At 34.8% G+C, this 72,089-nt stretch overlaps 5 protein-coding genes across 10 annotated transcripts in view; 4 read left to right on the top strand and 1 right to left on the bottom strand.

Annotated features, from left to right (window-relative positions):
* The window catches only part of LOC120257037 (receptor-like protein 13), a 7,363-nt gene extending 4,219 nt beyond the window's left edge, over window positions 1–3,144 (top strand). Inside the window, exons 4-5 of the mRNA XM_039264681.1 lie at window positions 397–540; window positions 795–3,144. Of these exons, the coding sequence (XP_039120615.1) occupies window positions 397–540; window positions 795–1,612 (962 nt within the window). The 3' untranslated portion in view covers window positions 1,613–3,144. The remainder of the gene's footprint in view (window positions 1–396; window positions 541–794) is intronic.
* LOC120257039 (receptor-like protein EIX2) lies at window positions 1,692–3,020 on the top strand. Its single transcript, XM_039264682.1, has one exon. The coding sequence runs from the start codon at window positions 1,692–1,694 to the stop codon at window positions 3,018–3,020; it is 1,329 nt and encodes a 442-aa protein (XP_039120616.1).
* A 39,303-nt stretch (window positions 3,145–42,447) lies between the features above and the next one.
* LOC120257036 (receptor-like protein 8) lies at window positions 42,448–46,580 on the top strand. 2 transcript variants are annotated; one of them, XM_039264680.1, is made up of 5 exons: window positions 42,448–42,631; window positions 42,699–43,024; window positions 43,135–43,194; window positions 43,278–43,436; window positions 44,223–46,580. In XM_039264680.1, the coding sequence occupies exons 2-5, from the start codon at window positions 42,775–42,777 to the stop codon at window positions 46,427–46,429; spliced, it is 2,676 nt and encodes an 891-aa protein (XP_039120614.1). In that variant the 5' UTR covers window positions 42,448–42,631; window positions 42,699–42,774; the 3' UTR covers window positions 46,430–46,580. The 2 variants fall into 2 exon arrangements, with proteins under 2 accessions (XP_039120614.1, XP_039120613.1); XM_039264679.1 differs by having other exon boundaries at window positions 42,448–43,024.
* A 687-nt stretch (window positions 46,581–47,267) lies between these two features.
* On the bottom strand, window positions 47,268–49,111 carry LOC120257035 (F-box/LRR-repeat protein 14-like). 2 transcript variants are annotated; one of them, XM_039264677.1, is made up of 2 exons: window positions 49,011–49,111; window positions 47,268–48,768 (listed from the first exon to the last, which is right to left on the bottom strand). In XM_039264677.1, exons 1-2 carry the CDS (start codon window positions 49,091–49,093, stop codon window positions 47,406–47,408), a joined length of 1,446 nt encoding a protein of 481 aa, XP_039120611.1. In that variant the 5' UTR covers window positions 49,094–49,111; the 3' UTR covers window positions 47,268–47,405. The 2 variants fall into 2 exon arrangements, with proteins under 2 accessions (XP_039120611.1, XP_039120612.1); XM_039264678.1 differs by having other exon boundaries at window positions 47,268–48,824; window positions 49,011–49,093.
* A 112-nt stretch (window positions 49,112–49,223) lies between these two features.
* On the top strand, window positions 49,224–57,888 carry LOC120257040 (protein COFACTOR ASSEMBLY OF COMPLEX C SUBUNIT B CCB4, chloroplastic). Of its 4 annotated transcripts, none has more exons than XR_005535490.1 (8): window positions 49,224–49,548; window positions 50,455–50,554; window positions 50,685–50,758; window positions 51,927–52,111; window positions 52,216–52,286; window positions 52,903–52,986; window positions 55,623–55,753; window positions 56,361–57,888. XR_005535490.1 is itself a non-coding variant. In XM_039264683.1 (7 exons), exons 1-7 carry the CDS (start codon window positions 49,247–49,249, stop codon window positions 55,674–55,676), a joined length of 870 nt encoding a protein of 289 aa, XP_039120617.1. In that variant the 5' UTR covers window positions 49,224–49,246; the 3' UTR covers window positions 55,677–56,354. The 4 variants fall into 4 exon arrangements, 2 of the variants coding, with proteins under 2 accessions (XP_039120617.1, XP_039120618.1); XR_005535489.1 differs by lacking the exon at window positions 56,361–57,888 and adding an exon at window positions 55,848–56,354; XM_039264683.1 differs by lacking the exon at window positions 56,361–57,888 and having other exon boundaries at window positions 55,623–56,354.
* The last annotated feature ends 14,201 nt before the right edge of the window (window positions 57,889–72,089 follow it).

Raw genomic sequence — 72,089 nt, 5'->3', positions numbered from 1 at the left:
AGGTAAGACTAACAATAGAATATGTAGCCATAAAAAAACTTAGATAAGCCAAAATTCACCAAAGAAGTAATCAATTATTTTTTATTTTTTATTTTTTGAAATAAATTAATCAATTATTTATTTTTATTTTTATTTTTACAAATATAATCAATTATTTAATCAAATAAATAAGAATAAATAATATCTCAACTTACAAGTATGGTTCCAAATTTGGCCTTATTATCTTCGCTTAAAACACTTACCCTTAGTGAAAGCAAAATGAAGGGAATTGAAGGTATTATGATGCTACTTTACAATGTTTATAATCTTTTAAAATTACCTGTCAAGCTTTTATAAAAAAAATCATATCTTGTCAACCCTAACAATAATTAATTTCTATGTGTTCTTAATTTGTAGAGTTCAGTAAGTTAGACAAGCTTGAGCTATTGGATCTACGCAGGAATAAATTATATGGAGATATCCCTTTGATGTCAAATGAGTGGACATCACTCAAAGGCTTGTCCATAAAATATAATCAACTCAATGGCACCTCTTTGGAAGGTAAAGAGCTACTATATATGTCCAATTATTTGACCTCATGATGTCAATTTTTAAATAGTTCATATCTAATCATACACACCTATGTATTAATTTTGCATGAGGTTGCATACTGTTACAGTATATAAATATTTTCACTGCAAATCCTCTATGCATTAATTAGCTGTTCTTTTACTAATAATATTGTTAGTTTTTATTCTTGTTATCAACAATTTAGAAGGAAGAATCTATTGATTTATTCATTTATTATCTTTCAGGATTGTGCATGATAAAGAACCTTGAAGAGCTAGACATCAGCTTCAATAATTTGAATTCAGATATTCCAGATTGCTTTAGATATCTGTCATCTCTAAACTATTTGGATATCTCCCACAATCAATTGGAAACGAGGTTTTCTTCATCTATTTTTGAAAACCTTACAAGACTTGAGTTTGCTGCTTTCTCGGACAATAATTTAAAGGGAACTCTCTCGGTGAGCTCATTTGCTAACAATACTAAGCTTAAATTCTTAGATCTTTCAAATAATTATCAATTGGAGCTCGAAACGGAAGATCTAGGAAGTCCTCCATCATTTCAACTTAAAGGTATTGCCCTGACAAATTGCATTGTGAACAAGGTCTCTCAATCCATCCCCACTTTTTTGTCCACTCAATATATGATAGAATACATCGATCTTTCTGGTAATAACTTAAAGGGAAATATTCCATTATGGTTATTAGAGAATAAGACCAATCTAACTAATCTCAGTTTGAGAGATAATTCATTAACTGGATCATTTATATTACCATCCCAAAGGACAAAACTGGAATATTTTGATGTCTCAAATAATAAACTCACTGGAGAAATACCTTTGAGCATTGGCACTATTTTTCCCAATTTATGGTATTTGAACATGTCAAATAATTTGTTGCAAGGTGTCATCCCTTCTTCAGTTAAAAATTTAAGTTACTTGGAATATTTATACCTATCAGATAACAATTTATCAGGACAATTTTCTAATTTTGTCAAAGAGTTGCCTCATCTAGATATATTGGACCTATCTATCAACCAATTTCAGGGAACTCTCTCCAAATAACTTGACCCTGACCTCCTTGTCATGTTTTCTTGTTAATAACAACCAATTGAGTGGGGAAATACCAACCAGTCTTTGTGATATGTTATGGCTTTCTTTCTTGGATATTAGTGAGAACCACTTCTTTGGAAATCTACCAAGTTGTATTGCCGACATTTTGTACCTTTCGGTCCTTAATGCTGCAAGAAACAATTTGAAAGGAAATCTGATGACTGGACTTTGTTATATGAATGAACTTGAATCGTTGGATCTCTCTAAAAATCATTTCTTTGGCCAAGTTCCATCTTGCTTCAACATGACTCGCTTAGAATATTTGAATTTAAGAGACAACGAACTCACAGGACACTTTCCAAATGCTTTATCAAATCTGTCTTTATTGACATTAGATTTGGGCAATAACCATTTTGTCGGTCATATTCCTAGTTGGATAGGGATTACCCTTAAACTTTTGAAGATATTCTCTTTGAAAGGAAACCATTTTGATGGATCGATTTCAATGCAAATTTGTAATTTAAGATTTCTACATATTCTTGACCTTTCTCACAATAATTTGTCAGGGCATATACCTTCTTGTTTGCATAATATAGGGCACAACTCCAATTTGAATTACCAATTTACCATAGGAACTGATACCGAAGACATTCAAGCTAATGTGGGTGGCTATGATGTTTTCCCAAGAGATTACATTACTAATATTTTTTTAAACTCACTGGAGAAGTCACAAGCAATTATATATGAGTATATCGAGTTTGCAACAAAGCAAAGATCAGACCGTTACCGAGGGAACATTTTACAATATTTATCAGGAATAGACTTGTCTTGCAACCAATTAGTTGGCATGATCCCAGAGAACATGGGTGAAATGACTTGGCTCCAAGCTTTGAATTTGTCCAATAATCGATTGACTGGTCCAATACCTACTACACTATCAAGCTTGAGAGAAATTGAAAGCTTAGACCTCTCCCACAACATGTTGGTTGGACGAATACCTCCGCAACTTGCAGAACTCAATTATTTAGAAGTCTTCTCTGTGGCATATAACAACCTTTCTGGTCCAACAATAGGTTTGGTCGCTCAGTTCAGTACATTTAATGAGAGTAGCTATAAAGGGAACCCTTATCTTTGTGGTCCTCCATTAAAGAAGAATTGTACCTCCATGATACCATCATCTCCAAAACAACATGGGCAAGTCACAAATGTTTTTCATGATGATAACGAAGAAGGAAAGGACCGTCTCATATTATTTGCATCAATTGCACTTGGTTTCATAAGTGGTTTTTGGGGATGGATGGCTCTACTATTCTTCAAGAGAAATTTGCGATATTCCTTCTTTCTGGCGATGGATGGATACACAGAAGAAGCTATTGACATGGTGAAAAGTCTTTTGTCAAAGATGAAGTCATGTTGGTAGCCATTGCATGGTTCTTCCTTCTTTTATTTAATTACTTCAGATCCTCTTAGATCATGCATGTGTTGTTATACTCTCATGTCAAATGTGGAAGCAAGCTTAAGAGATTGTGTTAAATTGTACATCCCGGACTTTCAAGTCTTGTTCGATGTATTATTTATATTCATATCGACTTGTCGCTTTTATTATTAAAGAGATTGTGTTAAAAAGTTATTGTTGGCTTGAGAAATAAATTAAAGATTGCTTTCATCTTGATTTTATAATCATCTTCTTCTTAACATTTCAGTATGTTTAGATTTGATTAGTAAAGGTGAAGAATTGTGAATAATATTAATATTACTGGTTAGATTTAATTTTGATTGGATATATATATATATATATTTGTCAAAAACATCCAAAATTATTTCCTTTGAAGTATTAATAGTAAATAATTTTCTTTACACTCACTACACCAGTGTGGGCCTTTACCAGTGTTTTTTTAAATTTTTGCCGGCGTTTGTAAACGCCGCTATGAAACATGGTGGCGTTTTACAAAAACATCAACCAAATGCCGGGGACTCCAGAGTCGTTGAAGTGCGGGTGTTTTAATATTAAACGCCTTCATATTAGCGGCGTTGTTATTAGAAACGCCGCCTATATTGCCGGCGGTGTTACACAAAAACGCCGAAAAAGACAGCGGCGTTCACGTCTACAAACGCCAAGGATCTCTATATCCTTTTCTTTATTAAAATCGGGATTGAGCCGGCGTTTTCTGCTTTTAATGATGGCAACATGACGGTGTTTGTCTGTGAAACGCCGGTATTGGACTGGCATTTTGATTTTAAAACACCGTGTATCAAAAAGAATGAATTATGTTAAACTAGTTTTTTTAACGGTGTTTGGTTGGGAAACGCCGCGAATTTTCCATTTTGTTAATTAATAATTTTTTTTTTTGTTTTGATTGGTATTTTCACCTAATTAAAAAAACCAACATCATTCACAATCAATATATGAGAACATATGAGAAATCTATTACAAACATCTTTGTTATGACATTTTTCACATGAAGCAAATTCATTTCTCACCATTACAATATTTGAGAAATGTATGAAATACAAAGTTTGGGTACATAATGCACTTTAGAAATCAACATCATCAATCATAATTAATTCACAAGTGTTTAGCAACCATGACAAACAAAGTTTTGACAAAACCTTACACCATCACCATTCAAAGTTTATACATAACCAAAATGTAAAAAACCTTACTTAAGCAAAACATGTTTTCAACCTTCAATTAGCCATTGCATCAATGAGATCCAGGAGATTGATTCTGCAATTAGATTTTAAAGCATTAGATGATAGCCATAGCTTCCAAGATCATATTTTTGATTTGTAATTACCTGATCTCGTGAACTAGAACCGCCTATATTAGCGTCAGGAATCTCAGGTCCAATAGATTGATTTTGCAAGTCCAATTATATGTTAAGAATGTAGAAATTAATGAGGACAATAATAATTTACAAGTTTGAAATACCTGAGATTGTGAAGTTGAGACACCTATGTCAGGGAAAAGGTTACTAGCTTCAGGGAACTAATCTAGCAAGAAAGCAATAACAACTTTGTATTGATCATGTTCTCGTTGATGATTTTCTTCCATCTTTTGAAATTTATCTTGGATGGTCTTTGTATCGCTCGATGCACTCTGAATGGTCAATTGATGCTGTGGTGCTGCAGCTACTTGAACCATAGTAACTTGTAGGTGTTGGACCCAATCCAAGTCCTCTTACTCAGCCATGTCGTTCTTTTCCAATTATTTGATTCAAAATTTGAGTTTCAACCATGGCCTCATCCTCACCCATTACATCATGTTCAGCTAGTTTTGCAATTGCTTTTTCCTACATTTAAGTAAATAGTTTTAATAAGTATGTGATTTAAGAAGGAAACAACTAAATTGAAGAATATGAGAGAAGTAATTTCTACCATAATGTCTTGAGTTTCGGCATTCACATATGATCCATCCTTCTTTGTATGAGTTTCTTTAAAAAACTCAAAAAGTCCTATTTTTCTTCCACTATTAACCTCCTAAATCATCAAAATAACAAGCAAGGTTTAACAATATAGTGATAGTCATTAAAGAAAACAAAAATAAAAAATAAAACAATAAATGTTGATAAACATCACAAGTTCTTACCATTTCTTTTTCTTTCCTTGCAAAACTTTTTGAACCAGTGGTGTGTGTGTATTTTTGTTGCTTTCTAGATGTAATCCCCATCTTTTTTGCTTCCTGCATATTGACATGTATATTAAATGATGCACAAGGCATCACAATTTTAATATGTCGAAGATAAAAAATTATTCTAACCTCTCCTTTATTCAAATACCAATAGTCAATTAACTCTTCCCACTACCATCTAATGACACCTTCTACAAGTTTGTCCTTGTTTGCCCGCACTCCATCTTCTCTTTTGAAATATCGTTTCTTCAAATCATATTTGTAATCTCTCCATTTCTTTCGCGGTGACTTAAGCACATAGTCTTTTGGAATTTCGAGAACAAAATGTGACTATATTGTAAAACCATAAATAATGTGAGCTTAATATTATAAGCCTAATAAAACTTATTAGATTATAATCATAACAAAAATTTAAGTATGTGGCCATACCTCGATGAAGTTTAATAATTCCTCCTTCATTAATGTTTTTGGCACTTTATGCCAACTTTCATATTGCAAGCCAATCCTCTGACTACTTCGAGCAACCATACCTAAAAATGATGATAGCAATTGTGCCTCGGCCCCAAAAGGTTGTCCCAAATGATTAGCACTAACCAAAACTTTTTCTTCCGGAGGTAATGCCCATAGCTCCTTCAAAGTTGTGCGACCTCTTTTTTGTATTGCCCCATGTTATCAACTATAATAATTAATATGCCCATTAGTCAATTAGAACATATTCACGAACTTAGTATCTAATAAAATTGAAACTGAAGATCGCAAAGTACCTGCATTCACATTAACCGCTTCATTAACTGCCTGTACATTTTCTAACATGTTCTCATTGTTTTGGTTTGCATCTTCCTTGCTGCGATTTGAATCAGTTGATGAAGAATGAGTTGGGCTACAAGGCTGAGCATCAGGTGCCGGTCTAGTTTTTTTACAACCTTCATTTGAAGTAGCATCATTCGTAGTGGATTCAGACCGGATCAATTTTATGCCCTTCAGTTTTAATTTTGGCATGTTGATGTTATCTACATCATGCAAAATAAAATCAAGATGGATAAAAATTAGTTATTGACATGCATAGATAACACTTAAATGACTGGTGTCAAAGGAGGCACTTAAAGTCATGCATACCTTGAGTATTTTTTTATTTTTTTATTTTTTTATTTTTATTTTTTTATTTTTTTATTTTTGAAGAACCTCTCAACTTGAGAAGCTATTTATTGAAAGTAAAAGAACAAGAAGAAACTAAGTTACAAGAGTCTAAAATGAGGAAACAAGTATCCAATTCAGAAACTAAAACCAAACTTTCGAATCGAATTCATCAGCCAAGAAGGGAGGTCTTTTCCAAACAAGAAAAGGTTGAGATGCTGGTGTTGGTATCCAAGAATAGCTAGATTGACTGCCGGAGAACCCCAACTGGAAGGAGTCATGCATACTTTGAGTATTAAGAGGATTGTCTGGTCAGTTAAAAATACTTGGCTTGGCTTTGATGTAATATGACAATCAAACCAGCTCAATGGAGTATTGCAAAAGATTGATTGGAGTCTTTTATAATGTTTAAGATGCCTGAAAAAGATAAACTTTATCTATTTCTTTACTAACAAGGCAAAGAAAGAAAAAAAAAAGAACCTAATAAGCAATTGATGATCAAAACTTTAGCTAAACAGATAGAAACATAAGTGATGAGTAATCTTTTCAGTTTGGCAATAATCAATTGATGGGAATTTTCTTTTGTGTTGATCATGTTTTGAGCTTAGTTTTTGGAATCTGTGAAATTTACAGGCTTGTTTGGTAAATGGCATGGAAATGGAAAATAAGCAATCAGTCTGTTAACTAGACTCTAGTGGAAGTGTGAAAGCTATTTCTCTTTATATTGAAGCATTTGCTAGCTAGATTGTTTTGGAACAAAATCAAGTAAGCACACATAGCTAATATTTAACGGTACGTGCAGAGTTCAATATATATATAGACTTGAATATAAGCTTTGTTTTAATTGGTTTGTGAATAGCTTGCTACAGAACAGTCACCAAAGTTGGCCAGCTCTGATCTCCACTATAACCAAGTCATTGTAATATCAATTGATCTGACTTATAAATGGCAGGCAGAGAGTGTGAGGAGAAATAGGCAGAGTGAGTTTCCCGATTTTGATTTTGTAGTGGATGTTAGGCAACAGGCATCATGTAAAAGCTTTCTTTCTTTATTTTTTTTCCACTCTGTTTTGATTGTATAGGTAAGGACAATATCATGATTGTGTTCTACTAGTAAAAACAAATGGGAAATCACAATGCACTTAAATTTATAATTATGATTTGCTGCTATGTTTTGTTTTTCAACTGGCGTAAAGTTGCAACTTTCAACCAATCACAATCACAATGTTAGGATAAAAAAGGGTATGGATTTCATCCCAAAAGAAAAGGAAAGGTTCTCTAAATGTCACAACTGAATTTGTTCTGCTGCAAATGAAGCATATGCAGAAAAGAAACATTTCCTTGCCAATGGAGTGTGGGATTGTAGACCATGTATAGTGTGGGATCGTAGCTATTTGGTTTTAGTAATTTTTTTTTTCGGTATTATTACATTTGCATTGGTTATGAAATACAAGCCCATATTTGGCTTAATTTGTTCGGTGTCTTCTTATCAATATAATTCCAATTGGAGGTATTCTGATTTAACTAGCCATTTGGTATTTTGCTACCATGAAATCACATACCTACCAGAATATTGTGCAGAGTTTTGCTATCATGAATCATATTGTAATCAGAATATTGTGCAGAGTTTTACTGTCATGAATCATATTGCAATCAGAATATTGTGTAGAAAAACAAAAGCTCTATTGAATTGAAAGATTAAAAGAAAAAGGGTACATTTGATCTTAAAATTTTCTTGCAAAAGAATTTGAGACCTGAAAGAATGAACCATCATCATCTAACAGGTTTGACAATAAAACTTATCTACACCATTTGATACATCCCTCCCTTCGATATCACTATAGTTAATTCTTTAGACATTTTTCTAAGATAAAAAAGGGTCATCATATGATGAATCAACCATTGAAGTAGTTTCTAAGTTGATGTCACAATTGTTTCTAATGCACATTTCCCAATTTCACATGATCCATCTAAATGATCAGAAGAATTTATGCAAAGACATTAATTCAATTCAATTAGTAACAGATGTATGATAAAATTCAGATACCTGTTTTTCTGATGTGATGATTTCCAACAAGCAACTTGAAGGCATTCTCCCAGTAATTTCAGCACTGAATGAACAAATATATATAACTTAGTTTACAACTTCATTAGAAATATATAGAGTGAAAAAACATGATAGCATTCACTAGCTGCTTGAGGCCGCCATCTTGAAAATCTAGAAAAGCATTGTCAGTGGGTGATTCAACAGCTTCTACAATTTTTTATCTTCCTATGCCATGAAATAATGGTAAAAAAAGTACCAAAGATAATGGCCTGATATATACATAGAATGAGCTCTCCAGCTAACATGTTCTATAACAAAGATGCCAAGGTGATTCACATGAAATGGTACAAAATAAAAATCAGGCAAATAAACCAGAGACAATAAAGTAATAAAGAGTGAATTGTGCACAAAACCCACTTTGTTATGAACTCTGAAAGAGAAATGTCAATATAGTAAGCTCTCAATGCGCAGCTGAAATACAAGAAGGGGCACCCATATGAGCTGAATGATGTAGGACTTGTCATTTTTGCAAGTGGAGCTAAACTAACTAGTGTGTGGCTAGTAAAATTCTTTAGTGTGGAGCAGATCAAATGTAACTATACTCTGTCTTTAGGTTAATTATGCTTGTTGTCAATATCGAGATTGACTTTATTCTTATTAAGCTCAAACTAAGCAAAGCTTATAACAGCAATATAGGAAAAAATTCTTACAACTTCCATGGAGACAGTGATCAGATCATCTTGCTCAGCACCAAATGCTTGAACAGAATCTGCAAAAGCAAGGTCTCCATCATATCCATCAATTAGAGCATTTAAGAACCAACAATACAGGAAAATTCATAAAGTTACTGTAATATGCAGGGTATAATGATTGAACCAATATTATGTAATTGGGTATATATATATCTCTCATATCATAGCGTAATATCCAATAAAGCTAATGTGAATTAATTACATGAATGGAAAATAAATAGACCTCAGCCTAGCATCAACCAAACAAAGCAACTACAAAAAAAGTGTAATGAACTTGCTAATAAAGTTGAAGAAATTTAGGGAAGAACAATTACTTAAATAGATGTATAGCTGGTCAAGAAAGATAAATAATAACTCATCCAAAATAAAAAATGAGGTCACACATAAATCAGTTAGGGTGAATACCACAATTCGAGAAGTTTAGTTCATATCAAACTGAGTAAATTAACCATCAAAACTCATAAACATCCTCATCGACATCTTGACGAACCCATTGGCCATCGTCGTTGGTAGTAGAAATCCTCTCATTAGTGGTAGGAAAGCATTCAGTGTGAGAACTATTTTCTATGACTTCATCACCCATGTCGAACACCTCCCTAGGTTGATATTTTATGACAACATACCAGCCAGCTTCAGAGGGATCTTTACAATAAAAAACTTGCTTCACTTGTGATGAAAACACAAAAGGCTCATCAAGTATATTTTCACCCGTATGGATTAATCTAGAAAAATTCACCATTGTAAATCCAAATTTGTCTTTCTTGATCCCTCTAGTACTATTGATGTCAGCCTAGTCACATCAGAATAACACAATCTTGTACTTGTTAAAATATTCTAACTCAATAATATCATTCAAGACCCCATAATAATCAAGATCCCCTTCCAGAGGATTACCATCACTAGCACTAGCATAACTCATTATTGAAGAAGTAACAATACATCCAGAATTTTGAGTTCTCCTCAATCTCTCACGAGATTTAGCATGAAATCAAAATCCATTGATGATGAAACCTTTGTATCACTTAATAATTTTGTTTGGGCCTTGTGCTAGAATCCTAACTTCCTCATTCACAATTCTTCCACAAGAAACCTAAGAAGGTTACATGAATGTATTTAGGAACTAGCAATTAAATATTAACATCAAATTAAACTTGGAGTTTTCCATCACTTACAGTTTCCCCCAACCATTCATGAAAAGTCTTAGTAAATTTCAAATCAATATCACGAGCATTTGAACAACAGTAGCGCATTTGATGTCTCAGAATATTCTTATACTCACTACAGTTAAATATAATAAATGTTAAAAAATGTTAAAGATTAAAAATGATTGACTTACATTTGATATGTTTCAATAGCATCATGGTGCAATAAAACATATCGATGCGCTTGTGCCCATGACATATCATCCAATTCTGCTATTTCAAATTTGCCTATTAGCTCTCCACCACTATGAAATAAGTAAGATCCTGCACGAATATTCATCATGTGCTTCTCGTAAATTCCGTGCGGGTTTATCAAATATTGTTTGAACATTATCCAAGTATGTGATGTCAATTTAATATAGTTAATTTTATTTTTTAGAAATACAATATCTTATTTTATTAAGACAAAATAATACCTTTCTATGGGGTATATCCATCAGTAATGAACAGGTCCACCAAGTTTGGCTTGCAATGGAAGATGAATAACCAAATGCACCATTATAGTGAAGAATGAAGGTGGAAAAATCTTCTCCAAGTCACATAAAGCTATAATTGCTTCATGGTGGACTTTGTCAAGTTCTTCAATAGTAAGAACCTTACCACAAAGGATTTTGAATATATTACAAAATTCCAAAATGACACAAGTCACTCGCTTTGTTAATGATGACCGTAGAGCTATTGGAAGCAAGTCATGGAGCAATATATGATTATCATGAGATTTTAGATATTGAAGTTTCCGCTCTTTCTGATTCACACATCTTGATATATTTGAAGAATAAGCATCTGGAACTTTAATGTTTTTCAAGACTTGGCAAAACACATCCTTCTCTTTTGTTGTCATTGAAAATGAAGCAGGTGGCAATCTTGTCTTTCCATTGGGAAGATACTCAGGATGAAGCGCACGACGAATTCCCATATCTACCAAATCAAGTCTGGACTTTAAGTTATCCTTTGACTTCCCTTCAACATTGAGGAGTGTTACAATAATATTTTCGGAAACATTCTTCTTGATGTGCATCACATCAAGGTTATGTCTAAGTAGGCTATGCTCCCAATAAGGTAAGTCAAAAAATATGCTTCTCTTCTTCCACAATTCTACTTCACGTGATTCCTCCTCTATCTCTTCCATGTTGCTATCTACTTCGACATTGGACATTTGCCTATATCTTTTCCTTGAGTCACTATCACTCTTTGATTTTTTTTTTAAGCTTTGTTTCATTCCTTTTCGATAAGTGTATTGTGCATCATTCAACATTGATAAGATTTCAGATCCAGTAGTAGATAAAGGAGCTCCACGTAGCTCCACAGTACCATCAAATAGGTGTTTTTGGAACCTATATAGATGAACATGTTCTAACCACCGTCGATGTCCCATATAATAGAACTTTTGCCCATTAGATAGCCATCTTGAAGAAGTTTGTGCGGCACAACAAGGGCAAGCGAATTTCCCTTTAGTGCTCCATCTGGATAAATTTGCATAAGCAAGGAAATCATTGATAGTCCACAAAAAGCAGCCCATAAATGGAAATTCTTTCTTACTGATACATCATAAGTCTGAACACCAATCCACAATTGCTTCAACTCTTTGATTAGAGGTTGTAAGTAGATATCAATGTCATTTCCTGGACCTTTATCTCCGGGGTATAATCATGGATAGTAGAAAGGAAGATTGTTTCATCCCAACCCATAGTGGCAAATTGTAAGGAATCAATACAACCAGCCAAGTACTATAAGAAGTACTTAGTACTTTGAATGGGTTAAATCCATCAGATGATAAGCCGAGCCTAACATTGCACGGATCAGATGCAAAATCTGGGAATCTTGCATCAAATGCTTTCCATGCCTCAGCATCAGCAGGGTGCCTTAAACGACCATCATTTGTATGGCCATCAGCATGCCAAGTCATATCATTAGAAGTCATTGACATGAATATCCTCTGCAACCTTGGAATCAGAGGAAAATATCGTAAAGCTTTTGCTGGCCTCTTACGAACCACCTCAATATCATCATCGATAGATTGACTAGAATGAGTGGACAACCAACGAGAACTACCACACACATGACATGCTTCTTGTGCTTCTCTATCAGCACAATAGAGCATGCAATCATTAGGGCAAGCATGAATTTTTTCATACCCAAGGCCTAAATCTTTAATGGCTTTCTTAGACTCATGACTATTTGCATGAATAGTAGCTGCTGGAAAAAATTCTTTCAAAAATTCGATCAAGTAGTCAATCCCACACATACATTTTAGATGGAATAAACGAATACAAAAATATAACCTAGAATGCTTGGATCCATCATAAAGTTTTTCATTCATATCTTCAAGTAGCTTTAAAATTTAGTTGTGTCTAGAGGAGGTTCATAACTTACCCCGTCGTGGGTTTTGCCTTCATCATGCAAATTATTAATTTCAGATGTATTACACTGAACATCCTCATGAACAACTTCATGCATGTTGAAAGCATCAGTACATAACAACTCCCCCATGGCATTTGATGTACTATTAACAGCTTGATTAAGATATGTAGAGCTTGAAGAAGTTGCGAATGCACCAACCGAATTAGAGGAAGAAGGAACACATTCTCCATGAAAGAACCAACAATTGTACCCTTGAAGAATTCTGTCACACATTAAATGCTCAAGAAATACTTCACGAGTTTTTCATTTAACATTCGCACATTTTACGCAAGGACAGACAATCATATTGTCTTCACTTGTGTTATTAAATGCGAAATTAAGAAATCCTTCCACTCCATCTAAATACTCATGACTTAATCTTGACTTACGCATCCAACTCTTATCCATTTCTGCTTAATATAAGTGAAAATTAATTGAAATAATACTGCTTATATACATATTCATATTCACAAACTTTATTGATGAAGATAAGTTTGGCAACATAATTAAGATTCTTACGGTCATTTATGAAGAATGCAACAAGGAAGGATAACCAAAATATAAGAAAAATGAGAAGATCTTTTAAATATGAGTACATATTAATATAAATGCTAATGAAGCACATATTATATATATTCGTACTCATATTATATGGAACAACAACAAGATAAATATATCAAGCAAGTATAGAACATAATGTCCATATCATTCCAAGCAAGCACAACTTCTAGCTAAAGAAAATGTGCACCTATTTATGAAATGGCCAACAAGATCATAATTTACGAAGGAAAAAGAAAATATATATGTGACAGGTAAAACTAAAGAATGACATTGTTTCCTTCGAATTAGGTGACCAAGAAAAATCCACATTATTCATAACAACTAAAATAAATAAAACTACCAAACTTAAGTGTGTGGATAAAGATTTATAATTTTATATGCTCATTAATTTGCTATGTTCTTCTCACTATTCCTTCACATGTAGGACGAGTTTTACATATATTAAATAGACTCTAGGATTTTTTCACTAATCCATTTGAGGCCTAAGTCAAGATCCGAACGCAAAACATCCGGATTAATAAATTAGCTATCTTTAGCCACACCCCCCTTTGTCAAAAATTAAAGATTTTTATAAATCAAAAAGAGAATATATATAAATATATATAAATGCTAAACAACCATTGGTATTCCAGTTTCAATCTACTAATCATCATGTATACTTTGAGATGGGTGAATAACTCTCTTCCGAGCTACATGCAGAAGAAAAGGGAGTGAAAATTGGTTCATTGTTGAAGGAGTTTTTGGTTTGGTTCAAATCTTGAATTCAACTAAAAATTAAGATGCATAAAATTGTGTTTCCAAATTGCAGAATGTTCAATGATGAGATGTAGTCTAGATATGTTCTTGTTCATGAAACCAAAGGTGGTTTCCAGGATATAAAGCACAAATACCGACTTGAATGCAGCTAAAGAAAATATCATTATTGAGATATAAAGGAAGGTAAAGGATTCCTAATTTGAGCCAAAAAACTGAATAAATGTAGTAAAGCCTTGGCCAAGTTATGATTCTCTAATTTTTTTTAGCAAGGCCTTATTGGAAATTCATCCAGAAAAATGTTGTGCACTATTTCACAAGCTATTTATGTCTCAAGAAAGTAACACACCATTTAAAATTGCAGAATTGAGCACTGGGAGTTCAAAGAAGATGAATCAGAAGATCATTAAGGTCAACAATGCTATCTCTAAGGCTGTTAGCAAGCTGAGCTTAAGGAAACAAGAGATACCTCACACTTGGCTCAATGGTATCTCTAGGGCTGTTAACAAGCTGAGCTTAAGGTCAACAATGCTTTGCATGCTATGACAAAATTCTATTTTGTACTTATATATGAAAAGTAAATCTTAAAACACCAAGCTATGCCAGATTATATCAAGCTTGAAGGAGCCAACCTATACTCAAGCTTCGCTCAAAATTAATTCAAAAATTATTAAAAGATCAATCTGAACTTTAGGAAGTTTCATTTTGGTCGGGATGAATTAGAAATTCTTGAAGGTTTGCAGCATCATTTGCAGGGTTTGTAAACAAGCCGAACTTAAGGAAGCAAGTTCCAAGAGTAAAAATCCCTAATTTCTCAATTTTATGAGTATTAAAGATTTTAAATATGTTATCCTTATTTACTTGAACCAAAATATATTTTTAGAGATTGCCTCGATGAAGTTATTAGTTGAGGGTTTTTTTTTTCAGAATAAAGAGCAATTGAATAACTAGAAACCAAGTAGCTCTTGTCGCTCCAAAGATTGATTCACCCTCTTTGAATAGGGACTTGGTGGCGTTTTATTGACGGCCGCCGCTAAATAAAACATAGTGCTGATGATTACTTATACAAACGACAGGAAAATTGAAAATGATTTTTGTTCCATATCTTTGGTGCCGTTTATTGTATCAAATGTCGCTAATTGGGTGGCGTTTTTGGAAAATGCCGCTAGTAAAGCGCCGCCAATTACCCATAATGATGGAGTGACTCCATTTAATATAGGGTTTGTTTAGCAAGATCACCTTTAATTAGTGAGTCTCGTAACTTTTTTTTTAACTCCAGGGTGCTTTCTGAAAATTTGAAATGGATTTGTAACATTATTTAATGTATAAATAACATGTGAAATACAAACTTTTGAATTTAATGGGGTTTTATGCAAAAGTGTCATAAAGTTTTGTGATTTTGCAAAAACACCATCTGAGTAATTTTAAAAAAAATCAAGATGTCTCCCAAAAGTAGACATGGCCACGGTTCAGGAACCGCCGGTTACGGTTCCTGAACCGCCGGTTCCGGTTCAAGGAAACCTTGAACCGGAACCGAACCGCCTAGGCAAGGTTCTTGGCGGTTCAGTTCCGGTTCTGGCGGTTTGGTTCAACGGTTCCGGTTTGACGGTTCATACGGTTCGGTTTTTAACTAAATAATTCAATAATTCAAATTAATTAACACAAAAATACAAGAATTAATTTAATACTAATATAAGATAGTAGGTTAAGTTAGTACGTATACGGTATACCCAAGGTTTCAATGTTTTTTTATTTATTTTTGTTGTTATTATTTTTTTTAATGTTCATGTATGTTATTTGTTTTTTTCTTTAGGAATTGTTTTTTTTTTTTTCCTTTTTCTTTTTGATTTCTAGTATACTTATATAAGTTGCATAGTTTACAAATTGAAAAATCTTGGGAGTTTTATCTATATATTGAATATATATATATATATATATATATATATATATATATATATATATCTTTAAATGATCAACAAAAATCGAGTAAATTGATATATATACACATATATATTCATGTTTATTTTATTTTTATTTATTTATATATTTTTTTAATGATTCAAATGTTTTACATGAGAGCATTTTACTCAATATATTTTCATTTATATAAAATAAATATAATTTAATATGAACTACGTTAATTTTTGTAAGTTTCAAAACGGAAGATATATAAAGTCTAGTCTTTGTTTTTTATATTAAATTATAAAAATAATATGGAAACCTACTAAAGAATTGAATATTTAAGTACTTCTCGTTAATTAAATTATTTTAATAAATCCATATTTAATTTGTAACTAATAATTTGTGGCATAATCAATTAATTATAACTTATCCTCTTGCATGAGTAACAAAGTTTCGCATGGCACAAGACATATAAGTTGGACTGAATGTCACAAATCGCACTCTAATCGGCTAATCAAGTATTCGAATCGGACCTAATCAATAATCAATTTGGTTAATATCTTTAATTAATTATTTAAAAATATCTTTAAACATGCAATTACTTAATTAATTACTAATTAATGATATTAACAAAAATAAAAAAACCTAATCATAAATGACTTTATTTATATAGTATGACATTATTCATATTATATTTATATAATATAATATGAACTTTTGTTTTGAACCTTTGGTTGAACCGTATGTGGAACTGCCGGTTGAACCGCATATGGAACTGCCGGTTGAACCGCATATGGAACCGCCGGTTGGAACCGCCGGTTGGAACCGCCGGTTCCACGGTTTTTAAATTTTGAAACCGGAACCGAACCTTATATGAAGGTTCCGGTTCCGGTTTTAGGACGGTTACGGTTTTTCCGGTTCCGGTTCCGGTTTTTGACGGTTCGGTTCCACGGTTTCGGTTCAAAATGGCCACGTCTACCCAAAAGCGTCATAGATTTGCACATTTTGCTAACATGCCCACTAAAATAGTTAAATGTAAATTCTCAAAATTATTAAGATCTTCCGCAAAAATATCATAAAGTTTCCTATTTTACAAAACCATCCTTAAATATAATTGTTAGCAAAACTATGATTTTTTTTTTTTTTAACGAACCCTAGAAGTCGAAGGGACAAGTAGGTGGCACATTCGTTATAGTGGCTTCATGACAACTAGGACCTATCACATGCACTTAAGATAATATATTAAGAACTACAATCTCACAATAGTAAACTTTCCTTATCTTACAATTTTGGAGAAGCGGTGAAGAATATAACTTCTCTCGCAGCAGAAAAGACTTCAACTTTACACCACTCACCCACCACTCAAACAGATGATTATTATATAAAGCTTTTTAAGCTTCAACAAGCCCTCATAAAAAATTAAAAAGCAAATAATATTTTGAAATTTAGCCGAGGGACCTTCACGATAGAATTAAAAAATAGAGCCTATTCCTAATAGCTTTGAACTACAGTGAGGGCTGAATGGGCTTATTATAATTTTTATTTTTATTTCTTTATAAAGTGTAAAGGCTACAAGCTGTACGTGTTGAAAGGGAATAATGAAAACCTCAACCTTTCATTCAAGAGGAAATTGAGCCACAACTCTACTATTAGGAGGTTGTAATAATTATCTCAACATATAAAATGTCTTAAAAAAAATTGAAAATCTACACACTTCAGAGAACCCTGGAGTAAATTCAAGAGGGTATATATGTAAAAAGCCCTACTTTCTATATATGAGAATATTTTAACTTTCACTTACACAGTTCTAAATAAAGGACAAGAGTTTTTATAATGGAAATGAGTATGAAGCAATCAACAAATGTCAGAGAAATAGTGAAGGACTTGGTGGCCAGAAAGCTGTTAAAGCTTGAAGATAACTAACTTGACTAACATGTGGGTGTCCAAGATGAGTTATGTGGTTGTTGACTTGGAATAAATGTGCCACGTCCGCGCTCGTGGCGGCGCCGCCCGGCCTTCGGCCACCCCGGTCTTGCCGGGCCGTGCGCGTCGTGCCCCCGTTTCCGAGACGTCCCACGACGGGACGGGCGCGCTCCGTGTCATCTCCCGATCCACTCGTGCGTTTTTGATGAAACTTCGCCCCTTGGGGTTTTTTATGATGTCAAATCCATCCGCGATGGTCCCGCGGCGAGATAGAAGTGAATGAACACACCAAGCACAAAAGAGAAATATCCGGGATAGTTGAAGATGTGGATAGGAAGTCAAAGCCATTTAGAAACCCACCTATGCCCAGGTTGGATGATTCTTAACCAAAAATTTTTCCACGGAAGCCCAAACAATGTCTATGGGTAATTCAAGAGCATCCAACATTGGGGCAATTTTTCTGGGCCATTGGGCGCGCCGGGGCAAGTTTTCTGGGCCATTAGGCGCGGCGGGGCAAGTTTTCTAGGCCATTGTGCGCGCCACGAGCGCGGCAGCACCGCCCGGCCACCGGCCGAGTTCCGGGTGGCCCACGGGCAGCCACCCGGACTTGCCATGGCCGTGCGCGCCATGTCCCAGGCGATGGGGCGAGCCGCGCGCCCGCCCCACGCCCAAGAGATTTGAGTATTTTAGACTGCCTCGAGATCGGTGCTCTCAGTCGGCCTTGAGATTTGAATATTCTGAATATTTTGGATCGCCTCGAGATCGCTGCTCTCGGCTGCAAAACATCCCCCCCAAGGCAACCCCGGGGGTACAAAGGGTCTCTGAGACCCCCCTTTTTTCTGGGCCGCTCACTGCGCACGTTACCGAGCGGGCTGGCCGGTAGCGGCGCGCGCTGACGCCGCACGATGGCGCCCAACTCCGTCATTGTCATTGAGACGGTGATTCATCAAGAGATATAATCTCCTATCTTGACTTTGAATTCACAAATCCGTCCTCCGACCCTATCCCACAACTTGGGTAAAAAATGAAATTTTCCTATCCCCACATCTAACGCAGACACGGTACCATTATGTTCATACTAATAGGACTTAAGGCATTGATACCCTTCACTGCATCACCAAATTTTTCCTTCAGCACTTTCTCAATGCCCATCTTCATTGTGGTTGTTGAGCTTGGGCAGCTCCCACAAGCCCCTGTACTGGTATCAAGATTTTAGTTCGATTTGCGCGTGCAACGGAGTGAAGCGTTGAGGTGATCTTAGTATCTAGGGCTCAATTGTGGTTAGGGGCCTTCCACCTGGACCAAAGGGTTAGGTCTATAATTAGGAAGAGATTTATCACCTGGAATCCCTAGAGCTCATTGCAACTCTATGCGAGTGCGAGGTGTTGAGATTGTTCGATTTCTCCTCCGGGACATGTATAAAGTTAGGCATAGTTGACCTTAGGAGGCTAAGTTGATGAAAATCTGGAAATCACCCATTTTATGACCGTGAGAGAAGCCATGAGCCATCCTGAGAGCTCTCACGTAAAAAAAAGGGAAAAAGTCCTTGTTTTTTAATGGGTGTTGAGGCGAAAAAAAAAATTTTAAAGAAAAGAAATATCGAATTTGAAACAATAATATAAACTTTGTATGGGCAAGTTTTCTGGGCCATTGGGCGCGCGGGGGCAAGTTTTCTGGGCCATTGGGCGCGCCGGGGCAAGTTTTCGGGCGCGCCGGGGCAAGTTTTCTGGGCCATTGGGCGCGCCGGGGCAAGTTTTCTGGGCCAATGGGCGCGCCGGGGTGAGGATCCCCGCGGGGATGGGGATGGGGAAGAGAATTCCCCCCCGTAGGGGAATCGGGGATGGAGAATCCCCGTCCCCGCCATTGACGGGGATGGGGACGGGGAGGAGCATCCCCGCCCCGACCGGCATGTTTTCTGGGCATTTGGCTGTGAGCTTCAAGGGCTCCATGCTCCCGCATAGATGCCCGCATGGACTGAAGATTTGAACTTTTCCTATGAATGATTTATTTGTAAATGGAGACTTAAGTTTAATTTTCTGAATCAATCCCATGTCTTAAACAAGGATTCAACCTCCATCTAATCAAATGACGATATTTCATTACGAAGCTTCTCCGATTTCCCCATCTGTTTTTTCGTGACACCGTCCTCTTAGGCTATTTCCAATTTGGCATCTAGAATAGTTCCTGGTTTGTCAACCTGATCATGCCTATATTCAATCTGAACAAGCACGAATTATGCAAAAAAGAGGACATTCTCAACAACCACCTTCGTCATCATCAAATTCATTTGGAAGGTGATTGGGTTGTAGTAGCATTTATAATATCTATTTTGCTGCCATATTGAATAACTGATAGAATTTGTCAAAAATGCCCACCTAGAAAACTTGCCGCAGCGTGCCCAATGGCCTAGAAACTTGCCCCGTCGCGCCCAATGGCCTAGAAACCCCTTTTTCCGGGCCGCATCACTAAGACGCTATCGAGCGGGTCGGCCGTAGCGGGCGCTGGCCGACGCCGCACGATGGCGCCCAACTCCGGTAATCTCCCAATCCACTCGTGCGTTTTTGATGCCCCCGCCCCATCGTTTGGCATCACATGAAAACCCCGGCGAAGTTTCACGGATTTTTGGATGACCGTAGCCAATGTTCGATCGAGGGAGTATGCGTCGGCGCGGGACGGCCGGTCGGTCGACTTTTGGAATCATGCGCGTCAGCAGCGCCGCCACCGGCCAGCCCCGCTTCGTAACGCGTGCAGTGAGCTGCCCGAGAAAAAGGGGGTCTCGAGACCCTTTGTACCCCGGGGTTGCCTTTGGGGGATGTTTTTGCGCCGGGGCAAGTTTCTAGGCCATTAGGGCGCAGGGGCAAGTTTTTCTAGGCCATTAGGGCGCTGGGCAAGTTTCTAGGCCATTGGGCACACCGGGGCAAGTTTTCTAGGCCATTGTCGCGCGGGCAAGTTTCTAGCCATTAGGGCGGCGGGGCAAGTTTTCTAGTCCATTGGGCGGGCGGGGCAAGTTTCCCCAGGCCATTGGGCGCGGTGGGGCGCCCGGCGCGCCCATTGGCCCGAAAAACTTGCCCCGGCGCCCAATGGCCCGTAAAATCTGCCCGCCGCCCATTGCCCGCAGAAACTTGCCCCGCGCCCTAATGGCTCGATGATTTCTAGGCCATTAGTGCGCCGGGGCAAGTTTCTAGGCCATTAGGGCCGAGGGCAATCACCATAGACCATCATCGGTTGATCACTCATCTAAAGCAAAACAAGCATGTAACCCTCCCCAACACTTGAATGATGCATTGTCCTCAAACTTGCCCCGGTGCGCCCAATGGCCTAGAAAACTTGCCCCGACGCGCCCAATGGCCTAGAAAAATTGCCCCGGCGCGCCCAATGGCCTAGAAAACTTGCTCCGGCGATATTATCCAAAATGCATCTTCCAGCAATAAAGGCGGATTGTGTTGATTCAATAAGGGAATCAATCACTTTGCTAAGTCTGGAGGCCAAAATTTTTGAAATGATCTTGAGAGATGAGTTGATAAGGCTAATTGGGCGGAAGTCAGTTGAAGATTCAGGGGATTTGACCTTGGGAATCGGTCTATTTCGGGGAAAGAGGGTTCTGAAACCCCTCCCTAGTCCCCCTGGCTGCTCGGTCGGGCGGAATTGCCAGCTCGCCCTGCCATCGGCCGAGTTCCGGGTGGCCCACGGGCAGCCACCCGGACTTGCCATGGCCGTGCGCGCCATGTCCCAGGCGATGGGGCGAGCCGCGCGCCCGCCCCACGCCCAAGTGACCGACAGGGGACTGTCAAGCTTTGCCAACTTATTGTATAGGGGCTTTCCTATTGCCAGTGTCTTTGTGTGAGGAGATTCAAAAGATGATGAACTCCTTTTGGTGGGGATCACAGGCACATGGGTCGGGTGGAATGCATTGGATGTCTTGGGATAGACTTTGATGGTATCCGGTGCATTAGTGTTGGTATGATCGCACCCGACAGAAATTCACCCGACGTTTATTGGCGATGACAAATGAGTTGTCACTTGCCTTACAACAAAAGGTTCAAAATATTATTTAAGCCATGCGATTGATTGAAGCTGTGAAAACTTGGCTTCAACAACAACCTCAAAGTCAAAGTGTTGAAGAGTTCACAAGTTGTAAAAAGTTTCACAAACCTCTGAGTTGTAATCGGGGGACGCAGAAAACTTGCCCCGGCGCGCCCATTGGCCCAGAAAACTTGCCCCGGCGCGCCCATTGGCCTAGAAAACTTGCCCCGGCGCGCCTTTAAAAAGCTGTCCGTAAGACACCCAGTTTGCCTTGTCCTTGTTCTAATGATGGTGAGAGAACTCCATCTTTTCTCTCTCTCTCTCTCTCTCTCTCTCTCTCTCTCTCTCTCTTTAAGTGCTGCCCTAAGCCTGTTAATGCACAATACACTATATTTAGCATCAAATTCCACAATATGCTTCTAAAACATGCCAATTGAGAACTGGGAATTCTCGCCAAATTTTCAATGTTTTGTTTGCCCTAACCTTCGTCTTCCTCTTCTACAACCGCAGCGGCGATCTTAGAAGCCTACGGTCATCCAAAATCCGTGAAACTTCGCCCGGGGGGTTTTCATGTGATGCCAAACGATGGGGCGGGGGCGCCGGGCCGGGATGCCGCCGTCGCCCGGACGGCCCCGTGCCGGGCTCGGCGAGCGCCAAGCGCGGCGTCACAAATCATTGATTCGCATCTACAACCTCATAAAATTCTTCTTTCTTTTACATATTAATTATTGATAATTTAAAAGGAGAAGACAATATATACCTGCAGCAGGGAAGGCAAGAGCTCCAGAAATCCATCCCATTGGGATACTCGTTTTTGATGAAACTTCACCCCTGGGGGTTTTCTATGATGACAAATCCATCCGCGATGGTCCCGCGGCGAGATTCCAAAGTCGTGCGTTTTTGATGAAACTTCGCCCCTTGGGGTTTTTTATGATGACAAATCCATCCGCGATGGTCCCGCGGCGAGATTCCATGGACATATGGATTCATCTTTTGAAGATGAATCCTTAGTGTAAAAGATGGAGAAAAGGGGGCCAATGGGCGCGCCGGGGCAAGTTTTCTGGGCCATTGGGCGCGCCGGGGCAAGTTTTCTGGGCCATTGGGCGGGTCGACTTTGGAATCTCGCCGCGGGACCATCGCGGATGGATTTGTCATCATAAAAAACCCCCAGGGGCGAAGTTTCATCAAAAACGCACGAGTGGATCGGGAGATGGCACGGAGCGCCCTCGATAGTCATGACGATGGTCTTGTGGAGAGTCCTCTACTCGTCCAAAGGTCCCTTTGTCCGGCCTAGGATACACCTCGCCTGATCGGTACCGACGAAAGCTCTCACACTAACCTTCTTCCAAATGGAGCATGATGTTGGAGCCGTAGAACCTCTCCCAATCCCTAGCCAACTTGTGACGGAAGAAGCTAGACTTTTTGAACAAAGGCGAAGTTTCACGGATTTTGGATGACCGTAGCCAATGTACGATCGGGGGAGTATGCATCGGCGTCGGGACGGCCGGTCGGTCGACTTTGGAATCTCGCCGCGGGACCATCGCGGATGGATTTATTCACTCTATTATGGCCGCAAAGAACTCAAGGAACGGAGGTAGAATCTATCACGTCGGGGCGGGGAAGGGGACGCTCCCTGCATCCTCTCGACTCACCCTCTCAACCCTCTCCAACCTAGCTTTGTCTAACGCTCGTAGTGTGTCACTCACTCACAAGGCTCATAGAATCAAGATTGATGTCCATATTCAGATAAGTTGGTTTAAAACCCAAGGGAACCTCGAAGTACCAAGGATGATACCAAAAATCTATAAAATCAGAATTACAATGATGAAGCCAAAGCTGAGGTTTAATGATATTAGCATTATGGCACAGACCTCTAAAAAACCAAGAGCAATTGGCCGAAATGGAATCAGTCCAAAAGTTAAGAGTACCATATTTATGAAGAAGGATATCTACCCAGATGGCTGACCCGATTTATGCAATCATCAGATACATGGTTTCAATTTGTCGAGGCTACACTTCACAACCACACTGCTTCATTACATAATTTAGAAAATCAAGTGGGGTAAATCGCGAAAAAGGTTGCCTGTAGGAGAAGACAACCATTGCCTATTCCCGCATCTAATGTTTCTGATGATGCTCCTCTCAAGCCAGTTACACGACAATCGGGAGATGACACGGAGCGCGCCCTTCCCGTCGTGTGACGTCGCGCCGGCGCCGCCGGGGCCGTCCGGGCGACGGCGGCATCCCGGCCCGGCGCCCCCGCCCCATCGTTTGGCATCACATGAAAACCCCCCGGGCGAAGTTTCAACACTTTTATCAGATTTTATGGCTTATTCGTGTATATTTGTGTTCTTTTGTGCATTTAGGGTTGTGGAGACAAGTTTGGAAAAAAAAGGGAAGCAAAAATAGATCATGGACGCAATTATTGAGGAGAGCTAGGCAAAGCTAGATTGGAGAGGGTTGAGAGGGTGAGTCGAGAGGTAGCGAAGCGTCCCCTTTCCTCTCCGGCCGACGGGGCCGTCCGGGCGACGGCGGCATCCCGGCCCGGCGCCCCTGCCCCATCGTTTGGCATCAAATGAAAATCCCCCGGGCGAAGTTTCACGGATTTCATGGAAACTGAATTCTTTATCAATGGTATGTGCATCAACGGTTGTAGTTTGTTGCACTTTTTTAAGTAAATCATATCAATGCTAAAGCTCTAATGATTTCTTTGGCTGAAATATTAGGTTCTCTCAATGTTCACAAACAGAGTCAGCTGACAAGTGAACTCTTTATCAATGGTATGTATCTAATATATTATTTGTTAGTTCCGCCGGTGTGGTTTGTGGGTATTAGGGAACACTCAAGCACTCATAGAAATCTCACACAAACCAACAAAGAAAGAGACACACGACGTTGGTAACCCAGTTCGGCGTCCACTCGCCTACGTCTGGGGGGCCAAGCCCGGAGATAAACAATCCACTAAAAGAGGTAAAAATAGATGAGTACAAACACTTGTCACTCACTCACTCAACAATAAAGAACACTACCCTCTCTAGATTGTCTAGTGCTCACCCACTCTCCTCCAAGAGTCACACCTACAATCTACGAGCAAGATAGCTTATATAGACGCCTCAACGTCCCAAATATAGCACATACCTCTTTTAGAATCTCCGCGGCTACTAATTTAAAATCTTCCGAAATTAGCTGTTGCAACTCCTGTTGTAACATAAGTTGCAACATGGCCCTGACTGCTGATTTGACTGAGTTCTGGTTACGTTGCGGACGACCTCACGACCCATTAACCTCCCAGTCATGCTTAGTCCGAGTCGATGCAGCCAAATCTCCCTATCCCGACTGCCGGCAACTAGCCTACCTCCTTAGTTCCTCATCACGCAGTCCCCTCGCAAGGGGCGCACGTCCTTGTGCGTCTTTATGAAACTTGCCAAACTTGATCTTCAATCTTCCAAGTTTGGTCTTCAAAGATTCTCCAAACTTGATCTTCAATTCACCCAAGTTTGGTCCTCAAATCTTCCCAATAATAGATCTTCAATCAATCAATTCAATCATCAACGATTCTTCAAATCATATCTCCTTCATTCATACAATGAATAGATATTTCTTCAAATAAGCTCCACCATATTTAGTCTTCAATCATATCTCTCTTAAGTATGGTCTTTATATGATCTTGTCTTCAAGTTGAACAAGTTACCAAGAATAATACCACCAAGATCTTCAAGATAATATCCTCCATGTTATAGACTTACAAAAAATAGTTTCACCAAGATCTCTAAGATATTTTGCCTTGCAAGCTAAGTCTCCATGTCATGCCACCATGTTTTCCATGTCATCAATTATGCCTTGTCACCATGGTTGCCACGTAATCTTGCCTTGGTGTCAAATCATGGCAATTTAAATAGTGCGGTTGCACTAACATTATTCCTGTTATATCTTGCTTTGCTTACTTGATTTTCTAATTGCTTATTGTTCTACAATATAATTCCTTAGTATTATCCGGAGCTTTGTCCAAATTAAGCAAGTTCAAATACTTGGATTTGTCTAGCAACTTATTGAATGGAAGCATTATTCCATATTTGAGTCAAATATCATCTCTCAAGACTTTGGATCTCGGCGGGAACAACATTGATGAAAGTCTTGATTTGAATGGTATATATGCAAACCTTATAGCTATTTCCAGAAATATTCCTTTAATTTTTTATCATTTATTTTTTTTATGTTTGATAAAAAACCATCTTTTATAAAAGAGTTTTTACTCCCCATTGGTTTAGATATGTCGAGATTGTTTGTCATTCCTTTAGTTTTAATTTCAAAAATACCCATTTGTTACTATGTTTTTTTTTAACAATATTTCATTATAAAATATTGGAATATTTATAACTATAACCATCAAGTAACAGATTGGAATACCCTATGGCATGGTTGCTATTTGAGAAGGGCTATTAAATAATATAAATTTAAAAAAATTACACATAAACAATGTTTTTATTAAGTGCATTCCAAGTTAATTTTGTGTTAAAAGTTATAATAACAATATATTTAAATATAATTTCATCATCCATAGCTTGAAATATAGAATATATTATATTTTTTTTATATATTTATAATATACTTGTAATGCTATAATATGTTTCATATTATATAATTTGTTTTCTTTATTTTTAATAACAAAAATCAAGTCATGAATGAAGTTCTAGTTTGAAATAAATTAACTCAAATTTAAATTCTAAAAACAAATATAGTCTGTTTTAATTTCGAACTAGATCCAATTTGAATCCAATTTTCTAAATAAAAATTGGGTAAAACTCCAATATGCTTTTGGAGCTCTATGGTTGAAACTACTCAATTTCAAAGGATGTTTGAACCAAGTCCAATTCAATCAAACTTAACCCATCTACATTCCACCTATGAACAGTGGTTACCATCATTGGTTCCATTTTTCCATTTTGCCCTTCACAATTTCTTATATTTACAATAATGTTACTGATAGATAAATTATGAGGGAAAAGAATGTATGTGCGTTCATTAGAGTGAAACCAGCCCATATAAATACAAGAAAGATATATACAGGAGTATGTATACTCAAGGGTATATATGTATAAGTATGCAGTATATGTACAAGTAATATTATTACTCTAACACGACCCCTCAAACTCACGGTGGGTCATAAACCGAGAATTTGTCAACTAGAAACTAAAACCAAAAGACAGTATGTGTCTTAGTGAAAAGATCAGCAAGCTGCTGTGTAGAGGCAACATAAGGAAAAAGAATACAGCCAACAAGATAATAATGATGAACAAAGTGAAGAGCGATCTCAAGATGCTTCGTACGTTCATGAAATACGGGGTTGGCAGCGATTTTAATGCCATTTTGGTTATCACAGTATATAGGAGCGGGGGTAGAGATAGAGACACCAAAGTCCATCAAAATATAATGCAACCAAAGAACCTCCATAGCAATAGAAGACATAGCACCATACTCAGCCTCAGCAGTAGAAAGAGCAATAGTAGATTGTTTCTTGAATTTCCAAGAGATAAGGGAATCTCCAAGAAAAATGCAGAAACCAGTAGTAGACCATCGATCAGAGGCATCACCTGCCCAATCAGCATCACAATAGGCGCGCAACTCAAGAGAAGACGTGGTAGAGAAAAGTTAAGAGCGAGATATAGTGCCACGAAGATAACGAAGAACTCGTAAGAGGGCAGCGTAATGAGTAGAGAGCGAGGAGCACTCACAAACTGACTAAGAACACGAACAGCATATGCAATATCAGTCTGTGTAATGGTTAAATAGACAAGAGCACCAATAAGTGCATGATAGCGAGTAGGATCAGGTAGAGGCTCACCATTAGAAGAGGAGAGTCGGTGATGCAGCTTAATAGGTGTAGAGGCAGTGCGGAGATCAGTGATATCAGATCGTTGAAAAATGTCAGATATGCACTTTTGTTGAGACATCAAGACCCAAAAAGTAATAAAGAGGGCCAAGATCTTTCATCTGAAATTCGGTGTGTAACTGTTGTTTCAAGGAAAGAACAGGATCAACATCATCACCAATAATAACCATATCATCAACATAAAGAAGAAGAATAGTGATGCCTCAATGAGTCTGGCGAGTGAAGAGGGCATAATCATGAAAGCTTTCAGTGAAACCAAGAGTAAGAACCACACTGAGAAATCGCTCAAACCAGGAATGAGGAGCCTGCTTGAGCCCATAGATAGCTCAGCGAAGATGACAGACATACTAAGAGGAATGAAAGAAATCAAGAGGAAGAGTCATATAAACATCATCAGAGAGATCTCCATGTAAGAAGGCATTGGTCACATCTAATTGATGAAGTGGCCAGTGACGAGCAACGGCAATTGCGAAAGGAAGATGAACAATAGTTAACTTGTCCATAGGAGCAAATGTCTCCTCATAATCAATGTTATACTCCTCAGTAAAACCACGAGCAACAAGACGCATTTTGTGGCGCTCAATACTACCATCGGCTCGAGTCTTGACTCGATAGACCCGCCGACAACTAATAGGAGTAACACTAGATGGAAGAGGAACAAGATCCCATGTATGCATGCGCTAAAGAGCATTAAGTTCCTCTGTCATAACCGATTTCAACTGGGGATGTTTCACTGTCTTACAATAAGACTGCGGCTCGGAATGCGAGTGAATAATAGCAAGAAAGGCTTGGAAATCAAGAGAGTAGGTTGAGGAAAGAGAAAGAGCGTACCGAGCAGGAGGGCGCCGAGGACGGTCTGGGTAACCACGGGGGACAACAGGAGCATCTTCAAGAGAGGATGGGTTAGCGGAGAGAGGAGACAAATCACTAGAATTATTAATGCACCCAGAGGAAGGGGAGGGAGGAACAGAGGAAGTATCTTTGGAGACGTCTGGAGAGGGCATAGAATTGGCAGTGGTAGTGGAACTCCAAAGAACTATGGAGGGGAGAGAAAAGGATGCACTAGCGTAAGGCTGAAGAAAGGAAAGATTTGAGAAGAGTGAAGAGAAGTAAGGGGTATCTTTAAGAAAAGTTACGTGAGGGGAATACGAAGACCGTGAGAATGGGGATCATAACACGATAGCCCTTTTGCTCAGAGCTATATCCAAGAAAAATGCACATGGCAGAACGAGGAGAGAGTTTGTTTCTCTCGACAGTGGGCAAAAACAGTGCAACCGAACATGCGAAGATGACCATAGGAGGAAGGAAGGGAGTAAATACGCTCATAAGGTATGATTCTAGAGAAAGTGGAGGTAGGAGTGCGATTAATAAGATAGACGGATGTAAGAATGGCTTCAGCAAGAAGGATTGAGGAACATAAGAGGCAAAAAGAAGTGCATGTGCAGTGTCTAAGATATGGCGATGTTTGCGCTCAGCAACACCGTTCTGAGCAGGTGTGTAAGGATAGGATTGCTGAGGAAGAGTGCCGTGAGTGAAAAGTAATGTGTGAAAGGATGTAGTTTGATACACACGTGCCCCATCAAAGAGAAAAATCTTAATATGTTTACCAAACTGAGTATATACCATTTACGCAAGTTGAGAGTAAATGGCAAAAACCTCAGATCAGGAATGCATTAAATAAAGCCAAGTATAACGCGAGAAATCATCAATAAAAGATTTGTAATAAAAGAAACCACCAAGAGAGGACAAGGGTGCAAGACCCTAAACATCATAATGAACTAGATCAAAACTAGATTCAGAAAATAGATTCTCGTGAAAAGAAAGGAAGAGTAGTGGGTTTAGCAAGTTTACAACCCATACATGGATGTGATAGAAGGGAAGAAACAAAACCAAGATTACCTGAACTTATTAAGAGTTTCAGAAGAGAACTAGACAAGTGACAGAGGTGACTATGCCAACGATCAAGAGAACATACAGAGGCGACAATGTCAGAAGATGGAAGATGAAGATAATCTAAGTGATAGAGGCCACCAACTCTACACCCAATCCCAATCCTTTGGCCTTTAAGATGATCCTGCATGGTACAAGTAGAGGAAGAAAAGGTAACTATGAGACCATGATTAGTAAGCTAACTAACAGAAAAAGGTTGAGAGCTAAGCCAAGGACATGATGGACGTCAGGAATGTCAAATGAAACTTACTGAAAACGACTACACTGTGTGACAGGATGAAGGCTCCTTTCAGTAGTGCTAATACTGGAAAAGGTATGAGGCATAGTAATAGAGACTCGACTAGAGGTATCTGCAGTCATATGATGAGTGGCACCTGAATCTAAAATTCAAAAGGAAGAAGACATACAAGAGGCAACAGACATAGCAGAGGAAACATTGGAGGGCAGAGCGTGCTGCATAGCATGAATCTGTTCAGTAAGATGAGCAACCTAAGAAAGAAGATCAGTAGAGGAAGGAGAATCTAAATCTGAGACAGAAGTAGTATGAGGGGAGGAAGCAGGAGATCAAGGCAGAGGGCGAGACTGTGATGACTGCTACTGCTGTTTTTTTTTAAGCTTTAGACACTGATTCTTCATATGACCAGGACGCTTGCAATAACGATAAATAACATAAGACCGAGAAGAGGTTGATGAAGTAGGAGCTGGTAGCATAGAAGGGCCGAAGGGTACTCTAATGGAACGTGGAGAGGTCACAGCAAGAACTGTGTCAGTAGGGATAAGCCATGGAGATAATGTGTTGAGATGAGTTTCTTTGGCAATAACACTACGAATGACATCGTCAAATAATGGAAGAGGGTCCCAATTGAGTAGTTGGCTGTGAACAGCCTCAAAATCAGGACGAAGACGCATCAGAAATTTGAAGGTGCGCTTTATTTGGCGAGACTGAGTGCGAGTTTTGCAACAGGTGCATGTTAGGCAAGTGGACTCCTCCAATGAATCAATTTGACACCACAGGGACTGCAGGTCACTAACATACTTTCTAACAGAACGCTCACGTTGCTGGATGTGAGTAAGATCCTGCAAAATGGCATAATGACGAGCAGAGCTGGAATGCTTAAACATATGACCTAAGTGTTCCCACATTGCATGAGCAGTGGGAATATGTCAAATTTCCATACGAGCATTAATCTAACAAGACTGATAGATAACGATCATTGTACGGTGATTAGCAAGTTTCCATGATGCATCAGGGATGGAAGGTTGGGAAGAGGTACTTGTAAACAGAAAAAGACAGAGTTTTGGTACTTGTAATACAGGAAATCCGTGCGTGCCTGTCCTCTGGTCGAGCAATCAATGGAGGTTGTCGGTTGAGGGCTTGCTAGAAAATGGAGACGGAGAAAAGCTTGTCGGTGAGAGGGCAGCGATCGGGATCGGAGGAGAAAGTCAATTGGCTAGGCGAGCATGGGCGAAGAAGCAGTCATGGCGTGTTGCTCGTGATAGTGCAGGATCGTGACAGCGGGGTGAGATCTGGCAGCGATGATGAGATCCAGAGTGAGATCTGGCAGCGCTGATGAGATCCGGGGTGAGATCCGACAGTGATGATGAGATCTAGGGTGAGATAGATGGTTTGTTGCAAATAGGGTTTGTTACAATGATGATAAGATCCGGATAGATGGTTTGTTACAAAGAGGCCGAGCTCTCAAGATTCGTGGGAGGATAGACAGAGCTCGGTGGCGAGCTAACAGTTCGTTTGGTGGGCGTACCGAGGTCCGGCAAAACAAAGAGAACCAAACAAACGAAGCCCAGAATTCCAACAAAACAAAGAGGACCGAACAAAAGACGTCATTGTCATTAAAGACCGGATGGAGCAAAATTCCGGCGAGATCGGCTAGCGTCTGATACCATGATAGACAAATTATGAGAGAAAAGAATGTATGTGCATTCATTAGAGTGAAACCAACCCATATAAATATAAGAAAGATGTATACAGGAGTATATATACTCAAGGGTATATACATATAAGTATGTAGTATATGTACAAGTAAATATTATTACTCTAACAGTTACTAAAGGTTGTAATTTTCTTTTCACTAAAATACCTTCAAAAATATAAAAATCTTAATCTTTGAATTTATTTAAATGATACAAATACCACTATTCACATAATATGATTTTGAGTTTTGTTATTTTCTGAATACCCTTAACTATTTTAAATTTATTTAAACACCTATATTTCTTGTAAGAGTATGTCTTACATCTCTTACTTATTGTTTTTCATATCCAACATTGAATTTATTAGAAATTTAAATATCCTTAAATTATACACAATTCAATATTTTTTTCTTTTATTTTCTTCAAATATCCTATAAATGTTTCAAAATATTAACTTAATTGGTAATATTAGTTTAACCTTTTATATATTCATGATAATTCATATTTTTTTTTGGAAAACTCTATAACTTTTTAAATAGTATTTAAAAGAACCTGATTTTTGAGTTTTTAATGTATGTAACCCTATAAACCCCTAAAATTTTTAAAATATCCCATAAATTTGTTGTGTAGTGTTGTAATTCTTATTTTCATCTTTAAAAATTTGATGTTCTACCCGCAATATTTTTAATCTTACATTGATATCTTATTGTATATTGTAAGCTTTTACCACTTATAAAATAATATTATGTTTTTATTTCTAGTAAAAAAATAAACTAATTAACTTTCTAATAATAATTCATAGTTAATTGTGATGTTAACAATATTGGATTCAAGTAGTTACTTCTTCAACCGTCAATATTTAAGTCTATATCTTAGTTATTATTTAGTTTGTTTTTATTTTGAAAGGTTTAATTTCTATCTGTTAAAATTATTGAATTCATTTATTATCATATCTAATGGTCTATAATAAGTAAACAATTAATTGTGACATGTCTCCAGCATGCCAGGCTTGGTCCAAAATGAGCAGACTTGAAAACTCGTACTTGTTTGAGAACTCATTAAATGAAAGGATCATGCCATGCTTAATCACAGCATCATCACTCAAAATTCTTAACCTTACTCAGAACAACATGAGAGGAAATTTTTCTTTGAAAGGTGAGTTCTTTTATAGTTAAAAGATGTTTTGTTGTGATAAAAGTTTAAATTTGAAAAAAAAAAAATCATTATTATTGAGTTTTTTTTTTATAATTAATAAGTTCATGAGCATATATGTTCAAGATGGCAGCAAACAAATTCCCTTTGACATATATATATATATATATATATATATATATATATATATATATATATACTTAATAGTAAAAATGCACTAGTATTTAATTAAATAAATACGTGCAAAATGTGAATATATTTAACTTTATTTATTGTACATATTTTATAAAAACAGTAAATTAATTAATATTTTTTTTTATTTCTTATAAAAAACTAATTAATTATCTTAGAATAATCTATAGTTAGTAGTACGTCCGCATTATTGGTTTGTGTATAGATATGAAGTGAAAGGATTGAAGTAAATTTTTTTTTATTAAGTAGAAAGGAGTTGTAATCTCAATAAAGAGGTATAATAAAGTTGGTAAGTAAAAAATGTCAATGGAGTCATTTTGCATGTATGGTATTTATAAAATTTAAATAAAAGTAAACTCAATCCAAATGAAAAAAAAAGCATAATATCATTCCATGACTTCAAACGAAAGACTTATAGTCATAACAAACTTAGATAAGTCAAAATTAACTAAAAAAGCAATCAATTATTTAATCAAATACATAAATATAAAAATCTAGAATAAGATTAAATAATATCTCAATTAGAATTAAAACTTATACTAGGTAAGTAATATTTCTAACAATAAAACCATCTGTATCTAAATATTTTAAAAAAAAAATGACAAGAAGAAGCAATTGAAATAAAATTGGTGGGGATATGGGTGAAAAACAAAAAGTCAAGGGTGGAAATTTCTCTATTTATATGGTGTTGCATGCAAACAACCCTTCATTAATCTAGTTTAGAAGAACAATTTCTTTTAACTAAAACATTTTCTTTTACTGCTTTAGTTGTTTTCATACTTATTGTTGTATGGTAAAGTAAAGTTAATTTTAGGATGAAATAAAACATTAGTAACCCTCTACAATATGTAATAATAATAATCTCCTAGTATGAAAAATTCATGTAACATTTTGTTATGATAAATAGTTTAAATTTGAAAAATTATTATTATTGAGTTTTTTATAATTAATAAGTTCATAAGCACTTAATTATTGGGCAGCAAACAAATTCCTTATAAATTTGATATGTATATACACACAAATATGTGAGCCCAAACTTAAAATAACTAGTATTTTATTAAACAAATATGAGCAAGGATGATGTGAATGTATTTAACTTCATATATTTCAAATCTTTTGTAGAGATCAGTATACTTTATGGAGTTGGATTTATCTTGGAATAAATTTACTGGAGTAAGCCCATTAATGGTGGAGTGGACAGCTCTTAAAAGATTGTACATAAATAGTAATGAATTTAATGGAACATCTTTAGAAGGTAACAATTATCTTATACTCCAAAATTATTTATTGTTATTTATTCATTGATTCTACTAGCAGCATGTGTTTTTCAAATAAATAATCCTTAAGCCATAGGTAAACTTCTAGGAATGCTTGTCATAGAATATACAACATACTCAATGTTACTAGGTGCAATATCTAATTTTAGTATTTAAAAACAATTAAATCATTTAGCTTCACCAATTTTTTCTATGAGTTAATGATGTATATTTTTACTTTATTTTTCAGGAATATGCAAGATAAAGAATCTTGAAGAGTCAGATATTAGTGACAATAATATAAAGGGAAACATTCCAATGTGTTTTGGACACTTGTCATCTCTCAGATATATTGATATATCCTACAATCAGTTTAGAACCTATTTCCCTTCATCTGTCACCAAAAATCTCACCATGCTCAAGTATGTCTATTTTTCTAACAATAATTTTGAAGACATTCTCTTTATAGACTTAATTTTTAATAATACTGACCTTAAAGCGGTGGATCTTTCAAATAATTATAAGCTAGAAATCCAAACCCAACAACCAGGGATGGTGCCACCATTTTAATTAAACGAAATTATCTTATCTAATTGCATTCTAAACAAGGCGTCTAGTTTCCCTACTTTTTGTCCAACCAATACATGATAGAGAACATTGATCTTTCAAGTGTTAATCTTAAAAGAACCATTCCACTATGGTTATTTGAGAATAAGGCCAAATTAAGTGCTCTAAATTCGAGAAATAACTTGTTAAATGGATCAGCTTATCTTTCCACCCCAAAAGACAAATTTAACATTCTTTGATATCTCCAACAATAAACTCATAGGAAAAATACCTAACAACATTGATTATGTCCTTCCCAATATAACATACTTGATCATGTCACATAATTCTCTAAAAGGTGCTATCCCTTCCTCGTTTGGAAATTTGAACTAATTAATATTTTTAGACTAATCATTTAATAGTTTAACTAGCTCGTTCCCAAGTTGTATAAAAAATCGTTCATACCTTAGAGCCGTTAATCTTAGAGAGAATAAATTGGAAGGAAATCTAACATATGAATTTTGCCACCCTTCTAATACTGAATGCATGGATCTCTCCAAATATAATTTCTTTGATTTGGTCTCTTCTTGCATTAACAACTCTAATTTGGAATACTTGAATATAAACGGAAATCACCTAGCAGGACCCTTCCCAAGTACAATATTAGGCAATTCTTTCCTTGCATTAGACATTGGAAGCAACAATTTTATTAGTAATATTCCAAGGAAAATATGGACAAGTCTCAAAAATTTAAAAATAATTTCTTTGAAAGGGAACTATTTTGAAGGAGTATTATCAAGAGAAATATGTGAGTTAAAAAATCTTTGTGTGCTGGACCTTGCTCAAAATAAGTTACATGGAAATATACCTCCATGCATTCACTATATGGGATTATGAGAAGAGCTTTTGGCTTAATGGTGATTTTCAATTGTTTTGACCATTATGAAGGAAGAAGTGGAACCTTCATCACTCATAATATGATGTTTCTATTTGAATATATTAAATTTTCAACAAAAGGAAGATCAGATAGCTACCAAGGGGACATCATAAACTCTTTATCTGGATTAGATTTGTCTGGAAATCAATTTGAGGGCAAGATCCAAAAAAAAAAAAAAATTTGGTGAGATGATTTGGCTCCAAGCTTTGAATTTGTCTAGTAATCAATTAACTGTCTAATACCAGCAACATTATCAAGGTTGAGAGAAATTGAAAGCCTGGATCTCTCACATAACATGTACTGCCTTCATAACTGACGGAGCTTCATTTCTTACAATTCTTCTCAATGGCATATAATAACCTTTTTGATCCAACATTAGGATTGGTCTCTCAGTTTAGTACATTTGATGAAAGTAGCTATGAAGGAAACCCTTATCTTTGTGGTCCTCCATTAGTGAAGAATTGTACCTCCATGGCATCATCTCCAAAGCTAAGTCAAGTCACAAATGATCATGATGATGAAGAAGCAATGAGCCATATCTTATTTTTTTGCATCATTTGCACTTGGATTCATCACGGATTTTTGGGGATGGATAGCTCTACTATACTTCAAGAGAAGCTGGCAATATTCCTTCTTTCTGGCAATTGATAAATACATACAGGAAGCACTTGATATGGCAAATTATCTCCTAATGAAAATTAGGTCATCACGGTAGCCATTTATTCTTCTGGTGTTTCAATTCCTCTAAAATCATATAATTGTGCTATTTGTAGTATCCAAAGTTCTAATTAAAGATCTTATCATTTCAAATTATCTTCTAATTTTAATTTTGATCCTTTGGCTCAAACTCATATTCTAATGTTTGATTGTGTTCACACTAATGAAAGAAGCATAAATGAAGAAGATTTTCAATTATCAATGATATCGGAATTTTTTATTTTGATTAGATTACTAATGAAGCATATTCTATGGCAGGTTTGTAAATGATAATGGAGAAAATCTCAATTGTCAAATTATCTTTGAGTCATGTGAAACAGTATAACAATGAAAACCTGAATTATTAAATTCTCTTAGTCATGCACAGAATTGTAGGTGACAATGGATACATTTCATACATCCAAATCATAGTTCAGTTATGAATAATTATAATCTTGATATGGTTCTTTTGATGAGTAAGCAGAATCTTTTTGTTTGCAGATGATTTCACAGGTTACTACTTACAATAGGTAGAATGCACTTGCAGAATGGGCAGTGTTTATCACTACTAATTAACTTAAGCAAGCTTTTTGGTAACATTTGAAGATTCTTGACAATAGATTTGATGTTTCATCTCCCTTTTGATTCAGATTATTGTCTTCATTTGTTATAACTTTTCCTGTTCCTATAATTAACTTTTTTACATGTGTTCCAAAGCAATATTTGTGCTATTTGTCATCTAATGTTCCTTTTTTTGATTTATTGGTTGGATTCTTTATGTACTCTATCTGGGGCTTTAAAAAAAAAGTGGTCTTTCAACTTTCAATAACTATATATTATCAATCCAAGCATCTAATCCAACATTGTGAATACATGTATATATGTCGGGTACTCTTTACTCAGAAACATGTCAGGTTTAAAATCCAAGACAAGTTCTCTTCAAATTTTCTTCTAGTCAAGGCATCATTTTTAAAACTGAATGATCAAATGGAACTGCTAACAAACACAATTAAAATAACTTAATTTGTCGGTCATTATCACAATTAAAGTTAAATACACTGATGATCCAACACCTTAATTACAAGCATGTAACTATTGAATAGAATTGCAAGTGAGTACAAACAAAGGAACTTAGTACAACCATGAGAGATCTTGCTTATAAGATACAGACCTTGCAGTTCCTTGAACACCATACTCAGAAATCTGCCGACAGTCCTCTACAATCAATGTTCCTAGTTTTCCTGAACCCACAAGTGGCTATAGACCATCATCGGTCACACCTAAACATTTGCATAACTTGAGAATGTTCAAGTAAGGAAAGCTCACCACCAACATAATCCCCTCATCAGTAATTTCTTGGCATTTGACAAGCTCCAAGTGTTCCAAAAAAATGCTCAGTGTAAAGAGTTGCCAAAACCACGTCAGTGAAGAAACAACAATTGTTAAGCACTAGCACTCGAATCAGACAGCTTTCAATCAATACAAAGATGCCATTGAGTAAAACAAGAGATGGACAGAGCTTTTATACATTCTTGTTTGCATAATATAAGGCACCCTTGAGCCAATGCATACTGCACCCTTGAGCCAATTCATATACATTCTTGTTTGCATAATATAAGGCACAACTCCAAATTGAATTACCAATTTTCCAAAACAACTACTCTGAAGGCTTTTATAGCACAGAGCTTTTCCCAAGAGATTACATCACTAATGTTTTTGTTAACTCACCGGAGAAGTCACAAGCAATTATATATGAGTATATTGAGTTTGCAACAAAGCAAAGATCAAATCGTTACTGAAGGAATATTTTAAAAATTTATCAGGACTAGATTTGTCTTGCAACCAATTGATTGGCATAATCCTAGAGGGGGTAGGTCAAATGACTTGCCTCCAAGCTTTGAATTTGTCATAACTCCAAATTGAATTACCATTTTCCAAAACAACTACTCTTAAGGCTTTTATAGCACAGAGCTTTTCCCAAGATATTACATCACTCATGGTTTTGTTTTTGGGAAGAACCTCTCAACAGAGAAGCTATTTATTGAAGGTAAAAAATAGTCTGAAATAGGAACAAATAACTAAGCTGAGGAAATCAAAACACAGATTAGAAACTAAATCCAAATTACGAAACGATTTCATGATCCAGAAAGGTAAATCTTTTCCAAACAAAAAAAGATTGAGGTGTTGATGTAGTAATCCATGAGTTGCTAAATTTGCTGCCGGAGAACCCCAACAGGAAGGGATGATATGAATCTGGGGGTGGCCACACATGTCCAGTAGGAACTTCAGATTGTTAACTTGCGCTTCAAATCTCCAGGAAGTAATGTGATCAGAGCACTGAAGTAGTTGAATGATTTCATGTTGATCGCATAAAATGTGTTTAACAGGGATGTGAAGGTCCATCGCAGTGTGAAGAGCAACTTCAACAGCAAGAATCGCGTCCGAGGATCTATCCGAGTAGCGGTAAGAAGAACAGCCCGCGAGAGAGATCTCGTAATTCTCATTTGAAAAGAAAAAACCAATTGAACTTACCTGGAGGGTTTGATTTGAAGCAGCATGAGTAATGAGAAAATTATCGTCAGTAGAGGAGAAATTGCACAACAGTAATTTTCTACCCACGAGCTGAAAATTACGGCAAGAAAACTCATCAACGTGAGTAGCAGCCCTGAAAAAAATATTAGAGTAAATGGGACGAGATTTTCTAAAGATAGCATCACACCGACACAACCAAATGAACCAAGCACAAGCAGCAATGAATGCTAGGATGTGCTTAGATTGCCTGTATTCAGTAACCCAATTGCCTGATGAAAACCCATTAGTGAAAGATATAGGGGTATTTAACATGCTGATAGTCTGTTCCCAAACCCCTTGAATTCTATCACATTGACAAAACAAGTGGTCAATGGTCTCATTGTGAAGTCCACAAAAAACACAAGGGTTATCAGGGCCAAGGTGGATGCTATTAAGAAATGCAGATGTGGATAAGCGACCTTTTAAACATAACCAAATGAAGTGTTTAATTCTGGGAGCAACGGGAATGCTCCAAACAATGGTCCAACCAGCCCAAATATCAGAATTGACCAATTGCTTGTTCAAAGTATGGTAAATAGCATAATTGACCAATTGCTTGTTCAAAGTATGCTATTAAGAAATCACTAATGGTTTTGTTAACTCACCGGAGAAGTCACGAGCAATTATATTTGAGTATATTGAGTTTGTTACAAAGCAAAGATCAAACCGTTACTGAAGGAACATTTTAAAAAATTTATCAGGACTATATTTGTCTTGCAACTAATTGATTGGCATAATCCTAGAGGACATGGGTCAAATGACTTACCTCCAAGCTTGAATTTGTCACAACTCCAAGCTTTGAATTTATCCAATAATTGACTGATTGGTCCAATACCTGCTAGCTACACTATCAAGCTTAAGAGAAATTGAAAGCTTAGACCTCTCCCACAACATGTTGGTTAGATGAATAACTCCACAACTTGTAGAACTCAATTATTTAGAAGCCTTATCCATGGCATATAATAACCTTTTTGCTAAGTAATATTTATTTATTTTTAATAAATACAAATAAAAAAACTATGAGATTAAAATTTAAAGGACAACCATTAGATAGCCTAGTGGAAGTCACCATGAGTGGTGGGTGAGTGTTGGATGAGTGGTGTAAGGTCGAATCCCTTATGCTGCAGTATTATATAGTACTTTGCAAATATACTGTAGAGATACTATAGAAATACTGTATCAATAATGTTCACCCACTGTTCACAGGGTCCCCTGTGGGAGAAGTCGTATTCTTCACCCCTCCAGGGTTGCAAGGCAGGGGAATTTGCCATTGTGAGGTTGTGATCATTGATATATTACCTTGAATGCATTGGTATGCCCTAATTGCCTCAACATGTTAGCTAGCCTCATATGGTAAATTCTTAGGGGGTCGTTAAGCTACTGTAACTAGTCAGCATTGTACCTGCATGTCCCTTTGACACCTCTTGGTTGGGCGGTGCTTGTGGCCTTCATAAAAAATTAATGTTTATGGGAGATTAAAAAAATCAATTTATATATTTTCTGTACCCTTGTAATTTGCGATGGTCTTGATTTTTGAACTCAATGATTGACAAGGGAAATTATATGTGTAATATAGATGTGGCGGTGACTATTTGTTTAATTTGGGTTTAATTTTTTAAAATTAATGTAGTTGTTTACTAATTGAAGTTCCACCAAACATTGAGGGGTGTTCATTTCTGGAGAAGTGATATGAATTGGGGAAGTGGGAGAAGTGTCATTTCCCTGAAGTGGGCGGAAGTGATATCACTTACAGTAATTATGGTGCTTATTTGCTAAAAAATGAGAATAAAATCGGAGAATTCAGGTGATATGTGGAGTTATATGACTTCACAAAGTACTTTTGAAGTGAAAGAAAGCAAGTTTTAATAGATTGGCACACTCCCCACTTCAATAAAAAAATTACTGAAATGGGTTTAGTTCAAAATCCACTTCAGTTGGAAGTCAAGAAAGTGACAATTCCTCCATTTCAGGACAAATAAGCACCAGAAATAACAAAAGTCGATCAGACCACTTCCCTTCACTTTCTCGCTCAATTCTCCTGAAATGAACTCCCACTGGCAATATATAAACTTATTTTGTTAAAAATTTGTTTACTTTTCATAAAGTTTGTCAATGAGTGCTCGAAATAAAAGTAAAGAACTAGACATCTCATAATAGTTTTTTTTATAAAAGTGGATAAACCACTGATTTATTGAAAAAGAAAAAGGTACAACAAAGAAAAAAGATACAGAAGAACAGAGTGCCGGAATAAACAACAGAAGGTAGAAGCTCTCACCAGAGGTGAAGCACACACACAAAGGAAGGAAATAATAAACAAGAAGCAAACAAGAAAAAGAAGCTAGAGAGAAAAAAAGCAACTAGGTTGGCGAAGTCCACCGTCTAGTTTCATAAGCCTGCCTAAACTGTTTGGAGTGGTTAACTAATCCGAAGTTGTGTCTTGGATCATATTGCCAGAGTTAGCTGAAGTTCTTGTACTCATGAAATCTAAGGAGCTCTTTATCCTCTAAGAAGCTTCGTTTGGTAGGTGCTGCTGTGAATCTGTAATTGATAAAAACCAAGAGTAGCACATTAGCAATTTTAATAATAATAATCAAATTTTAATAATAATAGTTCTTTCAATTCCATATAAAAATTTTATTTTGTGATAATTAGGCTAAATTTTGATTTTTTTTTTAAAAAAAAATCATTTTTTACAAGTATGGATTTATTTTTAAATTAAGAGTAAAATGATAATTCTTTTTTTTTTTTTTTTCATTTCTTTGTCCAATCCCAATTCCATCTACATACATTTTTTAAAAGACTTTCAAAATTATTTGTCAAATACAAACAGCTTCACTGGATAATAAATTTTTAGTTTAAATTCTAGACTTAATTTCTATCTATAATGAAACCACAAAAATTATAGAGAAATTATTAACTAGAAAATATATAATCCATTCAAGAAATATCAATATTACATTAAATCAAATTAGAAGATGGAATGGTTTTTCTAACTCAACTACGCCAATGATTGTTCCCGTGGCACACCATTTTTGAAAATGCATTTGAAGATGATTATGAACTTAATTCATCGTAGAAGACTATTAAGTGTGGACAAAGATCTTTATGTTGACTCTTGACTATGAATGAGTTATTAATGGGTCCTTGAACATTAGCAGGCAAGTTTGACTCTTGGCTTCAATAGGTGGGGAATGATTTTACCCAGCCACCCACCTCAATCTCAATAGATAAGAAAATTCCATTGGATATAAATAGACAAAAGCTTGACCCTTGAGTTCCACAAGTCATCAATACTACTTGTATTATTGGATCCTTAGGTGTTAGTCATGGCATATTGTACTATTATAAATAGCGTTGTTGAGGCTGGCTAAATGGCTCACATATCCAGCTACTTAATTAGTTCATATTAAGATATGAAACACTTGCAATTATCTCTCTTGTGTTCATCATGGCTCAGAAGTAGTCTTACGTTGTTTTGGATGTTGTTGCTGGTTCATCATGTGTTACAACAACCAAATGGTTGTTTTGCTTGTGTAGAGCAAGAGAGGATTGCTCTTCTTGATATTGAATTAGCATTTACTGGTAATGAAAGCATTGCTGATCCATCCTCTTTCTTTAGCTTATGGAATAAGAGTATTGAATGTTGCAGTTGGTATGGAGTGTATTGCTCACCCACAACAAAGCATATCAGGGGCCTGGATCTTGCTGGCATCACATGGGAGAAGATGGAGTTTAATATCCACACTTTAAACATCTCCTTGCTCCTTCCTTTCCAGGAACTGCGAAGCCTTAATCTACGTGGCAACCACTTCAACAGCTGCATCCCCAGTGATTGTTTTGGCAGGATGGCAAAATCAGACATTAATCTCCGGTTCTTGGATCTCTCTTGGAATAATTTTGATTCTAAAGCACTGTCTTCCTTAGCTGCATTACGCTCTCTCAAGGCTCTCTCTTTGAAGCAATTTTGGCTAGAAAGTGAGTTATTTATAAATGGTATATGCATATGTTGTTGTAGTCTACATTGCACCTCACTGAGTATCATATTGATTCCAAAACTCTAATGACTTCTTTGGTTGTAATTTTAGGTTCTCTTCAATATACATATGACAAACAAGGTCAAATGAAAAGTGAACTCTTTATCAATAGTAAGTTTCTAATATATTGTTGTTGTTATTTCTTACTTTGCTTATTTGATTTGCTAATCTTATTGATCTCCATGATTTTGTAGCATTATCCAGTGCTTTGTCCAAATTAAGCAAGCTCAAATATTTGGATTTGTCTGAAAATTGGATGAATGGAAGCATTATTCCATATTTGGGTCATATATCATCTCTCAAAACTTTGGATCTTAGCGGGAACAAAATGGATGAAGGCCTTGATCTAAATGGTACGTATGCTATGCTTATATCTATTTTCAGCGATATTCTTTATTATTATTCTTTTACTCTTTTTTTATATGTGATAACAAACCATCTTTTTTCCGTTAAAAAAAATAAAAACATACTTTATAAAAGAGTTTTTTCTTGCCACCACCGGTTTGGATATGAAATTTTTTGTTGTCCCTTTTTTTTTTTATCAAAATACCCATATGTTACCCTTTCTTTTTTGACAATATTTTGCTAAAAAAAATATTGGAATACCTCCAATTAAAATAATCAACTAAAAATGGCAATACCTATGATAGGGTTGGTAATTAGAAAAGGGCTAACAAGTAAAATAAATAAATCAATCAAAGAAAAGAAAACATTATGAGTAAATAATGATTTTATGAAGTGAACACTATGACTTGATTTTTATTGATAAAAATAAACAGTGCAAATTATATAATATTTTCAAAATAATATGCAGTATGTAATAGTAATACACATATATTATTAATATATAAAAAATTATAATATATCATCATGATATTTCAGATTTCTTTTGAAAAATCCTACAATTAAAAAAAAAATAAAAAGAACTTGAGTTTGAATTTTTCACACACACACACACACACACACACACACAAACATAAGTTTTTAATATACTGATGTTGTAATTTTTCATTTTTATCCCTAAAAGTTTAAATTCTACTCATAAATTTTTTAATCATATATATATATTTTAATCCTTTACCACATATATAAAATATTAGTATGTTTCATATTTATTTATTTATTTATTTATGTTTCAGGATTGTGCAAGATAAAGAACCTTGAAGAATTAGACATCAGCTACAACAGTATGAATGCAAATATTCCATTGTGCATTAGAAATCTATCATCTCTAAACTATTTTGATGCCTCCTACAATCAATTTGAAATGAACTTGCCCTCATCTATTTTTGAAAACCTTACAAGGCTCGAGTTTCTTGACTTCTCAAACAATAATTTCGAGGGAGTGTTCTCACTTAGCTCATTTGCAAACAATACCGAGCTTAAATTTTTGGATCTTTCGAATAATCGTCGATTAGAGATCGAAACTGAAGATCTGATAAATCCTCTATTTCAACTGAAGGTTATTGACTTGGCAAATTGCATTGTGAACATGGTCTCTCATTCCTTCCCCACTTTGTTCTCCACTCAGTATATGGTACAATACATTGATCTTTCTAGTAATAACCTTGAGGGAAATATTCCATTGTGGCTATTTGTGAATAAGACCAATCTAATTAATCTTACTTTGAGAAATAACTCATTAGGTGGCTCACTTATATTACCATCCCAAAGTACAAAATTAGTGCGGCTTGATGTCTCCAATAATAAACTCACTGGAGAAGTACCTGTGAGCATTGGTCTTGTTTTTCCCAATTTAACATACCTGAACATGTCACACAATTTGTTGCAAGGTGTCATCCCTTCTTCAATTAAACATTTAAAACTATTGAAATATTTAGCCTTATCAAATAATAACATATCAGGGCAAATATCTGATTTTGTTGAAGAGTTGCAAGACCTTTATGTATTAGACTTGTCTGTGAACCAATTTCAGGGGCATTTGCTTCCAAATAACTGGAACCCTTTAGGCATTTCAGTTTTTGTTTTTGCTGTTAATAACAATCAATTGACTGGTGAAATACCAACTAATCTTTGCAATATGTCCTCTCTTTCTTTCTTAGATATCAGTGAAAACCATTTCTCTGGAAATCTACCAAGTTGTATAACCAATATGTTTCTTTCGGTCCTTAGCGTTGAAGGAAATAATTTGGAAGGAAATCTGCCAACTGAGCTTTGTTATATGAATGGTCTTGCATTGTTGGATCTGTCTAAAAATAATTTTTTTGGCCAAGTTCCTTCTTGCTTCAACCTGCTGACTCAGTTGGAATATTTGAATTTGAGAGGCAATAAACTCACAGGACCCTTTCCAAATGCTTTCTCAAACATGAGTCAACTAGCAACACTAGATTTGGGCAACAACCATTTTGTTGGTCATATTCCTAATTGGATAGGGACTAAGCTTCACCTTTTGAAAATCTTTTCTTTGAAAGGAAACCATTTTAATGGGCCAATTTCAGAGCAAATTTGTAATTTACGATTTCTCCGCATCCTTGACCTTTCTCACAATAATTTGTCAGGACATATCCCTTCATGTCTACATAATATAGGGCATGACCCGGGATTGGATTTCCAATTTTCCATAATGATTGATCTTCTAACTCCCCAAGTCTCAAAGGTCCCTCACCAAGAGTATATCACTTTTGAGGTAAAACCAGCAGATTCAACATTAACTATATCAGAGTATATTGAGTTCCATATGAAGAAAAGATCAGACAATTACAGAGGAGACATCTTACATTATTTATCAGGACTAGATTTGTCTTGCAACCAATTGATCGGCATGATCCCAGAGAACATAGGCCAAATGACTTGGCTTCGAGTTTTGAATTTTTCCAACAATCTACTGATTGGTCCAATTCCGGCTACATTGTCAAATCTAAGAAACATTGAGAGCTTAGACCTCTCGCACAACATGTTAGCTGGACGCATACCTCCCCAACTCGCAGAGCTTCATTTCTTAGCAGTCTTCTCCGTGGCATACAACAACCTTTCTGGTCCAACAGTAGGATTAGTTGCTCAGTTCAGCACATTTGATGAGACCAGCTATGAAGGGAACCTTTATCTCTGTGGCCCTCCGTTGGTGAAGAATTGCACCTCAATAGTACCGTCTCCAAAACATCAAGTTACAAATGATATTCACCCAGATAAAAAAGCAGCAAAGGATCGTCTTATATTATTTGCATCAATTGCACTTGGTTTCATCATTGGTTTTTGGGGATGGATGGCTCTGCTATTCCTCAATAGAAATTTGAGGTATTCCTACTTTCTTGCAATCGATGGATACATGGAAGAAGCTTTCGACATGGCTGGTAACCTCCTGTCAAAAATGAAGTCATGTTTGTAGACATTGCATGGCTCTTCTTTTATTTACTTCAAAGTTCTCTTAGATCATGCATATGTGCTGTTGTACTAGCAAGCCAAATGCAGAAGCAAGCTTGAGATATGGTATTTAAAAAGTTATCTTAGACATGTGTTCTATCAACTAGGTTCGAGAAATAAAGAATACTGTTGTCTTGAATTTATTGTCTTCTTTATTTTCTTAACATTTTTGGATTTTTTTTTTCTGATTAGATTAAATTCTACAATAGTTTTGTAGATGATAGAGGAAATCTCAACTATTAAATTATTTTAGAGTTGTGCGAGCTATTATAATGATGGAAACCTTAATTATTAAATTCTCGTTGTCATGCAAAGAATTGTAGATTTCGCCAAATTATAATTAAGTTAATGAATAACTCTAGTCTCGATATGGTTCTTTTGATAAGCAAGTAGAGGTGCTTTTTTTTTTTACAGATGATTTCACAGGTTGCTACTTAGAATGTTCCTGAAAACAGGTTGGATGTTTCTTCTCTCTTCAATTGGAAAAATGTCATAACTTTTTCTGATCCTATAATTGACCTTTTTGTATGTGTTCCCAAGCAATATTTGTGCTATTTGTCATCTAATGTTCCTCTTTTGGTTTCTCCTCTGGATTATTATATACGTCTTTATTTGGGCAACCAAAAAGTTTCGACTTTCTATATATCATCAATCCAAGCATGCTGACAAACATTCTGAATACATGTATGCATGCCTGTATTTTGTACTCAAAAACAGATCAGGTTTCAGATCCAAGCCAAGTTCTCTTTAAATTCTCTTATTTTTCATGACATTAGCTTCAAAAATGAATAATCAAATGGAACTTCTAACAAACACCATTCAAATAAAATGAATTCATTGGTCATTATCACAATACAAGTTAAATACACTGAAGGTCCAACACCTTAATTACAAGCATGTAACTTTTAAATAGAGTTCCAAATGAGTACAAACAAAGGATTTTAGTACAACCAAGAGAGATCTTGCTTATAAGACACAACCCTTGCAGTTCCTAGAACACCATGCTCAGAAATCTGCGGACAGTCCTCTACGATCAATGTTTCTAGTTTTCCTGAGCCCACAAGTGGCTTCAGACCATCGTCGGTCACACCCAAACATTTGCTTAGCTTGAGTGTGTTCAAGTAAGGGAAGCTCATCACCAACATGATCCCCTCATCAGTAATCTCTTGGCATTTGACAAGCTCCAAGTGTTCCAGAAAATGAGCAGTGCAAAGAGCTGCCAAACCCACATCATTGAAGAAGCAACAACTGTTAAGCACTAGCACTCGAATTGGACAGCTTTCGATCAATGCAAGGATGCCATTCTGAGTGAAACAAGAGATGGATGGGAATTCTCCGTCAGAAAAACATAACTCCACTTCTTCAAGCATGCTGCATCCCTGAGCCAATGCCCTCAGACTATCATCAGTCATTTGCAACGGACTATTTACTAAAACCGGAGCCAAGAACTGTGAAGGAAGATGGAGTGATAAGCATTTCAGGTTTTTTGAGCACTGGCTCAATGCGGCCATATCAGCATCTTTGACACCGATACACATGTCCAAGTGCAGCTTCTCCAAAGACCTGCATTTCCCGAGCACAAATGAAAGCCCTCTACCTGAAGCTATAATACAATTCATCAAACTAAGTTCCTTCAACTCATCGCAGGAAACGTCCTGTCTCAGCCACCTATCAACAGAAATGTTATTGCAAATCTTCGGATACCGATAATAGGCATCCACCTCAAACTCCAAATGCTTAAGTTTTCTCCATCCAGGACCTAATTTTGTGAGGTCGTCCTCACCGATAGCCCTACAGTTCTTGATGACAAGGTCCTCCAGAGTTCCAAGCCTGCCAAGATATTCAAGCCACTCCACACTGCTCACTTTCATACATCGAATCAAATGGAGAGTGTTCAGCTTCTTACAGCCAACAACAAGAGACAAAATACCATTCGAACTGATAGCCGGAGCGAAATTTAACTTGAAAGAAGCAAGGTTCTTGCAAGACACCAAATAACCAAGACCAGTGTCATTGATGAATGAACAAAAGCTTAAGGTTAGTTCAGAGAGTGAATGGCAATGAGAGGAGATGACAAGGAGGCCTTGGTTATCCAGTTGCTTCCCCAAATTGGACATCCAACCAGAGTATATGATTTCTATCTTCTTCAAGTTTGGAAACCGAATGCATAGTGAAGTCAATGCTTCAGTAGCTGGATGTAATCCACAACCAACTCTCAAGAAATTCCTTTGTTCTCTTTCTATAAAGTGTATGTATTTGCTAACAAGAGAGAGTGAGTTTCTGTCACTAGTTTTACCAATTCTCCTAAAAATTTCCATTAGCAATGATTCAGGAAGTCTTTCCATTGCAATTAAAATCTCCTAAAAATAGGAACATATAAATACAATTACAAATCCCATTCAAAATTTCAGTATCAGAATCCTTCATTAATCTTATTCTGCATGATCAGAATACTGAAAGAATCCAACAATCTAACATGCAACAGAAAGAATGATTCATAAAATACGAAAAAAGAAGAAGAAGAAGTTTTGCAGCTTTGATCTGACCTGGATTGAATGGATTTGCAGCAATGGGAAGTTGTCTTCAAGATAAGTCTGAATGAAGATGGAGAAGATATGAAAAGAGGCATTCGTTTTTGGTAGGTAAAGAAGAGCAATCAATGAGTTTAAAATATTATTCATTGCTTTTTTTTTTTGTAAATTATATAATTTCAGGGGGCTACTTGAAAATTTGACAAACTTTATCTTCTTGAACTGGATTTTCGTTGAGCTGGAAAGGAACGATGCTGTCGGCGACCGCCACCCATCTCCTCCGATCACCACCACCGAATCCTCCCTCCCGTTCTCTACCCCATCTTCGCCCTCCGTCATTGCTTCGATCTCCCTCCGCGGCGGGTCCTAATGGTGTCGGCGCTGTCGGCTCTTACAAAACTCCCAAGCCTCAGCGGGATTTGCTGCGTGAATGGGTCTGGGAAAATGATGGTTTTGTTCGGGTCCTCCCTATCTACGTTGGTGGATTCTCCTTGCTCGTTGTCCTTCTCAATCGCTCTTTTTCCAACATTCCACCCGTCGCTGATGCTTCCAGGTCTTTTTGGATGATTTCTGTTGTTGTTGTCCTTTGCATTGATTGAAATTTCTATGAGTTTTGATCTTGGTTGGAAGTAGATAGAGATATCATCATACTTGATAACATCGAGAAACAGCAAAGAGAGAAGCTTTATTTATAAAACTGAATTTTTTAGATGAATTGTACTGGATATGAGACCTATCTTTAATTCGATTTTAGAATATATCACTTTTAGAATATTGTTTTTTTAGATCTTTTTTCTTTTGTTATGTTTTTAGTATGTTTATCCTACATTAGCAGTCTGTAACAGCTAGCAATGGTCGAATTTGCAGCTCAATTTAAATCAGTGGCTGCGCTCAAATTGGGGACAGGCTTACATAATTTCAGACTTTTCTTCTTTTATTAGTTTTTTAATGTTCAGAAGAAGTGTCTTAGGAGTTAATGATAATGCATAGGTTTTTTTCTTGATTGTTGATTGCCTCTTTCTTGGAAACCTATGGATGGTTGCATTAATCAGTAACTCAAAACTCATTGGAATGAATTGGGTTTTGAAGGGTTCCAAAAACTTCTTGCATTTGTAAAAATTAATTGTATGTTCTACCCAGTATTATTTTAATATGATGCCTGAAATTGTCTTTGGAGTTCAAACTTAGGGCGTTTTGTCGAGTACTAAATATAAATTTTTTTAACTTGAATACCAGAGTGCATATGCAAGGAAAAACTAATTTATACTGATTTGGGGTCATATAACAGAATTCATATTGCATGTAAGTACTAAGACAGGGAGTTGAGAATGAAGGTATTTTTTAGTACTTTCTTTCCTTTATTTTAGGACGTTTGGAATGGTTACTTAGCATTTATGTTTGTTAACTAAAATCTTTGAGTGAGGACAAAACTTACATGGATTGGTTTTCCTCTGAACAGTTCACAGTCAAGGGCAGACATTTTATCCCTTGCTTTGGCAGTAACTAATATTCTGGCTGGCCTAGTATGGTTGTCAATTCGACCAAAGAATATTTCTCCGGTGAGCCTCACATGCTGCAGGTTAAGTTTATGTTTTTCTTTTCTTATTTTCCATTTATGTTATAAATTATGGTGAGCAATGACCATGCCTAATATTGTTTGGAACTTTGTGCTTCTGAACTTGATATTAGGTTGTTCTTCATGGTGTAGAATGTCGGCGGTTAAATCCTCTAATTTCCGAACGTGCAGTTCTTGAAATGCTATGGTACAGCCTTTTTAATGTACTTGGAACACTTGAACTTATCCTTTTGATATGTACTATAAATTGAATGGTTTATTTAGTCTGATTTTTACCATAGTCTCTTATTCGGTCTAAATGTGTCTTAGTAAAAAGTGTCACACTTGTGATGCTTTTATGAATAGATAAATTTCTCTGGTCAATGCAATAATGTTCTATCACTGCATACAGAAGGTCTACAATATCAACTTTCCAAAAATAAAAGCTTTTGTTGCTTAATGTCTACTTGTTTGGAAATAAATGGAAAGTTGCCTGTTGTTCTTGAATTAGTATAACTAAGCATTTGATGAATCAAAAAGAATTATAAAGAATCACCAAGGATAATTAACTTTATTTAATAAGCATGTCAGAATAAAATAAACACTTGTGATACAGGAAGCATGAAGTTCAGGCTATTGATTTATTGCATTTTGCAAGTTAACTATGAAAATATCATGAGGCAATTTCACTTCGATCTTTTGGCTTTATTACTCTTTGACTTGTCATTTCTTTTCATATTTAGTTCATCCTTTTCATTCTTTCATAGGTCTTGCTAATGAATACATTAAAGAGGTGTTTGATTGGGGTTTAATGATGTGGGTTTGAGGAAATCTATTTTAAATTTTGTTTAAGGGAAAATTTTTGTTTAAGCTAACCTGAGTTTGACTTAATCAATGCTAATACTAACTAAATGTTTTAAATTTTAAATTTTACTTTTCTAAATAATAATAAATATTTACTGATATTAATGATTTTTTAAAATTAATTATTTCATATATTTATAAAATTTTTATAAAAATATGAGTATTAGTTATCCCAGGTTGTTTGTTTAGGGGAATAGCATGGATTAAATCTTGTTATGTGGGTCAACTCTTTGAGCCTTGTCGCATTGTTTGTAACACTTCATGGTAACTTTCTTCTCCACGAGATTGCTTCGCATCTTGTAACCAAGAATTTGTGAAACATATTCTCACCTAACAATTATTACTCTAGTAACAAAGGCATTGGTTTTGAACACAACATGCTTTGCTTTGCTGTAGCATGCAGTGCTGAGAATGGTTGTTTCCCTCAATTTAATGTTTGATGGCATTACTTAATTTAGAATATAAATGCTTACCTGAATAACATTGTTTGATAAATTAATTCTGATCACCAGGGCCTGGGACTCTCTTTCTGCTGTGACCTGTTGCAGATCTTTAGTTGTTGTGTATGATAGCAATTGTGTTCTTCAAATTGGTGTTGCAGCTGAATCCCCCTTAGAAGATGGTGATGCAATGGATGTTGATGTGAAAAAACTACTTCAGGGTTCACTTTGCAAAAGTGCCATGGAAACCCAAAAGCGTATGAGTTTTGCCAGTATTTGTTCTTGAGAAAAAACAAGTTCTTGTGTTTGTGTTGCCTTATTGAGATAGATTGAATTTTAGTTTAATACCATTTTTATACAGAAAGCTACCTGGCAAATCTCTCTCTGTATCCTGGAAAATCTGAGCTCCCTTTTTTGCCTACAAATACACAGGTATAAAATATAGTATTTTTTGGTGGATAATTGCTTTTGAGCATCTTTGCACTCACTTTTGTATCTTTCCTTTTATGCTTGTATCAGATTCATAAGCAAGGGAACTTTAGGGGGAATACTTGAAAACCTAACACTACTTGTTGTTGGTTAGAGCATTATTCTTTAGTTCCCTGGTTTGTCATTCAGGTGGTAACAGTCCTCTAGATTTGTTGTAGGCTATGACATAGAGTGTGATTAAGAGAAGACATAATTGTAAACAAAAGGTTCATTAGCCTGGAATTCTGCCATCATAATTTACATAAGAAAAACAGATGTAGCTCCACTTATCTACATACAAGTATCATATATGAAAGACACTAGTGCTCCTAAGCTGTGTAATTTAGTTTCCTTGACTATCTACTAGCTTTGTTTACCATCAACTAACTGTGAACCATTAGTCTAGACCCAAGGCTTTTATTGAAGAAATATTGTCTTGATCTTGTATCTTCTGCTGCTTTCATTCAAATTATGTCATGGCTGTTCAAAGAAGTTTACAACACCATCAAACTCAAATAAGCTTTTTTAATAGGTTTATCCGTGAATTTCAATATTGGCTTACAAGCAATTTTCCATTTAGTCGGTTATCTTGCAGCCGATTGGGGACAATGGAGTTGCAATAATTGGTGGCAATACTATAAGGGGATTCAACAATACTGATCAGGTACTTGAGTAATCGGGATACCTTCCTCTTATTTTTCTTATGTAATCATATTTTACTCATTTTGTAGTCCTTGTGTGTTCATCATTTTCACATTGTTGTTGCTGATCCATTTATGGCCTCTACTATCTTCTTCAAAGTGAGTAGCTACATCATACTCTGGTTTAAATTTTCAGAAACTACGTTGCAATCCTAGTCTTGATCGCTCCCATGGTTACAAGAACCAACATCCTTTCATTGATAAGACATTAAGGGCTGAAACAGTTGGACAAGCATTAAATGGACAGAAGTACAAACTGCACATGATTTGCTTGGGGGCTATGGAATATAAGGTCCCAACTACTATGTCAAAACAGATACCTAAAATTTTCAATAAACTATTGCCACAAAAAGTGATTTTAGAATGGAGCATTCTATGGTAGATATGTGGCATTTGATTGAATTTGCTACTCAAATAAAACACTCTTAGTGCTGTGGAGGTAATCTTGGTGGAGTGAAAAGGTTTGTGTAAATCTTATTTATAAGATGAGGATAGTAAATTAGAAATCAAAATGTATAGGGGAGTTTTCTGAGCCTTTGTTGTTGGAGCTTTCTAGCAAGAATGTAGAATTGCAAGCATTACATTTAGATCTAACAAATTGAAGGAGTATTATGCGTGGGGCAGTTGACCACAAATCATTTGCCAAGCCAAGTGACTTCCTTTACGTGTTAAGAATCTAATGATCAATGGTTTGAATACCCTTAGGGGATCAGAATATAGTAATGCAGTAGGAATAAGTGGTAGTGCATACACATATTGAGCCAAACAACTTCAGTTATGAGACCAAATCTTGTCCCTATTCTGGACATAAAGGGGAGGGGTAAATTTTTTAGTAAGTCACTAAACTTTGGCTCATTTTCACTTTGATCACCGAACTTCAATTTGTATCAATTTGGTCACTCAACTTTAATTTCATTTCACTTCGTAGTAAATCAAGATATTTCAACCTCCAAATGAATGATGTGGCTGTTTTTCGATGACGTGAACATCTCTAATAGACTTAATAATGTATCAATAGGAGGACTAACTTAGATTTTTAGACAGTCATGTAATCAAATGGGGGTTGAAATCTTTGATTTATTACCGGTTGAAATCAAATTAAAGTTGAGTGAATAAATTGATACAAATTGAAATTCAGTGCTCAAAGTGAAAATGAGCCAAAGTTTAGTGACTTACTAAAAAATTTACCCAGTAGAGGAGAGAGAAAAGTTCTTGCTTACTTCCTGTTTGTCAAAAATTCAGGGTAGTCTAAAATTTGAGTAGTGACTTAGTGACTGATTAGTCCAACGTCCAATTTGAGTAGTGACTGATTGGTCCAACGTCCAATTTGAGTAGTCTAAAATTGGAATTAAAAAAATAGTCCTAAGCACTTGAAAATTATACATGCTAATCTGATCTCTTCAAGTATGCTTGACAAGAAAAGATACCTCCAAGGCTTACAAACAGTTTAACCAGAAGTTCTAGTATGTGCATGAACCATTTTAGGTTACGGCAATACCTACCACTATGTAGAAAAGGCTAAAGATCCTGCTAAGTGCTCATGGAGAATCATGATACTTGAAGGAGGGTGCATAGTGGAAAAGGCACTCTCTCAATATCTCATAATAACCCTGCTTGTTAAAAAAAAATGCTGGAAATGCTCAAGATACACACAGTGCACAAGTTCAAGTCAGAGTGAGTTCAAAAAATGGAATAGAGGATAAGAGTTAGAAAGGTGAAGGAGATTTTTTATATTAATCTCCTTGAGAAATTATCCAGCATTTATCAGGTGCTAGGGATCATTGTGCAATAGAGGAAACTCAAAATATACTTGCTTTCTCTTGCTAAAGAAATAAGGTTATCATTGTGGGGAACACCATGTCTTTAAATTTCACGGAGAAAATGTAGTATCCACTTCTGGACATCAACATAGTATACTAATTGCTATCTTTAATGCACGCTTCTGAAATAAATTGCAAGCAAGGATCAGAAGCAGTTCAGTGTCTATATTTACTAAATCAGCTAGTGAATACTCCTTTCGACTGCATGAGAAGTTGCTGCCTGAATGAACTGCTCACATTGCTTGTTATGGCTGAAAACCAATGCTAGAAAATTGTCAGGTTTACCATGGTTTGAGTCAAGTGCTTGTTTGATTTGCACAATAGATGAATTATCAATGTTGCGCATTACATTGAGAGATTCTTGATGTTTGCTGCTTCTGCCATTCAACCAGGCTTTGTCTCGATGCTTATGGCTGTTGTGTGCTTTGCACAAGCTATGTGTGGTGCATGAATAAGTACTTTTACTGCCTGTGCTTTAGATTCCAATTAGGATTAGTCTGGCACATTGTTATGCTTTGACCTTCTGATGCTCTGTATAATTTCTGTGCAGTATCATAACTTCTTATTGTTTCCTTAGATATTCTATATTTGTGTTTTGTTCTTCTCACTGATCATTTAATATTATGTTTATTTCAGTGTTTAGAATTCTGTAATGAATGATAATTGATGACTATTATACCCATTCCTAATCTTTAGACAGTAGACTGTTAATGCTTTTTTAATTTAACATCACAGTTGAAGACCAAAGTTTGTTATAATTTATTTGCTAATAATTGCAGGCGTGGATCACATTAATCGCTGAGAAGCTGGAGGCTACACTATCAACTTCTTGAGATATCCTTGCATATTCCATTCTTTGCATTCCGCTTCACTTCGCCATTGTTCACTCATCTTTCTTCAAGAAGCTATGGTAAAAATTCTCATCTATGCAAAACACTGTTTTTTGGTCTCGCTCTCTCTCACCACATTAGAAACTTAATTTCGATTAACCTCCTTCAATTTAGATATCACAAAGAGAAAGGAACAAAGATCTGTGAACTTGATGTGTAGTAGTCGCAAAAAAGGGAAATTCTTTGGCCCATATGTTTAGATCATCTAAAAGTAGAGTCGTCAATAATAGATTACCTAAAGAGATAGGTAAAAGAAATTTCCATCCAAGATTTAATTAATAGCTGATAAATTCTTAACCTAGCAAAGCCTGATCGGCATGATATGGTTAAAAGATTTATAAGTATAGATGTAATCCTTGCAGGCAATTGCTTCCTTTTTTTTCGTCATTTGAGGTTGTTTTTGTCTATAACAATTTTGTTTGGTTGCGTGCGAATTGTAAAATTGACAAATGTAGTATTGTCAGACGTCATTGACATTGTTGTATGCTGTGTTACAATTTCATCAAAGAAATAATAGCATGCATAAAACAAACAGGGAATAAACAAATAGTCTCTCTGAAGTTAAGTTATTCACAAAAAAACCCCATGACTTGAGTATTCTCAGATAGTCTTTTCTTTTTCTGGCAGGTTAAAAAATAGGTTTGTGACTGTAGCAACAATATTTTTATTGTTGTAAAACCTTGGGCTTGCCCATGGTTTTGTGAGTGGGTTGATAAGTGTTTTGTCAATTATTGTAACCATGGTTAATTTAGTTAACCTTGGGTTTAGTTACTTAAGGGTCAAGTTTGTGGAGCCTATATAAAGCCCCTTAGTTTGTAAGGTGGAGACATCCATCCATACCCCTAACACACTTATCTCATCCATTCTTTGTATCTACCATTACCATTATGAAATAAAGAAGTCCCTTCTTTTGTGAATATACCTCTCTCTCTGTACTCTTTACTCTTAAGAGCTTCTGTCCTTATAACCTTTACTTCACTTGGATGAGCCACACCCAAGTAAATTGAAAGGCATCCCCAACGATCTCATCTCTCCGTTCCCGTGAGATTCTATTGGTATCAGAGCTAGGGTTTTTTCTTCAACAACGACAACAAAGTAATATTTATCATGCCGGGGTAAACCCTTAACGGGGTCCCCAACATGTAGATAGTAAGTTTTATCTTGGTATTATAGCTTTTATTGATTCATGAATTTTTATTAAAAACCCCAAAAATACGGTTTGTTTTCAATGATCTTAGAAGTGGGCTGAAAAGCACATTTAATAGTCTTCGTGTAATTAGAGGTAGCCTACAATATAGCAGTAATCTTGCCTTAGTTTTGACTTCCTTATTTTAAAACATATATTGAAAGAACATCTTCTATTTTGAGTAATCATCCAAATGAAATGCCTAAGATTTGAAAAGTGGGGACTCTACAAGGATCGCTTCAATACAAATGTGGAAAGGGTCAGTAGGTCCTAAGACGGTAAGCTTGAAAAATATGCAAGGGTATGTTCATGATGAAAAATTTAGAAGGTTCTTTGAATAAATTTTAAAGAAGGAAAGTTAAAATTTTTAATTTGAAAAAAAAAAGTGTAACTAAAAGTGAATCTTTTATATGAAAAAAGTTAATCTAACTGGTATAAGAAGTAAGACAAATTGGACAGCCTTAAACAGTACCCATCAGAGGACAGGAGATCTGTTTAGGGGAAAACGAGTGTGGAGGTAAGTCTTAACTCTAAAAGTTGGAAAGATTATACTTTCACATTTTAAGATATACTCATGATGCTTGGTCACTAAGACAGCTTGACTATAGGTTTTCAACTGTAGCAACAGTAGTTTTGCTGTTGAATATCATGCTTGTAATAAGTAGGTTTGGTAAGTGTCTTGTTAGCAATAGGTAAATTTGGTATATGTCATGTCTTCTACATGAAGGTTTGGTATGTGTCAAGTCATGAATAGCATGACTTAAGGGTTAAGTCTTGGAGCCTATATAAGGCCCCTTAGTTTGTAAGATGAGGGCATCTCATCCACCCTTATCCATCTTGGGATCCTTGCATCCTTAGTCTCATCCTTTGTATCCCTCTCACAACAATAATGCAATAAAGAAGTCCCTCTTTGTTTATACATCTCTCTCCCCTTTATATTTATGTTTATGCTTCCTTCTCTCTAACTCTTTCAAGCAAAGCTTCCGCCCTAACTGTTACTTCACCCCGGATTTCCCCGGCATCCGGAGTAAGTTGAACGGCATTCCCAACATCCACGTCCCAGAGGAGCAGGCGCATGTGGATCTAGTTGTTTCATAGCTACAGTAACTTTCCTCAACGAAAACCTCAAGGTAATATTTACCATGTAGGGATAAAACCCTTAACGGGGTCCCCAACATGTAGATAGTAAGTTTTATCTTGGTAATATGACTTTTATTTAATCCATGAACTATTATCTAAAAATCTAAAAATGAGTTTTGTACAGACCTTTTGAAAAATATTTTGAGCTTAAAAATGAATCTTTTATGTGAAAAGAGTTAATCTAACTAATATGAGGAGTAAAACAAACTGGAGAACACCAAAAAGTACCCGTCTAAAGGACAGAAGGTCCGTTTAGGGGAAAAAGAGTGTGGAGGTAAGTCTGAACTCTGAAAGTTGGACAGGATGAACTCTCACATATTAAAAGATAATCATTTGAATTGCTAAAAAATTACTCTTCTAAGTAATTATGTAAAGTGGGACACTCAGGCTTTGGAAACTGGAGACTCTACAAGGGTGGCCTAGTACCGCAGACAGGGAAAAGTTAGTACACTCTAAGACGGTAAGGTTGAACGAGCCGACAGAGAATGTCCATGGTGAAAAGAAATTTAATTTTTCAAAAACCCATAAAAACTAAAAAACCAACAAAAACCAAAACAAGCTTTTACTTTCAATAATTATGGATCAAATAGAGTTATTTACCAAGTTTAACTTCTATCGTATTACATGTTGTGGATCTTGTTGTTGCATAAGAATTCTCTCTTACTTATTTCAACTTGTTGCAAAGTAGTAGTAATTTTATTTTACTGCAAAATAGTAGTAATTTTATATTTTCTGCAAATCTTATTTCAGTTTAATATGAAAACAAAAGAAATCAAAGTTTATACAACAAAATATAAAAACAACAAAAAATCAACAATATCAAATATCAAAAAGAAAGAAATCATAAATCAAAAATAAATATTAAGACACTAATGAACCAAATTCTAAAAGAAACAATAGAAAAAATAATTATAATACAAGTAATATTTACTACCATAATAATATTAAGAAATCTTAATATGTTATCAAGATAAACAATAAAAATGGATTTAATTATTAAAAAATTAAATAATTTAGAAACACAATTATTGAAATTAGAAACTATCTTATCTATTCCTAAAATTGAAATAGATAATCTATGCAATCAAGTAAAAAATATTCAATTGGGAACAAATCAAAAAATAAAGAAACCAATAACACCATTTAAAATCTAGACTAAAGAAGAATTATTAAAACCACCAGAATATAGATTAAAATTCCCAAGAAATGAAACATCTACTTGAAACAACAGAATATTATAAAATTGAATTAATCAAAATAAGATATTATCCTTTAGAAGAATTAAATCAATATAACTTAAAAGATAAAATCAAAAATCAAAAATATATATGGCTTAATGAAGTAGAAGAATATGTAACAGAAAAGTTAAGAATTATAGAAAATGGATCAGAAGAAGAAAAAGAACAATTAAAAAATTGGAAAATAAACTTAATACAAAAATTTGATAAATAAAAACAAAATATGTCTAGAGAAAATCAAGAAAATTCAGGAGAAAAAACTATAGTAAAAAGTATAGATAATATTAGAAGATTTTCAATTTTAAATCATCTAAAATATATTAATCATATTAATAAACATAAAAAAAAAGAAATAACATACACAATTGAAGAACAACAAAATAAAGCAAGATATAAGAATATAAAATTAATCCCTGGAGAAGAATTATATAAATTTGGAATATTTGAAACAAAAACAAAAATATATGAACATTATGATGAAATGGAAATATGCTGTATAAATGATGAAAAACAAATTCTATTAGATTTAATAACAGAAGAATCATATAACAAACTTATATCATCAGGTTATACATTAATCCATTTAGTTCTCTTAATGTTAGGAGTAATAAGATTACATAGAAAAAGTTTAGGAACAAGAATTTTAGTAAGTTTAGTAGATATAAGACAAATTAAAAATATGACAAAAGCGACTATAGAATCCATGGAAGTAGATATGAATATAGACCATCCAGAAATCATATATATGACCCCAGACTTTCTAATCCCACTGGAAACATTTTAAAAATATATAAAATTAATAATAAATTCAAAAGGATATGCCATGATTTCAAATGCAGCAAATCTAATAATAACAAAAACATTCATGGGACAACTGACAAACAGTTGTAGAATCAACTATATCTTAACACCTAAAAAGTAAAATCATTTTTAGAAAATCAAGGATTAAAAGGAATAGAAGGAAAATTTTATCAATCAGAAATGTTAGAAGGAAGTGAATGGAACATTCAACCCATAAATATCCCAACATCAAATAGACCAAGTAATGCAGAATTTTATGAAAATATTGATGGAAGTACAAGTGTAAGAATGATAAACAAAGGCATAAAAATCGAAGAACTTCAAGAATAAAATGGATTTAATATATTTAACAGATCCAGAATTAATTGAAGAACAATTAAAACCATTAAGAAAATATCTAGGAAGTACAAATATATCTGTAACAGATCAAATAAAACAAAGAAGAGCAATATGGTTAATATGTGTTAAAGACTATATAACAATGAAAGAATTTTATAAAATTAGCTCAGAAATATTAATAGAAACAACAACAGTAAAATATGATAATCAAGAAAATTGGATATGGAATACAAAATATATATCAAGAAGAGAATTATACCCATTAGAACATCAACAAAGAAAAATTAGACTAGAAAAATGGAAAAAAAAATCCCTCGAAGAAAATTTAAATCTATTGAAAGTTGTTATACATGAAAGGATTAATAGATTCAACATATATAAATTTAATAGATGATTTAATAAGTAACTCAATTAAATATAAAATAAAAGAAAATAGAAGTCTAAAAGAAGAAATAAAAGCAAAACAATGTATGTGGTTAAAAGATATATAACTTTAAGAAATCAAATTAATTAACAAGCAGAATCATTAATAGAAGTAAAATTTAAATCAAAAGAAAAAGATGAAAATGGTAAATCCATATGGAAACCAAAAAAAATAAAATATAAAGAATTTCATCAAGATGAATACTTAAAGGAACAAAATAGACTATAGAATTATATATCAAGACTAAGAAATGAATATGATTCCATAAACATTTGTTATGATTAAAATAAAATGAATAAAGAAACTTATAATCTAGATGCAAATCCAAAATATTTATTAGAACAATACAATTAAATTGAAAATTTTGAAAAATGTGAACATAAATTCGAACCATTTAAGATAAATTATAAAACAAAATGTGATAAATATTATAAATTCCACATAACAAAACATAGAGTAACATGTTTGAAATGTGAATTATCATTATGTAGGAAATGTGTATCAAATTTATGTGGTTTTAGACAAGACAAAGAAATAATTGAGCAATTATTAAAAAAGATTAAAACTCTTGAAGAAGAAATAGAAAATTTGAAAGAACAACTAAAAAATAAGAAAGAACAAAATAAAGGAAAAAAGCATAATTATTCATGAACAAGAGGAAGAAAATATTTCAGATGACTAAGAAAAGAAAAATTTTAAAAAAAAATGATTAAGGAAATAAAAGAGATACAAGAAAATATAAAACGATGGGAAATAAAAAACTATTTAAAACAACAAGAAACCTCTCTCTGTGAATCTAAGGATAAAGGTCTCACAACAAACTGAATCTCCATTATTCTTAACCTTTTGGGAAACATGTGACCAACACATATAATTGTAATATTACCCCATAGTTTGTTCATTCGCATTAGAGAAAACTGTGACTGCAAAGCCAGGAGGTTCATATGCGTTTTCTTTAATTGTGGAAACTATGTAACCAAGTCCCAAAAAGAAATAAACAAAACAAACAAAGGTTTGTTCATCTGAATAATAAGAGCTGTGGCTACAAAACCAGTAGGTCCATATGCGTCTCTTGTTATGGTGAAAAGCTGGCTATCTTTATACCCCAATACATGCTAAAGCATGAAAAATCATATCTCCAACACATGCAATAGCATGAAAATTTATTTAACTAACAAGCTTATTTTTTGCAGAAATGACAGAAAAAAAATATCTATAACCATACATCCTCTCTTGAACCCCAGTTAAATCTCCCAATATTTCCACCAACCTCCACTCTAAAATTCAGAACACAAGCTAATCTGAATCTGTCACAACAAGTTATTCTTGACAACCTTTGGGCCAATAAACATGACCCAAAAACCCTCATTTCCCTATTTCACTCTTTAGCAAAGTTCTTTCACCAAACAAATGAGAAAATCCAAAATCCACCACATTTACCCTTACCAGAAACACCAAGTGTAAGATTCTCTCTTAAACCCCAAACACTTGACTACATGGTAGAACAAGAAAAGAAAATCAAGGCATTGGAAGTTGAAATCTCCAATAAAAATGAAGAAGTTATCCTGATCAAAGCTCAACTTCAACAAATTACAAATAAAGCCGAAGAAATGAAGAAAATTATGATTGAAGAAAGAAAACAAAGAACAAAGAAATTTGAACTATTCACAGAACTAATAGAAGAATTAAAATAAATTATTTTCAAGAAAGTGATGGCAACTCAATATAACCAGTTTATCTTTGAACAAGAAGTACTGAGGCAACTTGCAAAAGAAGAAATTATTCCAGCAGGATTTGCAATAGCAGGAAATGTACTCAGAGAACTAGCCCATAAGAATTCTGGATGTCAATGTGAAGAAGGATTCACTGCAGTCAAATGTTCCTTAGACATGTCCCAATGGCATGATCAAGAAATTAATAGTGTTCAGATCAAAGCCATCAATCTCTTTAAACACGAATACCTATCTAGAGTAATGCTGACAAATCCAGAGCAGGCAAACTTCCTAAATGACTATTGGCAGCTGATACATCTTCTACACAAATTCCTCAAAGCTCTTGGATCACATATTGATGGGTATGTCAATTTAGAATTAAATTCAATTCTTCCTTGCTATGATGAAGACTATCCTGATGAAGCACGGCATCATATCAAGATCACTCTCCTTCGCCATCATCAAAAGACATCATAAACCTGAACAAGAAAGAATAACTCCTATTGATTTTTTATTTTATCTTTTAAGTTATATTGATTTAATTCTTCTAAAGGATAATATCTTATTTTGATTAATTCAATTTTATAATATTCTGTTGTTTCAAGTAGATGTTTCATTTCTTGGGAATTTTAATCTATATTCTGGTGGTTTTAATAATTCTTCTTTAGTCTAGATTTTAAATGGTGTTATTAGTTTCTTTATTTTTTGATTTGTTTCCAATTGAATATTTTTTACTTGATTGCATAGATTATCTATTTCAATTTTAGGAATAGATAAGATAGTTTCTAATTTCAATAATTGTGTTTCTAAATTATTTAACATTACCTTGAGGTTTTCGTTGAGGAAAGTTACTGTAGCTATGATACCACTAGATCCACATGCGCCTGCTCCTCTGGGACGTGGATGTTGTGGATGCCGTTCAACTTACTCCGGATGCCGAGGTCATCCGGGGTGAAGTAACGGTTAAGGCGGAAGCTTTGCTTGAAAGAGTTAGAGAGAAGGAAGCATAAGCATAAATATAAACAAAGAGGGACTTTTTTATTGCATTATTGTTGTGAGAGGGATACAAAGGATGAGACTAAGGATGCAAGGATCCCAAGATGGATAAGGGTGGATGAGATGCCCTCATCTTACAAGTACAGATGCAGAAATCTTAGCATGTATTAAAGCTATGGAAAAATTTAAATTATTTGTTATAAAAAGTAAAGAATTTTTATTAAGAACCGACTGTCAAGCTATTGTATCTTTTTATCATAAAAAGTCAGAAATAAATTATCTACAAACCGATGGTTAACATTTATAGATTATATAGTCGGAAATGGATTCCATGTCATTATTGAACATATTAAAGGGAAAAATAACATTATAGCAGATCAATTAAGTAGAATTATACAAGAAAATAAACTTAATTGAACACGAAAGACTTGTCCATCCACATAGTAAGACCGTGGCTGCAAAAACCAGCAGGTCCATTCGCGTTCTTGCTATGGTGGGAGTCTGGATCACCATCATCCAAAAATATAAAATATAAAAATTTATAAAACTAACAGGATTCTGTTTTGCAGATGTCTAAAGTTCTTTCAGCACAAGGAAACCCTTTTCCTACCCTTCAATTCCCAATTATCCCACAAAAACATAAATTCCGTACTACCAATATCTTGGACCATGAACAACAAACTCTTCTTGACAATCTTTGGAACAATAGAAACAATACCCAATTTCTCCAATCCATGAAAAATCTTAGCCAATATTTCCAAGATCAAAATGCAAAACCAAACCATATTATCCCATATAGCCCTACATCACATCAACCCCAAACAAAAAATTTATTCTCCACCAGCTGTTGAACACTTTATTGCCCAAGACCGAACAATAAAATTATTGAAAACTGAAATAGAGGTTAAGAAAAAAAAATTGAAGAACTCAACAAAAAACTCCAGAAGATAACTGAAGACTACAAAGAAATATCTCAGCATATGGTCCAAAATCATAAACAAAAAGAAGAAGCTCTTGAAAGATTCCCTCCGGTTATTCAAGATGTACAACAAATAATTCTACAGAAAGTTCTCAAAACAGCCTATGAAGATTTTATCCAGACTCAAGTACTTATTCGAGAAATGGCCAAAGATAACGTACATCCTCATGGTATGGCACTTTCCGTTGATCTTTACCAAGACTCAGCACATCGCCATCAAGACTGTCAATGTGAAAAATGCTTCTTCATTGTCAAAGCATCTTTTGACCTATCTTCCTGGATTGACCAAGACATAAAAGGGATATCATTCAGTATTGAAATGCTACTACAATATGGCATGATCAGCAGACTGATACTTACAAGGCCAAAACAAATCAAGTTCTTACAGAAGCACTGGAAACTTTCATATCTACTATCAAAAATATTCAAAAAGCTAAAACTGCCTGCAGTCATCAATCTCACAATCAAGTCAATTCCACCAGGCTATGAAGAAGGATACTTGGAAAATGCAAGACATCAAATCACTGTGGAATTATTCATGAAGTCTGTTCCGTATCAGCTACATATTCCAACTGAAGTATTCACAGAAGAGATGCAGTCATCTACTACTCCAGTCACTGAACAACTTTCCTTATGGCGAGCATTCACCTTCATCAGTATCAGACAATCTTATTATCATCCCTTGTCAATGGAAGATTCCACTATGAAAGTTTATTCAAGAAAAGAGGTACTTCCTATCGATATTCCATTTGCAAACCTCAAATATAATAAACCTTCAGCAGTTCAACACTTTAAGGACATAAATGCAACTATCTCACTCCAACACATGGGAGACTATTCTTCAAGCTATCTTCCAATAATTGAGGATCAAGACAACGACCTTCCTTTGGATATTCCTAATGGTCATTTACCAAACCCATTAATTACAAGCATGCTCAGTTACAAACCTATTTTACACACTAAAAAAACAAACACCAACTCCTTTACATAATAAAAATAAACAACTCTGCTTCAGTCCACCAAAAGATGAGCAATAGTTATGTCTTCATGTGGAGGGAATGGAGAATCTTCTGAATCGATTGGTAAATGACCATTAGGAATACCCAAAGTAAGGTCGTTGTCTTGATCCTCAATTATTGGAAGATAGCTTGAAGAATAGTCTCCCATGTGTTGGAGTGAGATAGTTGCATTTATGTCCTTAAAGTGTTGAACTGCTGAAGGTTTATTATATTTGAGGTTTGCAAATGGAATATCGATAGGAAGTACCTCTTTTCTTGAATAAACTTTCATAGTGGAATCTTCCATTGACAAGGGATGATAATAAGATTGTCTGATACTGATGAAGGTGAATGCTCGCCATAAGGAAAGTTGTTCAGTGACTGGAGTAGTAGATGACTGCATCTCTTCTGTGAATACTTCAGTTGGAATATGTAGCTGATACGGAACAGACTTCATGAATAATTCCACAGTGATTTGATGTCTTGCATTTTCCAAGTATCCTTCTTCATAGCCTGGTGGAATTGACTTGATTGTGAGATTGATGACTGCAGGCAGTTTTAGCTTTTTGAATATTTTTGATAGTAGATATGAAAGTTTCCAGTGCTTCTGTAAGAACTTGATTTGTTTTGGCCTTGTAAGTATCAGTCTGCTGATCATGCCATATTGTAGTAGCATTTCAATACTGAATGATATCCCTTTTATGTCTTGGTCAATCCAGGAAGATAGGTCAAAAGATGCTTTGACAATGAAGAAGCATTTTTCACATTGACAGTCTTGATGGCGATGTGCTGAGTCTTGGTAAAGATCAACGGAAAGTGCCATACCATGAGGATGTACGTTATCTTTGGCCATTTCTCGAATAAGTACTTGAGTCTGGATAAAATCTTCATAGGCTGTTTTGAGAACTTTCTGTAGAATTATTTGTTGTACATCTTGAATAACCGGAGGGAATCTTTCAAGAGCTTCTTCTTTTTGTTTATGATTTTGGACCATATGCTGAGATATTTCTTTGTAGTCTTCAGTTATCTTCTGGAGTTTTTTGTTGAGTTCTTCAATTTTTTTTTCTTAACCTCTATTTCAGTTTTCAATAATTTTATTGTTCGGTCTTGGGCAATAAAGTGTTCAACAGCTGGTGGAGAATAAATTTTTTGTTTGGGGTTGATGTGATGTAGGGCTATATGGGATAATATGGTTTGGTTTTGCATTTTGATCTTGGAAATATTGGCTAAGATTTTTCATGGATTGGAGAAATTGGGTATTGTTTCTATTGTTCCAAAGATTGTCAAGAAGAGTTTGTTGTTCATGGTCCAAGATATTGGTAGTACGGAATTTATGTTTTTGTGGGATAATTGGGAATTGAAGGGTAGGAAAAGGGTTTCCTTGTGCTGAAAGAACTTTAGACATCTGCAAGCGGAATCCTCATTAGTTTTATAAATTTTTATATTTTATATTTTTTTGGATGATGGTGATCCGGACTCCCACCATAAGAAGCAGCGAATGGACTGCTGGTTTTTTGCGACCACGGTCTTACTATGCGGATGGACAAGTCTTTCGTGTTCAATTAAGTTTATTTTTCTTGTATAATTCTACTTAATTGATCTGCTATAATGTTATTTTTCCCTTTAATATGTTCAATAATGACATGGAATCCATTTCCGACTATATAATCTATAAATGTTAACCATCGGTTTTGTAGATAATTTATTTCGACTTTTTATGATAAAAAGATACAATAGCTTGCGATCGATTGCTTAATAAAAATTCTTTACTTTTTATAACAAATAATTTAAATTTTTCCATAGCTTTAATACATGCTAAGATTTCTACGTACATGTATTACTTTAGTATTAGTAAGTTCCATCATCGTATCTACTTATTTTTTCTTCATTTTTTGTTGATTCCTTTTTTGGTCTAAATTTTAAAACAGCTCCCCAACCACCTATACGACCATCTGATTCAATTATTAAGTATGAATTTAATGGTGGTAATTCTAAAGGTTTTATGTTGCTTACAATTTGTTTAATTTTTTGAACCAATTTAATGTCTTCATTGTTAAATTTCCTTTCACCATTTTGTTTTGTTTTGTTATATAATAGTCCAGCCAATTTACTTAGATTTGGTATGAAGTTTCTTGTATAGTTTAATTTTCCTAAGAATGATTGAATTTTTTTTAATCCTTCCAATTTATCCGGCATTTCTAAAATACTGCTTGCTATATGTTTCTGTAATTCTATTTCTCCTTTTCCAATAATTACTCCTAAAAATTCTATTTTTCTACATCCAATTTTCATTTTATTTTCAGATAATACTAGACCATGTTGTTTGCATTTATGAAAAAATATTTTTAAATGATTGATATGCTCCTTTATATTATTGCTAAATACTAAGATATCATCAATATAAGTGACAATAAATGAATCATTTCTGAATATATTATCCATTTTTCTTTGAAAGATTTGAGGAGCATTTTTTAATCCAAATGGCATAACTTTCCATTCATAATGCCCATTATGTGTTACAAATGCTGTCCATTTTCTACTTTCTGTTTCTAATTTGACTTGCCAAAAACCACTTTTTAAATCAAATTTACTATAAATGTTTGTACCTTTGATTTTGTTTAGTAATGCTTCTTTGTTTGGTAATGGATATTTGTCATCTTCTGTATTATCATTGAGTCTTTTATAATTGAATACCATTCTGCTTTTTCCTCTGATTATTTCACTGTGTTTATTTACTATAAATGCTCTAGTTCTATGAGGACTTTTTGTTGGTTCTATTATGTTTAAATCCATTAATTCTTTTATTTGTTTATTGAATTCTTCTTGTTCATATGGGGTTGCCTTTGTTACTAGACAGGTTATTCTGATATCTGGATTTATTATTTCTAATTTACAGTTCTCATTTGTTCTGTCTATATTTATAATTGGATTTTCTCCTATGGTTCCATTTTTCTTTAGATCTTCTAATATAGGTTCAATTTTATCTTTTAAAGGAGTTATCTGATTTAATTCAATATAGTTTATTACTTCAATTTCTTCGTCTAATGGGATGTCAATTTCTGACAGATATGCTAAAGATTGTATTTTTGTTGTTGTTTCTAAATGATTTACTTTATTAAATAACATTACCTTTTCTCCTTGAATAAATATTCCTCCTGTTTGATTTTTTATAAAATTCATGCCTAATAAAAATTTTATAGAATTTTCATTTGTTATTGGTTTAATCCAAGTATATGGTAAATTATATTTTTGATTATTTAATATGATTGAACAATCTATTAACTTTTCTTTTAAAATTAATTGATTTCCGAAGGCATCATTTACTAATGCTTTTTGTGTTGTTATTTCTCTGTATTTTGATGGAACAATATCTTCTGTTATATAAGTTTTACTTGCTCCTGTGTCAATTATTCCTTTTTCTAAAATTTTAAATCCATCTTTAAATTCTAAGATAAAATCTATGTTAAGTAAATTGTTATCTTTATAATAGATAGTCATGCACTTTCTGTTTCTAGGAAATTTTTATCTTTTTCTTGGATTATTTTATTATTTTGATTTTGTTTTAGTTTAGTTTTATTTTCTAATTTTTCTTGTAATTTTTTAATTTCTTCTTCTAGGTCTTTGATTCTTTTCAGAAATTGGTTTATTATTTCTTTATACATCATATTGTTTTATAATGATTTTCTGTTTCTTCTAGATAGAAATTTGGTCCTTCATTTCCATCAAAAATACTACATACATCACTATCATTTTCACTATCATTACTGGCTATACTTACTATATCAATTTCATCATGCATTTCTAGATTTTGATACATATTTAGTCTTTCTTTATTTACTTGTGAATTTTTACATTCTCTTGCATAATGTCCTTCTACGCCACATAAATAACATTTACATTTTCCTGGTGGTTTATGTGTTTTAAATTTTTTAACATGATTTGATTTAGGTCTTCCTTTTTTAAAGTATTGACTTCTTTTTAATCCTTTTTGTTTTTTCCATTCATTATTTAGGGTTGGTACATATATTTTACTACAATAACTTTAATTTGAGATTTGTCTGTTTGCTTCTGCTTCTAAACATTTGTCTTTTAAATAATTAAATGTAAACATTATTGTTGGCCCTATTCCAGTTAAATTTTCATGTCCCTTTTCGATCCAATTTTTTAAAATAATATCTCTTAAAGGTTTAGGGAGTTTATTAAACCATTTTTTAGTTAATTCATTATTTGTGAATGCTCTTCCTGTTTTAGCTGCTAATGTTATATATGCTTGACTAAATTGAACAATTTCACCAAAGTTTTGAATTTGGAGTTTTTCTAAATCTCTAGCTGCCATATCTTGTAATAATGTGTCTCCTCTAGATGGATTAGTTCCTAAAATGATTTGTCTAATTTGTCCTGTTACATTGTATGGATTATCAGCCATTTGTACCATGTATTGATATTCTTCTGAATAGTTAATTTTCCAACTATTTAATAAATCTCTTGCAGTGGTTCCTAAAAGATTTTCAATAAAGTTTGTTGTTCCTATTGATGTATGGGGTATTCTTTCTAATGCATTTATGGCATCTGATTCCCATCTATTAATTCTGGCCATTTTTGAGGATGAACTGTACTTAATACTAACATACTTCCTTCATTATTTTGTTTAGGCATTGTTTTTATAACTTCTAAAGGATCTGGTTTTCCTTTATATGTTTTAAAATTTTGTTCATAGTAGTTGAATTGAAATTATGTTGGGATGGAAATTGTAAAGGTTGAGTTGTTCTGCTAGTTCTTTCAATTGTTGTTGGAGTTACTATTGTTCTAGTATTTGAACTTTCTGCTCTTTGATTATCTGGAATATTACTTGCTCTTGATTCGACATTCATCATTATTTCTTCTATATTAATTTCTTCTAATTGTCTTATCATTTCTTGATATTCTTCATCTTCTTCATTATTATTGATTTCTTCCATTATGTAGTTTTCTTCTGTTCTTATTTTTGTTGGATAGTTATATTGATTATATCTGCATTCTATTAAAAATTTTATATCATCAATATCTTCTGGTAATTCTTCAAAATCAATTGTCCAGTCATATCCTGGATATATCTTTTCTATTATTTCTTCCATTTTGATATCCATTTTTATGTTTTATGATTCTGTCAATATTAGACTTTCTATTATTTCTTTGATGATTTGTATTGTCACTTTTAATACCATTAATACTTTAGTTATTATTTTTATCTCTTGATGGATATTCTTTTTAGTTTTCATTTTAAGATATTTAGATTTCTTAATATTATCATGATATTTATCAGGATGAATATTATTATTGTAATACATATTACTTGTATTATAATTATTTTCTCTATTATTTCTTTTACAATTTGGTTCATTGATGTCTTAATTTGATTTAATGATTTATGATTTCTTTCTTTTTGATATTTTGTTGATATTGTTGATTTGATATTTTGTTATGTTGATATTGATTTGGTTTTTTCTCTTGTTGATTTAATGTTAAGATGAATTTTGATTTAATTTGTTTTTTTTTAAATTGAAATAAGATTTGCAAAAAATATAATCTACTTCTACTTTGCAGTAAAATAAAATTTACTACTACTTTGTAGTAAAATAAAATTTACTTCTACTTTGTAATAACTTGAAATAAGTAAGAGAGAATTCTTATACAATAACAAGATCCACAACATGTAATACGATAGAAGTTAAACTTAGTAAATAACTCTATTTGATCCATAATTATTGAAAGTAAAAAACTTGTTTTTGGTTTTTGTTGGTTTTTTTAGTTTTTATGGGTTTTTGAAAATTAAACTTCTTTTCACCATGGACATTCTCCATCGAGCTGGCCTTTCAACCTAAATCTTAGAGTGTACTAACTTTTCCCTGTCTGCGGTACTAGGCCACTCTTGTAGAGTCTCCAATTTTCAAAGCCTGAGTGTTCCACTTTGCATAATTACTTAGAAGAGTAATTTTTAGCAAATTAAATGATTATCTTTTAATATGTGAGAGTTCATCTTGTCCAACTTTCGGAGTTAGGACTTACCTCCACTCTTTTTTTCCCCTAAGCGGACCTCTCTGTCCTTGAGACGGGTACTTCTTGGTGTTCTCCAGGTTTGTCTTACTCTTTATATTAGTTAGATTAAATATTTTCACATAAAAGATTCATTTTTCAAGCTCAAAATATTTTTCAAAGATCTGTACAAAACTCATTTTTTAGATTTTTAGATATTGGTTCATGGATCAAATAAAAGCTATACTACCAAGATAAAACTTACTATCTACATGTTGGGGACCACGATATGAGGTTTTTACCATGCGTGGTAAACATTACCTTGAGGTTTTCGAGGAAGGTTCTTGTGTCTACGGGATACCACTAGATCCAGCGGGGCCGTCTTGCGATGGGGGCGTGGATGTTGGGGATGCCATTCAACTTACTCCGGGGTTCATCCAGGGGTGAAGTAATGGTTAGAGGCGAGCTTGAGAGGTTAGAGAAGATGTAAGCTAGAAGAAAGCAGAGACAAGAGCGAGAGATGTGTTTACA

The sequence above is a fragment of the Dioscorea cayenensis genome, unplaced genomic scaffold (assembly GCF_009730915.1).
Source record: "Dioscorea cayenensis subsp. rotundata cultivar TDr96_F1 unplaced genomic scaffold, TDr96_F1_v2_PseudoChromosome.rev07_lg8_w22 25.fasta BLBR01001813.1, whole genome shotgun sequence".
NCBI classification, from domain to species: Eukaryota; Viridiplantae; Streptophyta; class Magnoliopsida; order Dioscoreales; family Dioscoreaceae; genus Dioscorea; species Dioscorea cayenensis.
The sequence above is the reverse complement of the archived record's forward strand: the minus strand, read 5'-3'. Positions and strand labels throughout refer to the sequence as shown.

What these genes read in the sequence shown, in the direction of transcription:
- LOC120257039 (XM_039264682.1), top strand. Translation starts at nt 1,692, where the DNA reads ATGTTATGGCTTTCTTTCTTGGATATTAGTGAGAACCACTTCTTTGGA.
- LOC120257040 (XM_039264683.1), top strand. Translation starts at nt 49,247, where the DNA reads ATGCTGTCGGCGACCGCCACCCATCTCCTCCGATCACCACCACCGAAT. An exon ending in GACCAAAGAATATTTCTCCG is followed by an intron (nt 50,555 to 50,684) that starts GTGAGCCTCACA and finishes ACTTGATATTAG; the next exon opens with GTTGTTCTTCATGGTGTAGA. An exon ending in GCAGTTCTTGAAATGCTATG is followed by an intron (nt 50,759 to 51,926) that starts GTACAGCCTTTT and finishes TCTGATCACCAG; the next exon opens with GGCCTGGGACTCTCTTTCTG.
- LOC120257035 (XM_039264677.1), bottom strand. Translation starts at nt 49,093, where the DNA reads ATGCCTCTTTTCATATCTTCTCCATCTTCATTCAGACTTATCTTGAAG. An exon ending in TGCAAATCCATTCAATCCAG is followed by an intron (nt 48,769 to 49,010) that starts GTCAGATCAAAG and finishes GGAAATTTTTAG; the next exon opens with GAGAATTGGTAAAACTAGTG.
- LOC120257036 (XM_039264679.1), top strand. Translation starts at nt 42,463, where the DNA reads ATGAAACACTTGCAATTATCTCTCTTGTGTTCATCATGGCTCAGAAGT. An exon ending in GAAGCAATTTTGGCTAGAAA is followed by an intron (nt 43,025 to 43,134) that starts GTGAGTTATTTA and finishes TTGTAATTTTAG; the next exon opens with GTTCTCTTCAATATACATAT. An exon ending in TGAAGGCCTTGATCTAAATG is followed by an intron (nt 43,437 to 44,222) that starts GTACGTATGCTA and finishes TTTATGTTTCAG; the next exon opens with GATTGTGCAAGATAAAGAAC.